This window comes from Oncorhynchus masou, chromosome 15, assembly GCF_036934945.1.
Source record: "Oncorhynchus masou masou isolate Uvic2021 chromosome 15, UVic_Omas_1.1, whole genome shotgun sequence".
NCBI lineage: Eukaryota > Metazoa > Chordata > Actinopteri > Salmoniformes > Salmonidae > Oncorhynchus > Oncorhynchus masou.
The window spans coordinates 14,587,756-14,648,703 of NC_088226.1; the positions used below are offsets into that span (position 1 = coordinate 14,587,756).

A 60,948-nucleotide genomic window follows, 5' to 3' on the forward strand; every position below is an offset into this window, starting at 1 on the left:
AAGGGCTGAGACAGTGAGGCTGACTGTCCCACCACAGACCAGGGCAGAGACCCCACTGGCGTCCATCAGCCCCAGTCAGAGCCTGAATATTCATGTGGAGGATTCGGGTGGCGTGGAGGTACTCAGTTATTCATTATCCCTCTGTAAAAAGAAATACACCGTGATCCCACTGCGATAGAATATTAATAGCTGCCATTAATAAAATATCCCCTCCTCCTTACTTAAAGCCTTGTCACAAAGTTTTGGGGCCGTCTCACTTTTCCAGGACCGGGTTCTCAGGGTGGGACCCATGAAAGGGAAGAGGAAGAATTGTGTTAAGGTACAACTGTAGACTAAAGTCCGCAAACCATATGCCACCATCACCAGATCCATTGGGACTGAGAAGGTACACTCATTGCTCGATTGACCAATGTGTGAAAAGGAGGAGAGGAGAAACGAAAATAGTCCTATACTCAGAGAGGATTAATGTTTAATTCTGAGCTGCCTGAAAGTCTTCCGACATTTCATCATTGTTTTAAAAGCTGAATACATGGCACCCTGTCAAGAGTAAAAACTTGCACTGGATCTATGTTCAGCACACAGTGCGTTCATAACCCAACAACCCCAAACCTAGCTTTTGCAGGAACTAACAATAAAGTCCTTAGCTTAACCATCATATTAACATGAATCATTATCAATGCTCTCACTAACACAAGCAACACATTGACTCTAGTTTATCCATAACCAAAGCCATAACCCTAACAGTGACCCATAACCTTAACTGTATTCAATATTTTAGTTTCATCCTCATATCATACTGACCTTGACTCCAAACCCAACCCTAAGTTAAACTGTATCTTGAGGCTCTAACCTCCACAGTAATATACATGCAGAAGTAGAACAGCGATGGTAGACTGCGCACGGAGGCCTCAGAGACAACAACAAAAAACATGTCCTTCGCATGGCTTCCACCCCACGGATAGAAAGGTCAGAGAAAACAGAGTGAATAACCAAACAATGAAAAAGCACTAGCACACCACCATGTCACGGACCAGGAGTCTATTAGATCCCTGACAATACCCAGTGGGTCAGGAGTGGGGAGAGCATTGTGCCTGTGGTGAGTAAGTGAGACGGAGAGGACGCTAAAGAGAAAGGGAGATGATGAGAGAAATCTTGAGAGAGAGAGAGAGAGAGAGGTCAACTACCTGTTCCTCCGGTCAAACACTTCCTGTCAGAGCCCAGACGCGGCAGGGTGGCGGTAGTAGCCGGGGCTGCATTCGGGGGCGAGGTGACAGGTGAAGAGTAGATAGTCTTCCTGGCGTTACAGCCTCTGTCACAACACATCCCAGAGACTACAGGACACCGCTGGGTCAGCTGGGACCTTTAGGACTCTCTGCATCTGCTGCTGTTCAGGGAGAAAAACCACAGCAGTCACTAGTCTGAGGCACAGTCCCAGGGACTACTAGTCTGAGGCACAGTCCCAGGGACTACTAGTCTGAGGCACAAGTCCCAGGGACTACTGAGGCACAGTCTCAGAGAGTCTGAGCAGTCTGAGGCACAGTCTCAGAGACTACAGTCCCAGGGACTACTAGTCTGAGGCACAGTCTCAGAGACTACTAGTCTGAGGCACAATCCCAGGGACTACTAGTCTGAGCACAGTCCCAGGGACTACTAGTCTGAAGCACAGTCTCAGGAACTACTAGTCTGAGGCACAGTCCCAGGGACTACTAGTCTGAAGCGCAATCTCAGGGACTACTAGTCTGAAGCACAGTCCCAGGGACTACTAGTCTGAAGCACAGTCCCAGGGACTACTAGTCTGAGGCACAGTCTCAGAGACTACTAGTCTGAGGCACAGTCTCAGGGACTACTAGTCTGAGCACAGTCCCAGGGACAAGTCTGAGGCACCCAGGGACTACTAGTCTGAAGCACAGCACAGTCCCAGGGACTACTAGTCTGAGGGCACAGTCTCAGTCCCAGGGACTACTAGTCTGAGGCACAGTCCCAGGGACTACTAGTCTGAAGCACAGTCCCAGGGACTACTAGTCTGAAGCACAGTCTCAGGGACTACTAGTCTGAGGCACAGTCCCAGGGACTACTAGTCTGAAGCACAGTCCCAGGGACTACTAGTCTGAGGCACAGTCTCAGAGACTACTAGTCTGAGGCACAGTCTCAGGGACTACTAGTCTGAGGCACAGGACTACTAGTCTGAGCACAGTCCCAGGGACTAAGTCCACAGGGACTACTAGTCTGAAGCACAGTCCCAGGGACTACTAGTCTGAGGCACAGTCCCAGGGCCACTAGTCTGAGGCACAGTCTCAGGGACTACTAGTCTGAGGCACAGTCTCAGAGACTACTAGTCTGAGGCACAATCCCAGGGACTACTAGTCTGAAGCACAGTCTCAGGGACTACTAGTCTGAGGCACAGTCTCAGGGACTACTAGTCTGAGGCACAGTCTCAGGGACCACTAGGAACACTAGACATGTGGGTGAGTGTTTCTTTTTGTGATCCTCATGGAGCACAGTACTTGAACTTGTGCCATATATTCTGCTTGATTACTCACTTTTTAATATTTTTTTAAATAGACAACGATGGGTAATTGCACTCCTGTGTATTTGGTAGTGAGTTGAGGTGAGGTTGTGTTGTGTTGTGTTGCTTTACCTTGGTGTCTGTGGCGATGCAGGAGTGAGCAGCATTATCACCCCAGAAACAGACCTCACCTGCAGGCAACAGCAGTAGTTAGAGCGAGGGGTGCGGCCAGCTCGATCTGGATCAGAGGGAGAGAACAGAGGGAAAAACAGACATGGATGAGGATTTGGAGTTTAGAGAGTTGAGAGAAACATCTGTGTGTCTGAGGAACATGAAGAAACCGTGGAGGAAGGAGCTCGAGCATGACCGTTGGAGTTCAGGAGACCAGAGACCAATACAGACCAGCGATCTGTGACGGGAACTGGCTTTCTCAGAGCTGAGGCCGGAGCAGAGCCATGGTAATACACTACACTAAGCCACGCCAACCGACTCATGGAAACAGGATCAGTCTCTCTGGCCCCAAGGGGGGTCCACTGAAGGAGGAAGCATTGCCATGCCTGCATCCAGTATCCCCACCTCGCTCAGGGGGTAAGCGCATACAGAGAGATTAAGGATTGAATTGTGCTTTGGTTGGTTTGTTGTTGTTTACATTTTTTTGCCGTCAGCCAACTGAGGTTCCAGGCAGGCAGGCAGCATATAGCTAGCTCTCAGAGGTAGTTCCAGGTCCTCTCATCCTTAACCCTCCCCCTGGGGGCGGGTTGGGGGGGAGGGGGCAGAAACACCTGGCACCTCCATCAAACAGGCAGGCAAACTGAAACAGCAGCACCAGGGACTGGGAAGCGGGGGGAAAAGCACAAGGATATCTACAAAGAATGGTCTGGAATTCCTGGGCTTATTTCCACTCAGAACATGGCCATGTAGAATATGGCAATGAGGAAAGATGGAAGGGTTGACGTAAGACCTGGTGGTTTGGAAGACAGGAATCTGAATTGGGACCCTTGTACTAAATCAGCACTGTAGAAAAATAATGGTTATCACAATGTGCAGATTCTCTCTCTGACTTTCTGTCTCTCAGTTCCCTCCCATTCCTAGGGGCCTTAATGTCCACGGGGCATGCTTGCTTGCAACTTGACTTCTATTCTCTAAACTGACTGACAAAGGCTCCGAAAGCCTTGAGATTTAAACTTTTAAAAGGAGAAACCCAATTGCATATCACTCTCTCTCTGCCTCTATCCCTCATTTTGTTTCTACAAAACGCTTGAGTTGTCACCACAGTCTCTCGGGCCCCTTTAATAAACGCTGCAAACGAAAAATGTCTCGTTTCTGTGTCGCCGACTGTGAATGGTTTAAACCATAGGGATTCTGGTGTAAATCCTGTAGACACAAACTTAACCCAACGGTAAAGTATTTTGCCTTGTCATTCTGCAGCCAAGTGAGGGAACCTATAGAAGATAAACTAAGTAGCATGAATAAGCAATGGCAATCGAAAGAACCATAGCACATCGTATCTTTTTCAGAGGCCTACCTCATATATGTGGGAGTGGGAGACCCATGTATTTCAGTAAACCTCTATTTATGACATAAATCCTAAAATAGAGTGAAATTTGGGTTACTTCCACTGAGGGGTCTTCTCAAATATGGATGGGATCAAGGGAATTGGCAGGCTGTCACGTTTTAGGCTTGTTTCGAGTGAACAGGTCGTGCAGGAACTCCAGAGGAAACTCAAGCAACTTCTGACATCAGGGGAGATCTTTGATTCATGTCAACCTTGTCGCCGCAATGGGAACAATTCCAGGAACACATTTTACAGTAATTCCACATTCAGGCTCCTGACCCCTCACAAATTGAGGAATGGTCAAATACCTTTTTTTGGTTGAACCTCAAAATAAAAACTGAGCAAAATGCCTCTTAGTGGGTCTCAGATATACTAAAACGGCGAAAGAAAATGACTCTATACACTTTTCTCCTTCTCTTGTTTTTTTATTTTTTATTATTCGTATTTATTTTTTTACCCCACTTTTCAATCTTGTCTCATCACTGCAACTCCCCAACAGGCTCGGGAGAGGTGAAGGTCGAGTCATGTGCCCTCCGAAACATGACCCTCTAAACCGTGCTCCTTAACACCATTCAACTGACGACCGAAGTCAGCTTGCAGGCGCCCGGCCCGCCACAAGAAGTTGCTAGAGTGCAATGAGCCAAGTAAAGCCCCCCCCCCAAGCCAATACTCCCCTAACTCGGACGACGCTGGGCCAATTGTGCACCACCCTATGGGACTCCCGGTCACGGCCGGTTGTGACACACCCTGGGATGGAACCTGGGTCTGTAGTGACACCTCAAGCAGTGCGATGCAGTGCCTTAGACCGCTGCACCACTCGGGAGGCCTCCTCTTGTTTTTTATAAACGTATCTTTTAGCAGACAGCTGCCTGAGACAAGATGCTGCTTCCACTGGAGACCCTGCTGCTTTCGCTCACTCGCCGGCTTGTTGCCATGGAAAAGTCCATAAATGGGGGCAGATAACAGTTCAATGAGGGAGCAGAGACTTTGGAGGGTCTGGAGGGAGGCAGCAAGTTTCCAGGGTCCCTCCTGTCAAACCGTCAATCTCTTTTGTTGCATGAAAACAGAAAAAGAGAGAGGAGCTAGAGAGAAATAAAAATAAAATGAGAGTAGGGAATAAGGTAAAGTGGGGGAGAGGTGGAAAAGAACGACTACATCAAGTGAGAAACAGATGTACTATCTCGATGAAGAAAAGCTAAATCAAGCTACTTTTTAAGCTCTCTGACTCTTCTGGTGATCCTTCTACATTTTGGAAAACATGAAATACACTGAAGTGTACAAATTCCTTTTCTTCCCTGCCTAAGCAAGTTCTGTCTGACTCTGGCATCATAACTGGGAAGAATGTGATAAGTGATGTTTTTAATCATCATTTTATCTCAGCGGGCTTTTTTTTGAGAGAAAGGGTAGTTTAATTGACCCTGGTGAGTCAATCGACTGCTTCCCTCAGCCAGCCTCTAGCTGACTTGACGGTTAACCGGTCAACTTCTAGTGAAACTTTGTTTTCATTTCAAAATGTACCATCTGTGATGTGCTAGATGCCTTGCTTAAGGTTGATGTAAAATAAAAAATCCACTGGGGCTGATATGCTTGATACATTTTTTGCTGCAGCTCTCTGCCCCCGTGATTGCTCAGTATTAACCCAAATGTTTCACCTGACGATTACATCTGGTACTATCCCCAGGGTTTGGAAGGTGGCCCATGTACTCCCCCTTCACCAAGGTGTTGACCCTTGTGACCTAAATAATTATCAGTCTATTTCTAAAACGTCTTGCCTCGCTAAAATATTAGAATCCTTGATTAATTCTCAGCTAAGAACTTTCTTATCTTTGACATGTATTCTGAATGTACATCAGTCGGGTTTTAGACCAGGTCGTAGCACTATCTCTGCTGCATCCCTAGTTATAAATGATGTGATTAACTTTATGGATAAAAGGCAACATTGAGCTGCCCTCTTCGTGGACCTTTTGATACTGTTGATAATTCACTGCTAATTCAGAAGCTTTCCTCAAGTGGTCTAGACCAGGCTGAATGTAACTGGTTTAAAAATGACTTGAAATAATATAATATCTACTGATGGTGTTAAATCAGGTTTCCTGGATACTACGAAAGGTGTTCCGCAGGGGTCGATTCTGGGTCCTGTACTTTTTACTGTTTACATGAGCGATATCTGCACTTGTATTCTGATGACACTGTTGTGTATCCTATTGCCCCCACGGGTGACGAGGCTCTATCTGAACTACAGTCTGCCATCCTTGCATTGCAGAAAAACTTTATTGACCTGAAATTAGTATTGAAAGCAGGAATATGTTGTTCTCTAGAGCACATAAAAATAAGTAATGATTTAAGCATATGCCCTTTGGATGTGTCCATATTTCTCTGGGCATCTGGATAGATAAAAACTGTCTTTAAAAAGCATATTGATGAGTTAGTAAGAAGCTTCTTCTATAGACATATAATGGGCTTCTTCTATAGAAATAGGTCCTGCCTCTCGCTAAATAGTAGAAAGCAGCTTCTTCAGTTGACGTTCCTATCGGTCCTAGACTATGGCAACCTTATCTATATGAACGCAGCTGCCACTTCATTAAAGCCATTAGATACAATTTATCATAGTGCACTATGCTTTATTACGGATGAAAATCTTAGTAGTCATCACTGCATTCTCTACCAGAAAGTTGGGTGTCCCTCTTTGATGTCACGTAAGTTGATACATTGCTATGTTTTAATTTATAAATCCCTTTTACAAAAAGTCTCACTGTACCTAACATCATTAATAAACTTTAGACATACGAGTTAGCACACCCGGTGTCAGGGACAGTTAACTCTGGAAATCCCTTTGGTCTCTACTGAATCAGGTAAATCAACTTTTTGTTTTCTTGGACCTTATTTGTGGAACAATCTTCAAAACGTTCTTCAATGTGATGTTCTGGTGCCTCTGGGGTGATTCAGAAAGCTGATCGAGGACCGTATTACTGATGAATGTGATGTTCTGGTGCCTCTGGGGCGATTCAGAAAGCTGATTGAGGACCGTATTACTGATGAATGTGATGTTCTGGTGCCTCTGGGGTGATTCAGAAAGCTGATTGAGGACCGTATTACTGATGAATGTGATGTTCTGGTGCCTCTGGGGCCGTTCAGAAAGCTGATTGAGGACCGTATTACTGATGAATGTGATGTTCTGGTACCTCTGGGGCGATTCAGAAAGCTGATTGAGGACCGTATTACTGATGAATGTGATGTTCTGGTGCCTCTGGGGCGATTCAGAAAGCTGATTGAGGACCGTATTACTGATGAATGTGATGTTCTGGTACCTCTGGGGCCGTTCAGAAAGCTGATTGAGGACCGTATTACTGATGAATGTGATGTTCTGGTGCCTCTGGGGCGATTCAGAAAGCTGATTGAGGACCGTATTACTGATGAATGTGATGTTCTGGTACCTCTGGGGCCGTTCAGAAAGCTGATTGAGGACAGAACTGAGCTGATTGATTCAGAAAGCTGATTGAGGACCGTATTACTGATGAATGTGATGTTCTGGCCTCCGATTCAGAAAGCTGATTGAGGGTATTACTGATGAATGTGATGTTCTGGTACCTCTGGGGCGATTCAGAAAGCTGATTGACTGATGAATGTGACGATTCAGAAAGCTGATTGAGGACCGCATTACTGATGAATGTGATGTTCTGGTGCCTCTGGGGCCGTTCAGAAAGCTGATTGAGGACCGTATTACTGATGAACATGTTTGGGTTTTTATGACTGTGTTTTTCTTTCTCCTTGCATTTATTATTTATATTTTCGATGTCTATTTTCTGTAGTTTATGTCGTTCAGGGCTCTGTAAAAAGAGACCTTGGTCTCAGTATGACTCCCTGATAAAGTAAATGTTTATTTTTATTTAAGTTTACGTTGTAGTAAGGATGGATGGGTGTTCGATGATTTGTTTTTGTAGAGTTGAATGGCCTAAGTTGAATCTTGCACTTGTACATTACATTAAGTTTAGATATCAAACTACATAAATTGCGCAGAAAAAAGTTGGATTAATTCAATGTATTATATCATCAAGACTCGGCTTTTCAGGGCAGAAATGAATGAATGACTGACATACATCAGCATTTGCCATAATAACTTGTTGTTCTGTGCTGTGCCCCGATACAGTGTATAGCACCAACAACCCCGTGGGGAGGGCTCTGTAATTAACTGTGCTGGACAGTCACTCTGGGCAGATCAGAACTGAGGCTCTTTCATACCAAACAGCCGTCCACCCAACCATCCAACAAATCAAAATTCAATTTTAAAAAGAAACAGGACAGAAAATATGATGCATCCCACCCTCTTTTAAGGTCATCAAATTTAGCATCTCAAATGTAACATCTCCCATCCCATCCCCTTCTTCCAAGAAATTGGGAAATACAAATACACAAATTTCCACTATGAAGGTTGCTGGAAAACCAAGCATAGGAAAAGGAGGAGAGATGAAAAATGCAAACAAACAGATGTGGATACATAAGTAAATACTTACGAGCTTGAAGGTTGTCGACAGATCAGCAGGGGAAATGGTGCTGACACCTCCACCTCGTGTGATGTGAGAAGTTGATCCACTCTCTTCCATTCTCGTTTCATTGGGGGGCCTTGATGTGGCACTGTCAGGAGAGAGGCCCCCTCTGAAGGGGCCTGACTAAAACGCCTGTCTGAAACTCAATCTCTTTTCATTTCTCTGCTTGGTTTTGACTGATGCTGCTGTTGATGAGGGACTCTATTGCCTGTCTGTGACAAACACAACCAGGGCAGTGTTGAGTCAGTATGAAGCAAACACAATTGAATAGCAGCCATTTTGTCAAATTGGATCCTATTTCCAAAGAAAACAAATAGATGCAAATAAAGGGCCAAATCCTAACTCGAGATACACAAGCTTAACTTTTCACTTGAGTCTTCCATTGACATCAATTCATGATAAGTCAGAGTTAAGCATGTGCATCTCAAGTTAGGATCCAGCCCAAAGGCTTTAAAGTTAGGACAGAGAGTGGGTGGAAATTAGATTAGTCTTTGTCAACCCTATATCAGGCATTTACAGTGGCACAATGGCAGCCTAGCCTTGAACCCATCGGGATAGATCACAAGTACAGCATCTGATTTCATCCTTCTCTCATTGTTAAGTAGTAAAAAAATGAATTGGTGACATGCTGTTTCTACCACATAGCAGTCAGAACAGCGGCATTGCCCATCAGAGGAAGAGGTCAAAGGGGACAGGCTGTTGAAAAACATGGCTGACGGATGATGACATCAGAAGAATGAGGGTGTTTATGAGCAGCATGGAGAGATTAATCCTTTCAAGACGCTGACTGCAGAGAAAAGGGCAGGGTTACTGTGGAGACATTTTGGATCCGGCCATCTTGCCATCCTGCCCTCCCAGCCCCTCTCCCTCTACCAGGACAGCAGTTGCCGTGATTGACATCATCCCAAGCCCTCTCTGATTACAGCACGTCTCCATTCCTGCCCATCCCCTATCTGTCTTCTATCAAACCCTGAACAGTAACACAGCTGTCTGACACACGCCCTCGCCACTCGGTCTCTGAGGAGCCAGCCAGAGAAGGATTGTTTAAGGGAGGGGCAGGAGATGTCACCATCAGAGAGGCTGGAGAGATAGAGGGTGATAATTAAATCGGAGAGACTGGAGAGATAGAGGGTGTTATTTCATCAGAGAGGCTAGAGAGATAGAGGGTGATAATTCATCAGAGCGGCTGGAGAGATAGAGGGTGATAATTCATCAGAGAGGCTAGAGAGATAGAGGGTGATAATTCATCAGAGAGACTGGAGAGATAGAGGGTGATAATTCATCAGAGAGGCTAGAGAGATAGAGGGTGATAATTCATCAGAGAGGCTGGAGAGATAGAGTGTGTTAAATCATTAGAGGCTGGAGAGATAGAGGGTGATAATTCATCAGAGAGGCTGGAGAGATAGAGAGTGTTAATTCATTAGAGGCTGGAGAGATAGAGGGTGATAATTCATCAGAGAGGCTGGAGAGATAGAGTGTGTTAAATCATTAGAGGCTGGAGAGATAGAGGGTGATAATTCATCAGAGAGGCTGGAGAGATAGAGGGTGATAATTCATCAGAGAGGCTAGAGAGATAGAGTGTGATAATTCATCAGAGAGGCTAGAGAGATAGAGGGTGGTAATTCATCAGAGAGGCTGGAGAGATAGAGGGTGATAATTCATCAGAGAGGCTAGAGAGATAGAGTGTGATAAATCATCAGAGAGGCTAGAGAGATAGAGGGTGGTAATTCATCAGAGAGGCTAGAGAGATAGAGGGTGATAATTCATCAGAGAGGCTGGAGAGATAGAGAGTGATAATTCATCAGAGAGGCTGGAGAGATAGAGGGTGTTAAATCATTAGAGGCTGGAGAGATAGAGGGTGATAATTCATCAGAGAGGCTGGAGAGATAGAGGGTGTTAAATCATTAGAGGCTGGAGAGATAGAGGGTGATAATTCATCAGAGAGGCTGGAGAGATAGAGGGTGTTAATTCATTAGAGGCTGGAGAGATAGAGGGTGATAATTCATTAGAGGCTGGAGAGAAAGAGGATGTTAATTCACCGGGAGGCTGTACCTTGATTTGTCACCATCACCTACAGTATACCCTGACCTGACCTCCAAACCTGAGGTACACTGGTATATGTTTTGAAGCAAAATAGACCATGAATACAACAAACATCTTCCGTATGCCCTCTCACTATCTATCTCTCTCTCTCTCTCTCTCTCTCTCTCTCTCTCTCTCTCTCTCTCTCTCTCTCTCTCTCTCTCTCTCCTGTCTGGTATAGGTTTGAGAGCTCCCAAGTGGTGACAGGGAGGGTTAGAGGCAAGATGGAGAGAGTGTGTGATGAAAGAGCGAGGAAGAAAAGAGATGATATGAAAATAAAATATCAAATTCAACTTTCAGGGGACTCCCAAGCAGTGGCCAGCAGGCCCAATGTTCTATCTGGGAACATAACAGAGTGCAGCACTGGCCTCCACGGAGTAGCAGACTCAGAGGGCAAGTTCAACAGCATGGCTAAATCCCATAAGACACTCCCGCAAAACTCTCCGTTCTCTTCTCCCTGGCCAGTCCAGCCAACAAGCGAGGCTGATCTATTGACAGAAATAAAGTGTGCATTAGAAACCAGCCACTATCTCTTCCTGGCTTTCACCGTGGTTCTTAATCTTTTTGTGAAGAAAAGGTCAGTCGGTAGCTCCCTCTTCTAAAGACTAAAGGCTGGTAGAGAATGGTATAGTGACTGTAGAGAAAGGGTGAGAGAGGAGCCATTTCAGAGATGCACTGCATTCTGTGTTGAATATAACCTTAACTGGCATCGACCAATGGGAAATCAATGTGCTGACTGATGCTGTGAGTGCCATCCAAAATACACCTACGGTTGAAGTGGGAAGTTTACATACAACTCGTTTTTCAACCACTCCACAAATGTATTGATAACAAACTATAGTTTTGGAAAAGTCGGTTAGGACATCGACTTTGTGCACGACACAAGTCATTTTTCCAACAATTGTTTAAAGACAGATTATTTCACTTATAATTCACTGCATCACAAGTCCAGTGGGTCAGAAGTTTACATTTGAGTCAATTGGAGGTGTACCTGTGGATGTATTTCAAGGCCTACCTTCAAACTCAGTGCCTCTTTGCGTGACATCATGGGAAAATCAAAGGAAATCAGCCAAGACCTCCGAAAAAATTGTGGACCTCCACAAGTCTGGTTCATCCTTGGGAGCAATTTCCAAATGCTTGAAGGTACCACGTTCATTTGTACAAACAATAGTACTCAAGTATAAACACCATCGGACCACGCAGCCATTATACCGCTTAGGAAGGAGACGTATTCTGTATCCTAGAAATGAACGTACTTTGGTGCGAAAAGTACAAATCAATCCCAGAACTACATCAAAGGACCTTGTGAAGATGCTGGAGGAAACAGGTACAAAAGTATCTATATCCACAGTAAAACGAGTCCTATATCAACATAACCTGAAAGGCCGCTCAGCAAGGAGGAAGCCACTGCTCCAAAACCATCATTAAAAAACCAGACTTGTTTGCAACTGCACATGGGGACAAAGACTGTACTTTTTGGAGAAATGTCCTCTGGTCTGATGAAACAAAAATATAACTGTTTGGCTGTAATGACCATCGTTATGTTTGGAGGAAAAAGGGGGAGGCTTGCAAGCCGAAGAACACCATCCCAACCATGAAGCACGGGTGTGGCAGCATCATGTTGTGGGGGTGCATTGATGCAGGAGGGACTGGTGCACTTCACAAAATAGATGGCGTCATGAGGGAGGACAATTATGTGGATATATTGAAGAAACATCTCAAGACATCAGTCCGGAAGTTAAAGCTTGGTCGCCAATGGGTCTTCCAAATGGACAATGACCCCAAGCATACTTCCAAAGTTGTGGCAAAATGGCTTAAGGGCAACAAAGTCAAGGTATTGGAGTGGCTATCACAACACCTGACCTGAATCCCATAGAAAACTTGTGGGCAGAACTGAAAAAGCGTGTGGGAGCAAAGGAGGCCTACAAACCGGACTCAGTTACACCAGCTCTGTCATGAGGAATGGGCCAAAATTCACCCAACTTATTGTGGGAAGCTTGTGGAAGGCTACCTAAAACATTTGACCCAAGTATCCAAACATTTGACCCAACAATCCAAAGGCAATGCTACCAAATACTAATTGAGAGTATGTACATTTCTGACCCACTGGGAATGTGATGAATGAAATAAAAGCTGAAATAAATCATTCTCTCTACTATTATTCTGACATTTCACATTCTTAAAATAATGTGGTGATCCTAACTGACATAAATCAGAGAATTTTTACTCGGATTAAATGTCAGGAATTGTGAAAAACTGAATGTAAATGTACTTGGCTAAGGTGTATGCAAACTTCTGACTTCAACTGTATATTGTCTCTCACACAGGCCAACTAACCTGCATAGCCGACACACAAACAAGCACAAGACTTCAATGAAATAAGAGGAGAAAAAATACAACTGGGTGCGTTTAGTTTTATTGCTATAGTGCCAGTGTTTGTTCCTCCAACTAACCCATGGGACATGTTACTGGGAGTTGAAATGATGCTATCAAGTCTGATGGTGAAATTTAGGCACATGGGGAGTTCAAGAAGTTACTTCTTTTGACTTCAAAATCAAGTTCAAGAACATTGGGAAACAGCGGCACTCCGAAAGGTTTTGAAAAAAGACAAAAAGTCAAATTTTGCCATAACTGCATTTCGGCATCCATGCCTTCATCACAGCATCAAGAGATGTGCCTAAGCCATTGTTTTTTTATATGCAGGTGCCTAGGTGAAAATGACAATTGCCCCCTCCTGTGTGAGGGTGGTACATAGTGGTAATAAAAACATTAGTGAACCAACGATTGTTTAAATACATACACAAATCCACAGAACAAAACTCAATAAATAGCATTTAGGTGTCTAGAAATGTTGGCTCATCTAATTACTTCCTATTGCACAGTAAAGCATACAAAATAGATACTTTGCAAGCCCCCTCGATCTTTCATTCATTTAAACAGCCTTGTTATAACCATGTAATGTAAATGTAATGTCAATGGACAAGAAAGTGGAAGAAAAGAACATAACAATAGGTTAACAGCTCAGAAGGATATGAATACTGCACCACATTCATACACAGTTCAACAACGTCCTACGGTGTCACTGTGACGTCAAGGATTGGCGGAGTTTGGCTTAGCAGATAACGCCCCAAATGACCTTAGAGGGGCCAGTAGAGTGGTGTGACTCATGTTCCTCCAACCCCCTTTCTGATATTAACACAAGCCATCCCTGCGCCTCTCTAACACACCTCCATCCCCAGGGCAGACCACACTGTCGACAGGGTCCTCCACACAGGAATCCAAGAGAGGGAAGAATAGTCGCTTAAAATATTACCATTACAGATACAGACATGGGGGATAGATTGAAGAGGGAGGATGTTGGAGAGAAGAGGAGGAGCACAACCAGAAAGAGACCCCTTGAAGAATCATTTCTCAGATCTCCAACATGCTCTAAATGCCGGACAAATCCCCCTGTGAATCAAGTTAGGCCTTAATTTAGACCCAAATGAAACCCAGAAACACTGTAACCTGGGTTATCAGAGAGAGGAGTGGGATCAGGAGAAGTGAGTGGCTGCACCTGTGGAACACTTCCCTCTGTAATAACCTGGTGGAAAATAAAAACCTGTACCTTTTTCCATGCACCACATTCTTTTCTTTTCCCCCTCCCACTCCAGAGCGCAGGTGGATTAGTGGAAGAACATGGCCCAGGGGGCACTCGGCTATTACACGACGGAGGCAGGCAGGCAGGCCAGAGAGTGAGAGGAGAGCAGGGGGTAAATCAAGATGCATCCCTGGGCTGATAGAGGCTGAATGGAACAGATAGAGTACATGGAGGAAGATCTTCATCCATTATGGCTCAGAGTCACAGAGAGAGAGAGAGAGAGAGAGAGAGAGAGAGAACAAGGAGCGCCAGGTCAGCCTGCTGGTTGTTGTGCTGCTGCCTCATACACTGTACGGCTGACTGAGGCCATCTGATCTGACAACTATCACCTATAGTGTTTCCTGGAGAGAGGAAACAGGGACACACACTTCAGTCAAACTGACATACACAGACTACACACAACAATGCTTTTAAAAGAACATTGTATATTTGCATTTGCATTATACACACACACACACACACACACACACACACACACACACACACACACACACACACACACACACACACACACACACACACACACACACACACACACACACACACACACACACACACACACACACACACACACACAACAATTCAACAAGGCATCAGGAAAGGCCTGACATCATAGTTAGAGAATGTTCTGACGTGGCAGTGGCACTTCTCTCTTGCTGATGGAAGGGAGCTCTGCTCTTTTTAACCAGAGCAAAAAATGAAAGCACCGCAACTGTGTTGTGAAGCCCCAGTGCCACAGTAAAGTCACAGGACCAGTAAAGTCACAGGACCAGTAAAGTCACAGGACCAGTAAAGTCAGAGGACCAGTAATGTCAGAGGACCAGTAAAGTCAGAGGACCAGTAAAGTCACAGGACCAGTAAAGTCAGAGGACCAGTAATGTCACAGGACCAGTAATGTCACAGGATCAGTAAAGTCAGAGGACCAGTAAAGTCAGAGGACCAGTAATGTCAGAGGACCAGTAATGTCACAGGACCAGTAATGTCAGAGGACCAGTAAATGTCAGAGGACCAGTAATGTCACAGGACCAGTAATGTCAGAGGACCAGTAATGTCACAGGACCAGTAATGTCAGAGGACCAGTAATGTCACAGGACCAGTAATGTCAGAGGACCAGTAATGTCACAGGACCAGTAAAGCCACATGACCAGTAATGTCAGAGGACCAGTAATGTCACAGGACCAGTAATGTCAGAGGACCAGTAAAGCCACAGAACCAGTAATGTCAGAGGACTAGTAATGTCAGGGGACCAGTAATGTCAGAGGACCAGTAAAGTCAAAGGACCAGTAATGTCAGAGGACCAGTAATGTCAGAGGACCAGTAAAGTCAGAGGACCAGTAATGTCAGAGGACCAGTAATGTCAGAGGACCAGTAAAGCCACAGGAACAGCAATGTCAGAGGACCAGTAAAGCCACAGGACCAGTAATGTCAGAGGACCAGTAAAGTCAGAGGACCAGTAAAGCCACAGGAACAGTAATGTCAGAGGACCAGTAAAGTCAGAGGACCAGTAAAGTCAGAGGACCAGTAATGTCAGAGGACCAGTAAAGTCAGAGGACCAGTAAAGTCACAGGACCAGTAATGTCAGAGGACCAGTAATGTCAGAGGACCAGTAAAGTCAGAGGACCAGTAATGTCAGAGGACCAGTAAAGTCAGAGGACCAGTAAAGTCAGAGGACCAGTAATGTCAGAGGACCAGTAATGTCAGAGGACCAGTAATGTCAGAGGACCAGTAAAGCCACAGGAACAGTAATGTCAGAGGACCAGTAATGTCAGAGGACCAGTAAAGTCAGAGGAACAGTAATGTCAGAGGACCAGTAAAGTCAGAGGACCAGTAAAGTCAGAGGACCAGTAATGTCAGAGGACCAGTAATGTCAGAGGACCAGTAATGTCAGAGGACCAGTAAAAGACCAGTAATGTCAGAGGACCAGTAAAGTCAGAGGACCAGTAAAGTCAGAGGACCAGTAAAGTCAGAGGACCAGTAAAGTCAGAGGACCAGTAATGTCAGAGGACCAGTAAAGTCAGAGGACCAGTAAAGCCACAGGAACAGTAAAGTCAGAGGACCAGTAAAGTCAGAGGACCAGTAATGTCAGAGGACCAGTAATGTCAGAGGACCAGTAATGTCAGAGGACCAGTAATGTCAGAGGACCACTCCAATCCACAACTGTAACATTATTAAATCAAATGTGCCATTCCCTGAACAATGGTGACGGCAATGTCGCACTGTCATCTGAGCAGGACCAATTATCACACAGGCATTCTTAACAGCACTCTAGATTAAACTGCAGAGGAACAAGACGCCAACAGATTAAAAAGACAACGATAGGCAGTGGAAGATAAATGGCCTCCGAACGCCAGGCAATCATGCATAAATTACTAGGATGTGCTAATGTCAGACGTACAATAAACCAGCCTCTTTTCATTTCTAAATGATCGCTCACTCTGGGTGCTGTCAGAGGACCAGTAATGTCGGAAGGAGGGTGGAGGGAGGACCAGTAATGTCAGGGACCAGTAAAGTCAGAGGAGATGAGGGAGTCAGGGACCAGCTGCTGTCAGACTCGATCACATCAGTAATGTCAGAGGGTATTGTCCTGACACTGTCCCACCCCGGAACAGTAATTCCCCAGCAGTCACACAAATCTCCTGACACCAGAGGACCCTGCCTACACAGCACCACCCACTGTAGCCCACTGGGGACGTCTCTGTCTCTCTCTCTATCTCTTGCCCTGGTCTGTTTGCGTTGGGTGAGTTGTGACAACAAATGATTATTCAGGAATTAGCCGGTCTGTGACGGTAAAAGCCGGCGTTAAGACCTGTAAACTCCTGAACACATCACAGGTCAAAAGGAACACGTGACCTATAGGTTGACCCCTGGTGCTCAGTAAACATACAGCAGCTTTCAGTTGGTGCTAAAGACCACCCATTTTCAATGTCTTTACTGAAAGGGAATATGCCACAGAGCAATTACACAACAGATCTAATACCTAAGATACATGTTACATGATTGTCTTCATTGTCAGAGGACCAGATAAGGACCAGTATTGAACAGTAATTTGACCAGTAATGTCAGAGGACCATTGTGATAAGGACTATTGTTTTAACCATTTGATTCTCTTCATTGTGATAAGGACTATTGTTTTAACCATTTGATTCTCTTCATTGTGATAAGGACCAGTAAATCAGTTTTAATAATTTGATTCTCTTCAGAGGATTGTGATAAGGACCACTATTGTTTTAACCATTTGATTCTCTTCATTGTGATAGCAGGACTATCACAGGTTTTAACCATTTGATTCTCTTCATTGTAACAAGACAGATTAAAAAGACAATTCAGTGGAAGATAAATGGCCTCCGTTTTAACCAATTTGATTCTCTTCATTGTGATAATTTCTAAATGATCGCTCTCTGGGTGCTGTCATGTCGGAAGGAGGGTGGATTGTTTTAATAGAGAGGAGATTTGATTATCTTCATTGTGATAAGAACTATTGGTTTAACCATTTGATTCTCTCCATTGTGATAAGACTATTGTTTTAACCATTTGATTCTCTTCATTGTGATAAGGACTATTGTTTTAACCATTTGATTCTCTTCATTGTGATAAGGACTATTGTTTTAACCATTTGATTCTCTTCATTGTGATAAGGACTATTGTTTTAATAATTTGATTCTCTTCATTGTGATAAGGACTATTGGTTTAAGACCATTTGATTCAATCCATTGTGACTAAGGACTATTGTTTTAACCATTTGATTCTCTTCATTGTGATAAGACTATTGTTTTAACATTTGATTCTCTTCATTGTGATAAGGACTATTGTTTTAATAATTTGATTCTCTTCATTGTGATAAGGACTATTGTTTTAACCATTTGATTTCTTCCATTGTGATAAGGACTATTGTTTTAACCATTTGATTCTCTTCATTGTGATAAGGACTATTGTTTTAACCATTTGATTCTCTTCATTGTGATAAGGACTATTGTTTTAACCATTTGATTCTCTTCATTGTGATAAGGACTATTGTTTTAACCATTTGATTCTCTTCATTGTGATAAGGACTATTGTTTTAATAATTTGATTCTCTTCATTGTGATAAGGACTATTGTTTTAACCATTTGATTCTCTTCATTGTGATAAGGACTATTGTTTTAACCATTTGATTCTCTTCATTGTGATAAGGACTATTGTTTTAACCATTTGATTCTCTCCATTGTGATAAGGACTATTGTTTTAACCATTTGATTCTCTCCATTGTGATAAGGACTATTGTTTTAACCATTTGATTCTCTTCATTGTGATAAGGACTATCGTTTTAACAACTCCTCCGACACAGATTATGATTATGAGCACTAAATCCAAACCCTAACCATACACTACCTTAGTACCCTTAACACCTACATTCTCTGTGCCCTCTACAGTGACCCCAGAGTGAGTGTGTGTGGTGGTGGCGTGCCTGTGATGTACAACCTTGTTTCCTCACCGTGCTGGTCAGTAATTATTCAGACGGGTTATTCTGGAGGGGCCATGCTGTTTGTCCACACGGCTCAGTTCTCAGGGTCAGAGGTGCCATAGCGTGAAACATGCAGAGTTTAGCCTACTTCTCTCCTGCTCCTACAGGGTTATGAATGGATATTGTATAGAATTGGCATCCCTGTCTCTACTCTGCTGTAAGAGTTGACAAGACCTGTAAAAGTTTGAATCGACCTTTCTTTGACCTCGGTGACAGGTACCCCCATTCGAATAATAATAACAATATACTCTCAACACACCCCATCTTCCACCATCTCCTCCTCCTGGAACAGACACACATCCTCTGAAAACATCCATTTGTTATTGCATAAGATAAATTAGTGGATCTCTAAGCCCCCCCCCATCTTTACCCTTCTGCACCCTCACCCCATCTTCCTCCCATGACCTCTGCCCTCTGACCTGCCACATCAGTGCTACTCTCTGCCATCTGTGACAGCCCGATTGGGCAGTAGACCTGGCAGGGGCTCATCAGCCCACCCATGACCTGTACCATTGGGCCTCCCAAGGCTGGCTGGCATGACATGCCAAGCTGTTGAAGAATGCCAAGGCTTGGGCCAAGTATGAAAATTAGTCTCTCCCCACAGCTCCTGCTCTCTGCTTCATCAGCATCCAATATGGCTACTGCAATGTCTCGTTCCCCTGATACCTCTCACAGGAACGCTTACGAGGCTAGTGTTATAGTAGTGCTATGCTATAGCCACATCAGGGGTTTAGGACACAACATAAAACTGACATGCATCAGTTCCCCCTCTCACCCAATGGTACATTCATTACGGCATCACAAACAATTAGAATCAGAAACACACACTCCCACACTCATATAGGTACACACATAGACACACACGTACGGAACACACACACACCTCACTGCTGAATTAATCTGAACTTAAGGAACTCTTAGTACACTCCTCTGAGACTCATTAGAGAGCAGAGAATCAGGAGAAATATAGGTGAATGGGCACAATAAAAAACACACTGGTTAATATTTACCATGGCACTTTGTCACCATCATACACGGTGGGGCGAGGATTAAAATGATACTCTTTTTTAAGTGCTGAGAGAGGAGAAATGGAGAGAAAGAAAGAAAGAAAGAAAGAGAGAGAGAGAGAGAGAGTGAGAGAGAGAGAGAAAGAGAAGGATGGGGGAGAGGGAAGGGGAGGTGACGATAGAGTGGTCTAATAGTCACATGCATCCTTTAATAGCTGCTGTGATCTCCTCCCCTTTATCCAGAACGTATATAGTATATGGAGCAAGCTCTCTCTCTCCCACACACACACACACACACACACACACACACACACACACACACACACACACACACACACACACACACACACACACACACACACACACACACACACACACACACACACACACACACACACACACACACACGCGTGCTCTCTCTCTATCACCAGTCTCCCCCCACCCATATTTTGAGTGCAAGGAAACAGAGTATGGAGAGATATTTGGTTGTGCAGATGGGGTTTGTCTAGTGCATGCTGCGTAGAGCCCATGTCTTGGGGGTTGGAAAGGGCAGGCCTCGTCACTAAATAGCAGGAGGCACAGAGAGAGAGGGAAAGAGAGGAGGACAGTCACTATGCCAGAACAGCCGCAGCCTTAGGGCCAGGGCAGAAAGAGCAGGGAGCTCACACACAAAAACACTCCTTCTCTTCCTCTCCACTCAAAATACGCACTTACAGAGAGAGAGAGAGAGAGAGAGAGAGAGAGAGAGAGAGAGAGAGAGAGAGAGAGAGAGATCATCTGGTCCTGCCACAGTCAACAAGCCTGAGCGACAAGGAGAGCCCGAGGTCTGTCTTACTGTATCTTAGCAGCATACCAAGGCCAAGTCCAAGCATAGATAATTCATCAGGTCTGCATTCCAGCTGTATCATACACAACCTCATTCTGATGCACTACATATCAATGGTTAACCTTGGTTCAGTCTCCAACTACACCCAGCATGGCCAAAATACCTTGCCTAAAGTCCAAGCTTGGCATAGCGTTATCAGCGGCATGGCTAACGTAAGCTAGCCTAAAGCTCGCCACAGCATGGCTAATCCAGCAGACCTGCACACCAAGCGTCTCATGGAGAAGCAGCTAAAGCCTAACCTGAGAGTCTTAAGCCTGTCCCCAGGGAAGACAATACTCTCCTCGCACACCACCACACAGGCCTAGAATGTGCTATGCTGATGAAAGTAAAGGAAGTCAAAGGGATCTAGGGACCCATGCAGGGGACACACTCTGCAGTACTGTAGGCTACTTGGAAAAAAGAGCATTTTCTACTCTTTCTTTTCACCCCCATCATTTTTCTATTTCATTTTGTCTAAGATCTCTTGGCTGGCCACACAATGCGGACACAGAGCGGAGCTCGATGTGGTAGTGGGGGATGGTGTGTGAAGGGTGGAGAAGGACCGGAGGGGTAGAGAGAGGTTGCTCTGCTACCCTTGCTGAGAGAATGTCCAGAGGGGCTGAATCGATAGATGTGTATGGAGCACATACGGCCTTGTTTCACACAAACAAATAACAAGGAAGTGAGAGGAGAGAAGGGGTTCAACAATTCACAAATTATTTTATTTAAGTAGGCAAGTCAGTTAAGAATATATTCTTATTTACAATGACGGACTATCCCAGCCAAACCCGGACGACACTGGGCCAATTATGCGCCGCCCTATGGGACTCCCAATCACGGCCTGATGTGATGCAGCCTGGATTGCAGTGACACCTCTTGCACTGAGATGCAGTGCCTGAGATGCAGTGCCACTCGAGAGCCCTTGTTCCACACTCTGTAAAGACTGGGGCTTGTTTTTGTTATCTGGGAGGTCCTTCCACCCCCCAGTCAGCCGTGCTGCAGGCACTAAAGGGCAGAGGGGATTCAGCTTCCAAAGGGTGAGCTTGTTAGTACAATGCCGAAGGAGGCAGCGTCGAAAGGGACTGGTCAGTTTAGCCTTGCTTTTCACACACGCTCAAAACAAAGGCCTACACACACACACACACACACACACACACACACACACACACACACACACACACACACACACACACACACACACACACACACACACACACACACACACACACACACACACACACACACACACACACACCTCATAAAGGCACACACCTCACAAAGACACACACCTCACATACATACACCATCACTCTCTCCGTTAACCCCAGGTCTCCACTTGGTTTCAGTAACGTCGATACAACTCTAGAAGTTAACGTCGTAGGCAACGCCATTTACTCTCCTGCCATTGTCCTTCTCCCCCCGCCCTCTCTCCTACCCTCCACCCCTCCATCCCATACAAAGAGCCTTACACTGCTACCTGCTTGTGAGAGGCAGTGGGCTGGAGGATGGCGGGAGGACTGGGGAAGGGGAAAAGAAAAGAAAAACAAAAGCGATTGATATAAACGATCTGCCGGCCGCGAGAGCCCCCTGGGCAGGGGCAGACGGAGGTCCGCTCGATACCAATTGATCGTGGGAGGCCCAGGCATTCGTCTTAATTCTGACTAATTAGGGCGCGGCTGACTGAGTGGGAGGCGGGGGTGGAGGGGAGGTCGAGGGGAGAGGTGTTAACGCTGGTGGGTGGTGTGTGTTAGTGGGCGATGGGTGGAAGGGGTTAGAGGGACCTCCCAGATAACAACAACAAGCCACCGTCTTTACAGAGTGTGGAACAAGCGGCGGATTAAGGAAATCAGTTTAGGAAACAACAACCGTCACCACATTAGTGTCGCTGCCAAGATAATTCCCCTGCATGCTTTTGCTGCTGCTACTCGCAGTGCTCCCCGTCAGGCAGGAGGATAGGAGGGAGTAAATCTCTCTCTCTCTCTGTCGCTCTTCTCCCTCGTTCGCTCTCGCTTCCTTTTCTATTTTTTCTTTCTGTTCCATTGGTGTGAGAGCTGCTGATTATCTCCCACCAATTGATGAGACCCAGGCCTTGAGGAGACAAACCGGGAGGCGGAGCGGAGGAGAGTAGAGACGCTGCTTCTTTCCCATTCTCCCCTATTTCCACAGATATATATCATGGGATATAATTGGCTGGGAAGAAAAGTTGAGTTCGAACACTGGAACGATTGGAAAAAGCATGATTAATACGAGCGCAGTGGGGTAATGCCATGTGAAAAATGAACGGATGGAAGACTCCAATGTAGGGATGAGAGGAACAAAGCTGTAGACACTTGAGGCAAATTGCCTCCATGTGCAATAGCAGCCGAGAAAAGAGAGAGAAAGAAAGAGAGAGAGAGAGAGAGAGAGAGAGAGAGAGAGAGAGAGAGAGAGAGAGAGAGACAGAAGGGCGGGGAGAAGGGAGAGGGAATGGGGGAGAGAGGAGAGAGAGGGAGGAGGGAGAGAGAGGTAGAGGGGGAGAGAGAAGAGACAGAGAGAAAGAAAAATGGAGAGAGAAAGAGAGAGAGGGAGAAAGAAAGAGAGAGGGGGAGAGAGATAAAGGTGGGTGTGGGGTTTAGTGGTAAAGCCCTTTTAAGGGACCGCTCTATTATGGAGCAGACAGCGGGGTAGCAGGCTGCAGAGAGGCCAGCTCAGATCTCTATCTCTCTCTACGAGTGATACAGCGCGTGTCAGGGGTAGTGCTATGGAGACGGAGGGGCATCGGAGGGACTAGCCGAGCTGTCAGCAGATCAGTATCTCAACACACACACACAGGCATGCACTCTAAAGCAAATTCACAGGCCACATACACACTCACACACCTTTCCCCAAGCGAGTGCACAGGCCATGGAAACACTATGGTATATTAGCCATTTAAACAAAAGAAGGGAAAATATCAGTGTTAAAGTGACAGACAGGAAGTGTATCTATATCTGACAAGACAGAGCTATTGTGAAGGGAACAAAAAAGCCAGACAGACTGCAGTGGCCTGTGACTCTGTCACTCACTCATAAGGCCAGGAGGTGAGAGATACACTGGTATATGAGCCACACACCGGCACACTGTGACGCATAAACCAACCCTCATCCTGGCCCCCTACCAGCAGACCCCCAGCCCCCCCAACCCTGGCTGCCTCCTCCCTTCCACCACCAGCCTCTCAAAGCTGTGCTCCATTAGAGCCTCATGTATTAAGAACCAAACCAACCGGGTTCTGTCTGGAGAACTTACTCAACCCAGCCAGCCTAGCCGACTATAAATAAATGCATCATCGTCTCCCGCCGCCCTCCCGCCATGTCACTTGGCTCCACTCAAATCTAATGAACCAATCGAAGTGAAGTGTGAAGTTCTAATAACTGCTGGGCCCGGGCTGCCTGCCATCGATAGATACCAGTCCATATGACAGTACGTCCCGAGGGGAACAATTAACCAGAAGGAGGTGGGAGGAGAGAAAACAAGATGTTTTCCCTGATAAAATTTGTCACCAGTTGGTATCGGAACTAGTAAGCAGTAATTAAGTCAACCGCGGCATCACAGTCGTTAACGTTAGACGACAAAACTAGGCTCCCACAAATGTAAAGGCAACAGCGGCTAGGAGAAAGGTCTGGTAGGCAGACACACATTCACTCACCCACAGAGAGTACATAAAGCAAGGCGATCTTCAAGTAAATATCAGGCCTTGCACAAAGCAAGTATTGGCTTTAAAAACGGAGCACTGTAGGGGCTAAAAGAGTTTTGCCCATGGTGAGGTCAGGGTTGATGAATGCAATCGTCTTTGTTAAATGCTCCACTATTAAAACTCAGAGAGAGAGAGAGAGAGATTAACTTCCCCTCACCAGAGAGCAAACCCTCCTCTCATTGGCTAAGTGCAGAGGTTGACCAGGAAGTAGTGAGGCTGTAGAGACAGATCAGCTCAGATAAAATGTCACTGACAACACAGGTGGTGTGAGACTGACTGCGCAGCGCTGTGTGTGTGAGTGACGGCCACCAGTAGTGCAGGGTTGACTCTGCCCGGGAGCAGACGTGACAGACAGGCCAGACTCAGACAGACAATACACTGCAGTGGAACTGTAGACAGAAGCTACATCACTCCCACCTGCTTCTCTTCCAACTCCCTCTTTAACCTTGGGCTCTCCTGTTCTGTCTAGCTGGGAGAGGTTAGAGGGTGAAGGTCTAAGGTCTAAGGGTCGTCTGGTCCCTGTATAGCCCTGGATGAAGATAGCAGCTTGTTACGAATGAAAATGGAACCCTCATAGCGCAGATCTTCTGTATTGCGAAGGCAAGGTTAAATGACCTCTGATTTGTCTAGCTTCTTCGGGAGGCGTTTCCTACTCCGTCATCTTCTCATCCATGAGGAAACATATTCAGACTCAGATTATGGAAATCTTAAGACCTAAAGGCAGATGCAGCCCCCCCGTGGCAGAGCAAAGCTGTGATGTGCAACACATCAGGGTAAATATTTGCACGTGTGTGTAAACAACTGCGGAGCCGCTGAGATGTCACCGTGACCCTGTCTGTCTGTGTCTGTTAGCTGCTGTCTTTTTGCGAAGAAAGCACGACATAAGCAAAACGCATTTAGCAATCCACTGTGCAAAGACAATCACCGTTGTAATGAGTCGGCTTGTGTGTGTTCATGGACAAACGTGTTCGTGGTAAATCAGAGAGACATTACAGAATGTCAACAGTTTTTTTGCGTCCGTAGACTGAACTGATGAGTGTGGCGATGTGTAGTTTTCTCCAGTCATACTCAGATGAGGGACTTGGCTGTCTATAGGTGTTCTGTGTCCAGTGGACGACTGAAGTTTTGGTCAACCTGACATTTTGTCTCTTTTGTCATTTTTGTGCAATGTGGAACTTTGGATGCATTCATCAAAGCTTCTTATACCTAAATATTGGCACTATCAGGGGCTGCACTGTAAATAAAACTGTACATTTTGCACCATATTTTGATCTCTGGCTACTCCGGGTGCTTAAACCCTCCTAACCATTATAGTATAACAATGAGTGTGGAAAATGGTCACCCTTTAGTCTTTTTCTGGACCTTACGATTTGGGTGACATTTTCAGAAATCACTTCACCAAAACCCTCTAACCATTATATAAGCACAACCTTTCCCTTCCGGCTCTCCTAGCCTGCCCTTTCCACTTACCCTCTGCCCATTTCCAAGCCAGGTCTTCAATTTAATTCCACATCTGTGGCCCGCTTGAAATATTACCCCCAGAAATGAGATCCGTGACTCTGAATACAGAGTGTGGAGCACCAAGGGAGAGACAGGGGGTACATGGCCTGATCCTTGGCCAACAGGTACACCTCTGCACTGGGATGGCTGTCTCTGCCTGGACACCTCTGCACTGGGAAGGCTGTCTCTGCCTGGACCCCCCCCCCCAACCCTCCTCCTCTTCCAGTGGCAGGGCTAAATATTTGCCCTCTCCTCTTGGTTATCTAGGTCTAGAAATGTCCACCCTGCTTCCTCCCCCTAGACCCCCAATAGGGGTGCAGTAAGCAGGAGTTCAGTTGGCACGGCCAGCGAGGCAGGCTGCCAAAGCCACGGCAACAAAAAGTTTCCTCTCACTCTGGAGGTCATGAAAGTTCACCAACCAGATCGGGGCGCCACACGCACAAAACGGGAGGGAAGTGCTGTCAACTGGTCTTTATTTGTCCCAATGACTTGGAGAAAGGAAACCTCAGAACTCTAAGAGAGGTCTCCCCGGACGACGTCCAGTTCGTGTTGCATATTCATGATCTATCACTCTCTCTGCTCTCTCTCATGTGGTGGGTTTTTAATTGCTATAATTCAGAGTAAAGAGCTCGCTGGAGGGAACCACAGACAGACAGACAGACGTGTCCCTCCAGGGGTGATGGGGGTGGACTGCCAACAACATCAGACTCAACCTCACGACAACTACTAACAACTGCCCTCATCATCACATACTGTCCTACAGCTAAACGTTCCTGTGAACTTATCTGCTCTAGGCTACCATTTGATCTACCAAAGAGCTACTTAGCCACAGAGCAACAGGACTGGAGTGACACAGCAACCAGCACTGCCTATCTGTGGCCAATCCAATCAAACCTGCAATATGGCACGCCTGTCCTGCAGATAAATGACACTATTCCGCCAAAATCTCGTCTATACCATATCAAAGCACATTTGAAGATCATCACAATAACATGACTAACGTATATCATCTCAAACTAAATCCACAGGCCTATACCACGAAGAACGGAGTAACTTAGCCCATTGGTATGTTATTTACTAATGTTGTAAACTGGCTGTTGTTTTTACCATTTTTTTAATCGCTTTAGTTACATTTTCACAAGTATAAGGTTAATTTTCAGAACTCTTAGGACAAAACTCAAAACAGATCATCAAACAGGCAGTTGTTTCAAACTCAAATCACATTTTCAACTGACTAAGTGCAACACACAAAATCATACTGTCACTTTTTCACCAATCTTAATTGGTGTTTCATCTAAAAAGTTTACATACACTCAATTAGTATTTGGTAGCATTTACATAAAATTATTTAACTTGGGTCAAACGTTTCAGGTAGCCTTCCACAAGCTTCCCACAATAAGTTGGGTGAATTTTGGCCCACTCCTCCTGACAGAACTGGTGTAACTGAGTCAGGTTTGTAGGTCTTCTTGCTCACACACGCTTTTTCAGTTCTGCCCACAAATTGTCTATGGGATTGAGGTTCGGGCTTTGTGATGGCCACTCCAATACCTTGACTTTGTTATCCTTAAGCCATTTTGCCACTACTTGTGAAAGTATGCTTGGGGTCATTGTCCATTTGGAAGACCCATTTGCGACCAAGCTTTAACTTCCTGACTGATGTCTTGAGATGTTGTTTTTTTTTCACCTTTATTTAACCAGGTAGACTAGTTGAGAACAAGTTCTCATTTGCAACTGCGACCTGGCCAAGATAAAGCATAGCAGTGTGAACAGACAACACAGAGTTACATATGGAGTAAACAATTAACAAGTCAATAACACAGTAGAAAAAAGAGAGTCTATATACATTGTGTGCAAAAGGCATGAGGAGGAAGGCGAATAATTACAATTTTGCAGATTAACACTGGAGTGATAAATGATCAGATGGTCATGTACAGGTAGAGATATTGGTGTGCAAAAGAGCAGAAAAGTAAATAAATATAAACAGTTTTGGTATGAGGTTGGTAAAATTGGGTGGGCTATTTACCGATAGACTATGTACAGCTGCAGCGATCGGTTAGCTGCTCAGATAGCAGATGTTTGAAGTTGGTGAGGGAGATAAAAGTCTCCAACTTCAGAGATTTTTGCAATTCGTTCCAGTCACAGGCAGCAGAGAACTGGAACGAAAGGCGGCCAAATAAGGTGTTGGCTTTAGGGATGAGGGATGTTGCTTCAATATATCCACAATTTTCCTCCCTCATGATGCCATCTATTTTGTGAAGTGCACCAGTCCCTCCTGCAGCAAAGCACCCCACAACATGATACTGCCACACCCGTGCTTCACAGTTGGGATGGTGTTCTTCGGCTTGCAAGCCTCCCCCTTTTTCCTCCTAACATAACGATGGTCATTATGGTCAAACGGTTCTATTTTTGTTTTATCAGCCCAGAGGACATTTCTCCAAAAAGTACGATCTTTGCAGTTGCAAACTGTAGTCTGGCTTTTTTATGGCGGTTTTGGAGCAGTGGCTTCTTCCTTGCTGAGTGGGCTTTTGGGTTATGTTGCTATGGGACTCGTTTTACTGTGGATATAGATTATTTTCTACTTGTTTCCTCCAGTATCTTCACAAGGTCCTTTGCTGTTGTTCTGGGATTGATTTGCACATTTTGCACCAAATAATGTTCATCTCTAGGAGACAGAACGCATCTCCTTCCTGAGCGGTATGACGGCTGCGTGGTCCAATGGTGTTTATACTTGCGTACTATTGTTTGTACAGATGAACGTGGTACCTTCAGGCGTTTGGAAATTGCTCCCAAGGATGAACCAGACTTGTGGATGTCAACAATTTTTTTGTACTGAAATGATGTCAAGTAGCCTATCAGAAGGGTATAAAGTCATGACATAATTTTCTGGAATTTTCCAAGCTGTTTAAAGGCACAGTCAACTTAGTGTATGTAAACTTCTGACCCACTGAAATTGTGATAGAGTGAAATAATATGTCTGTAAACAATTGTTGGAAAAATGACTTGTGTCATGCACAAATTAGATGTCCTAACCAACTTGCCAAAACTATAGTTTGTTAACAAGAAATGTGTGGTGTGTAAAGTATGTGCCTTTCACAATGCAATGCTCCCATTACTTTTGATATGATTCTCTTCTCTTTTGTTATAATACGTTTGCTATTATGTGGCTCTTCATACTCTACCTGCATACAGGTTCAAAATAGCCCATTTGGACACGCAGCGCCTAAATTGGAAAGCTGTGTCTGTAGTGTAACATGCTATACATATCAGAGCTCTGGCTCTGCGCTTCATAGTGCTTTTTTCCATGATGTTTTTAAAGGAACTCAACTTAATCCTGAAAGTTGTAATGGTAAAATGTACACGGTGCAATTTCGGAATTGGGTAGTGCATCATCAGTTATCTGCACCCCATGACAAAATGATTAGAATTGCAGGAAATAGGGGGGGACTGCACTTAGTTGATGATCACTTAAACATTTGCTAAACCTATAGATTTGACATGTACACATACTGGTTTGTCTACTACAGATTTTGAGAACTACAATAGATAATAGAAATGTATGTTTTGAAAGTAGGTGGCATGGTAGCCTAGTGGTTAGACCATTGCACTAGTAACTGCAAAGGTTGCAAGTTCATATCCCCGAGCTGACAAGGTACAAATCTGTTCTTCTGAACAAGCAGTTAACCCACTGTTCCTAGGCCGTCATTGAAAATAAGAATTTAGTCTTAACTGATTTGCCTAGTTAAAGGTAAAAAAAAAACATAAATAGTGTGATATGTACTACGATGATGACTAATGATTTTACATCACAGTAAATTTGGAAAAAATCTGACATTGATGTATTCAAATCAATGTGTATTGGTCGCATGCACAGATTAGCATATTACACCAGGTGCAGCAAAATGCTTGTGTTTCTAGCTCACACTTAACCCTAATTGCTCCAGAGGTGATGTACATTTGTGACCCTGGCCGTGACCCCACTCCCTGCGGGTTTCTCAGGGGGAGTTGGGATATGCAAAAAACACATTTCCATTACAGACTGTGTAACAGGACAAATATCAGCACCCCCAAATTATTATTATATCTATTATTATTTACATAGCAGATACTTTAATCCAAAGTGGCAACAGTCAACATATTTTGGTATGTGACCCAAGTGGGAATTAAACCCACAACTCTAGTGTTGCTAATGTCATACTCTTATGAACTGAGCAGCATACAGGACCACTACAAAACATGTGTAAAATACAATACAGTACAATACACGTGGAAGATGTATGATAGTTATCCCCATAAGCGTACCATCCTCCTTCAGGGCATCGGTGAGGCATGAAATAACATCAACCCAGTCCTATGTCAGGCTTGGATTCACCTTACCGAAAGGCTTTTCCCCAAGTGCATGAATAATAAGGATATTTACTGCGATTTCGATGACAACCTATGGCCAAATGCTCAAGACAGGCGTGATGCAAACTAGTGCCTGTTAAACATGATGTTTCTGTCATTTATTTAATTTGTTACATTGTGAAAGATGTCTTTAATGATCACACCTTTGATCACACATGGGATATAAATTATGGAAATTTGATGTTCAGTCAATTTTACTCGTAGTGCAAGTGTATTGCCTAATGTGAAAACAGTGTAATGTACTGTAATTTACAGTACCGCAGCTTCTACATTCAAACAACAATTTTCAAACGTATCAACATTGTTTTTATATTGGATTAACTGGTTGTTAAGATAACTAAATTGTGTTTTGATGATTAAACCAAAGTACTCATTATATTTCACAGTAAACTTATATGTTGGATCAATGGTTGTGTGGTGAAAGACATCTGCAAACAAAATGAATGCACAACGAAAGGTTTTGAATGTAAGACTGGCTGTGTAATGTTAACAGGTTGGGGTATTGTTCTAAGAGTTTTTAAAATGCAACACATACTTAAGAAAATAGTATCAAAACGATAAATACTGTAGTAGGGGCTGGATTGTGCTAACACATTGACACTGGAGCAGAGAAGATGTTGACAGGGAGGACATTGCAAATTGTGACCATAGGGCTTTTTTAGGCCGATGGCATTGGGGGGAGAGATGAAGATAGGAGAGTGTGTGCTCGCATGAGTGCGTATGTGTGTGTGTGCTTGCCTCTGTGTGCATGCATGTCGGTGTTTGTGCGTGTGTGTGGGTTGTCCGTGGAGAGAGTTTGCCTGTGGAGCCGAGCATGTGGGTGCCCACCCACTCAGCAGCTCGCGGCCCTCGTCACTTCGCATCAATCCACAGCCCCTCGATAAAAATAGGATAGCCGTCCTTAAGCGACGTGGTACTGTGGAGAGCTGACTTTGGGCCTCTCTGGCTCAGATGAGACGCCAGCCACATTGTCATGTCTCCTTTTCTCTCAAACATATACACTGTTCCAGAGCATCTCAATCTCTCTTGACCTTGTCTTCAGTTACAGCACACAAACAACCACAAGTGAATTACCTATGGAACATAACAGTTGCAACAACAAACTTGTGTAACCAGTCTACCCCAGTGACCTTTCCAAACCAAACCAGACCACAACACTTGCTACTCCCAATTTCCAATAAAAATGTGTGTTTGGGTGTGGAGTGGACTAGGCCCTTGCATGTTTAATTTAAACTTCGCTCACATCAATGTCAGGATCTGGCTACATGTATATAGGCCATGAGGAGATGTTGTACATGGCAGCTTCCCCATGGCAGCACAGAAGCTTCACACTTCATTATTACAAGACCAGCGATGTGTGAAATCATTATAGAGAAGCAGGGAGGTAGGGAGGGAAGATAAGGGGCAACTGATACCCCAAACACAGTGAGGCCTCTCTGGATGCAGGGTGAGACCATCCCCTTGGAAACCCTCCTTAATGTATTCAACAGCTGGAGGGCGTTACTTGTCTCACTATCAACAGAGAATAGTACTAGTTAGTGTGACTGGGAGCAGCAACTAGTGATCAGGGAACATTGTCCAGAGCCAGGGATACATTTAGATGCACAACAATCTTTCAGCATATCCAGGTGATGGTCATGCATGTGAGATAAGATATAAAAAAATTGTAGGCAAATATAAACTTTTTAGGCTGTAGAACTGGAGAAAAAATATACTTGACTAAAAAAATCAGACTATGTCTTATACTCCCACCCAGTGGTGAAAAGTAGAGAACCACATCTGTGTCCACGTCACCTGAGTCAGGGCGGTGGAGTCTCTCGAATCTCATAGAATAGCATGATAAAATCCCATGAACATTTTATTATAGGGGTGTGTTAACTATGTCGTTTGATTCACGGATATAATTTAAATGTATCAATTGGTCACATCATCTCGCATGAAGTTTTTAAAAATAATTCTAACGTCTATGAACGAATGAATAACATTTCAAATGGATTATGTAGTTGATTAATTATCCCTCCTAAAATGCAATAATGTAAATTATTAAATATTTCCTGGCAATCACTAAAACAGTGTACGAGGCAGCAACCAAGTTTAATCTAGCAGGCAATACACGCGGATCGTCGTAGGGTGTGGAAGACCCCGAACGGCCAAGATGGCGGCGTCCATGGCAGATGCCGGGGAGTTTGAGAAGTGGCTGAATGATCGACTCGACTCCTTGGAAGTGGACCAGGAAGTGTATGGAGCTTATATTTTAGGAATACTTCAAGAGGAGGAGAGTGACGAAGAGAAGGAGGACGCACTGCTGGGAATTCTATCTGCGTTTCTGGTAAATATAGCGGGCAGACATGCCATGCTTGCGCCGCGGTAAGTTAGTCAATAGCTGGCTAACGTGCTCAATGGTTACAAGTGGGTGTTAACTACGCTATCTAACAACTGAGTGACTACAATCGATCTGTTCCCATATAACTAACTGGTAACAACGTTAGCGACGTGTCAATCTACCATTAGCCATATTTGGAGATGGGGGTTAGGCGAATCAAACCTGAAATTGTCCAGACCCATTCTATTATTAGCCGGTTAGCCCGTGTTGAGACTTCGGTGGAACTCTCCAGACAGATGGTTATGACATACAGCAGGGTGGCCATGCCCCGAGAGCTACTGGGTACCAACCCATTTGCAGGATTTAGTTTTCACTAATCAGCTGCTCGTCAGGTTCAGTTGAATCAAGTTTGTTAGATCAGGGTTGGAGAAAGCCTACATGCTCAGTAGGCTACTCCAAAATTTGGCAACACCTGACATAACACATTATACTGACACGACGTCCTTCCCACTTGCTCTCAAATGAGAAAGGGGTAACTGCAGCTCAATGTGGCGTGTGGGAGTCTCGAAAGAAAAGTAGTGGCACTATTTCAGCATTGTGGAAGAATGCGCGTGAGCGCCACATCTATTTCTATGGGCACAAGCACTGTTCATGACAAACTGTTCAGCCTTCTTGTTGAGAGAACATTTGGAAGGTTGAACGTTTAGTTCCATAAATTCTACACATTTTGTCATGACGTGCAGATAATATTTGAGCTAATTGTCTTGCAATTCTATACATTTTGCCATGTCTAATGTGTGTTCATTTAATATTTGAGTGACTCAAACATTACAACATTTATTGGCTAAATACAAAAACGTTAGCTGACATGGGCTAGTACAGGTATTCCCAAACTGGGGTGTACGGCACAATGCCGTCAGTGATAAGCCAAATAATGTGATTAACGTAAAATATATCACAGTTGTTGGTAGTTTACATACACCTTAGCCAAATACATTTAAACTCCGTTTTTCACAATTCCTGACATTTAATCCTAGTAAACATTTCCTGTTTTAGGTCAGTTAGGATCACCACTTTATTAAACTAATGTGAAATGTCAGAAGAGTATAGTTATTTAAGCTTTTATTTCTTACATCACATTCCCAGTGGGTCAGAAGTTTCCATACACTCAATTAGTATTTGGTAGCATTGCCTTTAATTTTTTAAAACTTAGGTCAAATGTTTTGTGCAGCCTTCCACAAGCTTCCCACAAAAAGTTGGGTGAATTTTGGCCCATTCCTCCTGATGGAGCTGATGTAACTGAGTCAGGTTTGCAGGCCTCCTTGCTCACACACTCTTTTTCAGTTCTGCCCACAAATGTTCTCTGGGATTGAGGGCAGGGCTTTGTGATGGCCACTCCAATACCTTGGCTTTGCAAACCGTAGTCTGGCTTTTTTATGGCGGTTTTGGAGCAGTGGCTTCCTCCTTGCTGAGCGGCCTTTCGGGTTATGTCGACATTTGACTCGTTTTACTGTGGATATAGATACTTTTGTACCTGTTTCCTCCAGCGTCTTCACAAGATCCTTTGCTGTTGTTCTGGGATTGATTTGCACTTTTCGCACCAAATAATGTTCATCTCTAGGAGACAGAACGCGTCTTCTTCCTGAGCGGTATGACAGCTGCGTGGTCCCATGGTGTTTATACTTGCGTACTATTGTTTGTACAGATGAACGTGGTACCTTTCAGGAGTTGGGAAATTGTTCCCAAGGATGAACCAGATTTGTGGAGGTCTACAATTTTTTTCTGAGGTCTTGGCTGATTTTTTTTTGATTTTCCCATGATATCAAGCAAAGAGGCACTGAGTTTGAAGATAGACCTTGAAATACACCCATAGCTATGCCTCCAATTGACACAAATTATGTCAATTAGCCTATCAGACGCTTCTAAAGCCATGACATAATTGTCTGGAATTTTCCAAGCTGTTTAAAGGCACAGTCAACTTAGTGTATGTAAACTTCTGACCCACTGGAATTGTGATAGTGAGTTTTAAGTGAACTAATCTGTCTGTAAACAATTGTTGGAAAAATGACTTGTCATACACAAAGTAGATGTCCTAACTGACTTGCCAAAACTATAGTTAACAAGAAATTTGTGAAGTGGTTGAAAAACGAGTTTTAATGACTCCAACCTAAGGGTATGTAAACCTCCGACTTCCACTTTGTGTGTGTGTATATATTTACACACGCACACTACTGTTCAAAAGTTGGTGGTCACTTAGAAATGTCCTTGCTTTTGTAAGAAAAGCAAAAAAAAATGTCCATTAAAATAACATCAAATTGATCAGAAATACAGTGTAGACATTAATGTTGTAAATGACTATTGTAGCTGGAAACTACTGCTTTTTTATGGAATGTACAGCTATGTAGATAGAGACCTGTTATCAGCAACCATCACTCCTGTGTTCCAATGGCACGCTGTGTTAGGTAATCCAAGTTGATTATTTTAAAGGGCTAATTGATCATTAGAAAACACTTTTGCAATAATGACAACTGTTCTGATTTAAAGAAGCAATAAAACTGGCCTTCTTTACACTAGTCGAGTATCTGGAGCATTAGCGTTTGTGGGTTCGATTACAGACTCAAAACGGCCAGACACAAATAACTTTCTTCAGAAACTCAGGGAGAAGCAATGTCTCTGTCGTAAATACAGTATCTTATGCATTCTAAATACACTGCTCAAAAAAATAAAGGGAACAATAAAATAACACATCCTAGATCTGAATGAATGAAATATTCTTATTAAGTACTTTTTTCTTTACATAGTTGAATGTGCTGACAACAAAATCACACAACTTATCAATGGAAATCAAATTTATCCAACCCATGGAGGTCTGGATTTGGAGTGACACTCAAAATTAAAGTGGAAAACCACACTACAGGCTGATCCAACTGTGATGTAATGTCCTTAAAACAAGTCAAAATGAGGCTCAGTAGTGTGTGTGGCCTCCACGTGCCTGTATGACCTCCCTACAACGCCTGGGCATGTTCCTGATGAGGTGGCGGATGGTCTCCTGAGGGATCTCCTCCCAGACCTGGCTAAAGCATCCGCCAACTCCTGGGCAGTCTGTGGTGCAACGTGGCGTTGGTGGATGGAGCGAGACATGATGTCCCAGATGTGCTAAATTGGATTCAGGTCTGGGGAACGGGCGGACCAGTCCATAGCATCAATGCCTTCCTCTTGCAGGAACTGCTGACACACTCCAGTCACATGAGGTCTAGCATTGTCTTGCATTAGGAGGAACCCAGGGCCAACTGCACCAGCATATGGTCTCACAAGGGGTCTGAGGATCTCATCTCGGTACCTAATGGCAGTCAGGCTACCTCTGGCGAGCACATGGAGGGCTGTGCGGCCCCCCCCAAAGAAATGCCACCTCACACCATGACTGACCCACCGCCAAACCGGTCATGCTGGAGGATGTTGCAGGCAGCAGAACGTTCTCCATGGCGTCTCCAGACTCTGTCACATGCTCAGTGTGAACCTGCTTTCATCTGTTTATTTATTTATTTTATTTTACCTTTATTTAACTAGGCAAGTCAGTTAAGAACAAATTCTTATTTTCAATGACTGCCTAGGAACAGTGGGTTAACTGCCTGTTCAGGGGCAGAACGACAGATTTGTACCTTGTCTGAACTTGCAACCTTCTGGTTACTAGTCCAACGCTCTAACCACTAGGCTACGCTGCCGCCCCATCTGTGAAGAGCACAGGGCACCAGTGGCGAATTTGCCAATCTTGGTGTTCTCTGGCAAATGCCAAACGTCCTGCACGGTGTTGGGCTGTAAGCACAACCCCCACCTGTGGATGTCGGGCCCTCATACCACCCTCATGGAGTCTGTTTCTGACCGTTTGAGCAGATACATGCACATTTGTGGCCTGCTGGAGGTCATTTTGCAGGGCTCTGGCAGTGCTCCTCCTGCTCCTCCTTGCACAAAGGCGGAGGTAGTGGTCCTGCTGCTGGGTTGTTGCCCTCCTACGGCCTCCTCCTCGTCTCCTAATGTACTGGCCTGTCTCCTGGTAGCGCCTCCTTGCTCTGGACACTACGCTGACAGACACAGCAAACCTTCTTGCCACAGCTCGCATTGATGTGCCATCCTGGATGAGCTGCACTACCTGAGCCACTTGTGTGGGTTGTAGACTCCGTCTCATGCTACCACTAGAGTGAAAGCACCGCCAGCATTCAAAAGTGACCAAAACATCAGCCAGGAAGCATAGCAACTGAGAAGTGGTCTGTGGTTGCCACCTGCAGAACCATTACATTTACATTTAAGTCATTTAGCAGACGCTCTTATCCAGAGCGACTTACAAATTGGTGAATTCACCGTCTGACATCCAGTGGAACAGCCACTTTACAATAGTGCATCTAAATCATTTAGGGGGGGGTGAGAAGGATTACTTTATCCTATCCTAGGAACCACTCCTTTATTGGGGTGTCTTGCTAATTGCCTATAATTTCCACCTGTTGTCTATTCCATTTGCACAACAGCATGTGAAATGTATTGTTAATCAGTGTTGCTTCCTAAGTGGACAGTTTGATTTCACAGAAGGCCGTGTTGCCCAACAGAGTCCTTTGAAGAATGTATCTCGTGGTAAATTAGATACGTTGTAGTAACGCCGTAGTGTGGTAGACGGGATACTCTGTTTGTTCTTTCCTAGCCCACGTTTGCGGCTGCTGTTGCTAACTCAACAGCTAGTAGGTATCACTTCTGTAGTCAATAAGAGTTCAAAGTTAATACCGTTCGCAACCAAAGCTCACGCTGAGGTTGGCTTCGTTCTGTAGTTATTATCTGAACCATTCTGACATCCGACCGTCGTCCTCACATCCTCGGAACAGGAGGTTACATTTTCATCAAAGCTTTATATAGTGGAGCGAGAAGGGTGTGTATGAAAAGTTTTATAATCCATGTCTCTTCACAGGGGCGGGCCACTGATTGAGCAGAGCCCTAACCTTATGAAAACCCCAAAATCTCTCATTTGGAAGCTAAAATTACATTTAATCTCTTCACCAATAATTTTATATTCAAACATTTTAAATTGAACAATTCCATGTGAATCCGATAACTACAATGTGCAGACTTTTCACTGTAGAGTTTGTCATCCTATCATTGATGAGAATGTCTCAGATGACAACCGAACTGACATCATATTCATTAAGTACCACCACATATGTTCAATTGGTCGGATTACCAGAATATAGTTCATTTCCCCCCACCTTCTGATGTTCCCAGAATCTCTATGTTAACCAAGGGATTTACAAATGTCACATCAGTAGGGTAGAGAGAGGAAAAAGGGGGGAAGAGGTATTTATGACTGTCATAAACCTACCCCCAGGCCAACGTCATGACAAAATGATGGCAAAAAAACAACATTTGAGAGTGCGCTGACCCTGGTGCTAGAGGGGGTACGCAGCTGGATGTTGCATGTTTGAAGGGGTACGGGACTATAAAACGTTTGAGAACCACTGGGCAAGTTGATCTGGACATTTCTGACAAGTAATAAATAGCTCTCTAATGTATGCAATGACTGACATGACAAGAGGAAATCTGATGATGCACTACCCAATTTCAAAATGGAACATTGTACAATCTACTATTACAACTTTCAAGAGTACGTTGAACGCCAGACTGCCGACCCCTCGCGCCCCCCATAGTTTGTGAGCCACTGGGTTTGACCACTTGTCCCAATCTGGCCCGGCAGGAGGTTTGAGTTAAAAAAAAAATATATATATATATACTTTGGGTTAAACACTCCTGGCCACTCTTGAACATCTATAAATTATAATGGACCTAAACATTTTCAAATAAATGCTATTTTTTTGTATAGGCTGCTTTTCTACTTGAAATAAAATCAGTGGAGGGAATGCTCATGTTGGCTTCCACCGGCGACACAACCGCGATACAGCTGCCCAGTCGGAAGCACTTTAGGTTGGCGGGCTGGCCGATACAACACCTGTACACTGGTCACCGGCTTATCGACTCGTCATGCAGCCCAATCAGCAACGCAAAATGGTCTTGAGTGCCAACATCTGCCCAATTAGCTGATTCATTTTCCATACACCCACTCCTTTCAACACACCCATTCGTCCATACTAAAGTTGCCATATTGGGCTGCATCTAACCATATTTGTCTCAAAGTAATGATGTTCAAATTCACTAATTGCATCTCCATTCTCTACGGTCTTCCATGCACAGGAGGATGAGAAACTTGAAGATGTCTGCAAAGAGATCATTAGTCAGTGGGCTGAGAGCTGTGCCCGGTCGGCAACCAAAAACAAGGAGGATGGTATGAACATAAATCAAAAGCTAGAAACTTAAAAGACAAATTATTCAAGCTGTACTTTCAGACAAGAGGTAATAGCTGGAGCAGCCGTTGTATGAATTATCTGTTGAATTTCCTCCCTCCCTCTCTCTCTGTCTTTAGCTGAGGTACTGGCCATTGCCAATCTGATAGAGAAGCAGGCACAGATTGTGGTGAAACAGAAGGAAGTATCTCAGGAGTCCAGGAAGAGGAAAGAAGCTAAAGAAGCAGTCCTGGCTCAATATGCCAATATCACAGATGATGAAGAATATCCTTGGCTCAATATATTGCACCTATTGTGTGCCCCTACAGTTATGCTTTGCCCCTTGTTAAACCTATACACCTCTAAATGTCTTAAGTGTTTATTTCTGAAATTTATAATGAAAGCAGTGTTTCCCAAAATGTTCATTTTTATGTGACTGCAATGAGGAGCACTATTTTTCACATTTCCTTGACATCAACACTGAAGCTGAAGAGGAGGAGCAGGCTTTTCCCCCCAGTGGTGATAAATGTATCCTGCCAATGCCTCCCATTACTCCTCCTATAACTCCTATTGAGGGAAAATGTACTTACTGTGATATGTGGTTGTCCCACCTAGCTATCTTAAGATGAATGCACTAACTGTGTCACTCTGGATAAGTGTTTGCTAAATGACTAAAATGGAGTGCAAATGTATTGTTTACTGCATTAAGTAATATTTAAACAGTACTATATTTTTAAAGACCACTTATGGCACCGTCAACTTCTTAACCCAGGTAATAGTACATTTTGGTCTGTGCGCCTTGGAATGAGAGTGCTGATCCAGGATCCGTGTTGCCTATTAAATCTTGATTAAATGTTTTGGGGAAACCTGACTCCTACTCTGAGATGCTTTAGGAATAGGGATGTTGGTTTTGCTGTGAAACTCCTTTACTGGTCGCCTCAGCCCTGTTTAAGAACACCAACGTGGAGGAGGTTTTGAGCAGGAAGAAACAGCAGAGGGACCAGGCTAAGGAAGACTCGCATAAGAAGAAAGAGACGGACAAGATGCAGCGTGAGAAGGATAAACTAGCCAGGCAGGACAGGAAGGACAAGGAGAAGAAACGCACACAGAAAGGGGAACGCAAAAGATGAGAAAAACAAATGACACCTTGGGACATTGTCACATGAAATGTTTTGTTACTGGATAAAAAAAACTGAAATCAACATCTATTTTTACCTATCCCTTATTTTCCACCCTTATGATTGTAACATGACATTGTAACAAGAACTTGTCTGGACATTAATTGTTTTAACCAATTACCATTTTAGTTTTCTATTGGTTTCAGTCATCAAGCTTTATCTAAAACTGGGAAACATCTACAATGTGTTCTTTCTCCTCAACTGTGATTAAAGTAAATCAGTGACTCTATGAAAAGCCAACATTAATAGTCTATCTCTACTTGCTATGATCAACCTGCACAAGCTCTTGCCTGCATCTTTCATCCTACCATGTTGATACTAAAGAGGCAGATGTTTCTGTATCATTGCCTCCTTTTCAATATGCCTCTACTAATAGGGAGACTGTCTCTGAAAATGAATAGTCATTCAATAGATGTAGCATGCAAACCTTCGCTCTAAAATGTTTGCCCAGTTTAAGTAATACTTTTCCAAGATAAATGTTTTTAAATGGCATTCAAATGTTCTGCAATTACTTTATTGTAGTAAAAGGAAGGGGAAGTGCTCTATGGGATCTTAACTCACTCAAAGATTGACCCAATGTGTTGCAAATGCTTTTCCTCTTTGGAGATGGATTCACTCAAGGCATTGTCATATTAAATACATTCAGTTTGTCACCCCAGTCTTCATGTACTGTCTATGCACTCTCTTGTATGAGAATCAGAACAACGTGGTGGTTGATACTGTATACCTCGATTATATCATGTACAATGTTTGCAGAATGGCAATGGGGTTCATTTTCAACATTTTTTGAATAAATAAATGCCATTTTAAAGAGCTTTATTGTTTTTTGAATTAATAAAACAAACAATTATCGTGAAACATACAATTTCAAACAGGAACATTAAAAATACAGGGGTTTGAACATGTTTGCCACCTGTCTTACGAGTGTGTATTATGTCATTGATAGTATGTGTCCATCAAACTTAATTCTTATGTTTTGAAATGAGCTTTAATGCAGCTTGATTAACATTCAGAGAACTAAATTCAAAATAAGAATAACATAAGATTTAATTAACATCAATGCATGACCAGTCCAAATTTCTAACCTACTGAGAGTAAGTAAAAACAATACACTGACTATGTTGCTTTTCAGGTAAACCGAGGAAACACAATGCTTCAAGTTGACGATTGATTGGTATGTTAACATGGAATATGACAGAAAAGTGGTTCCCATTGCCATATCCACTCAACTTAAGAGGAGGCAATGATCACTTATCCACAATTATTGGTTGTTAAGAAGCATATTAGAGAACTGAATGTCAAATCACATTCAAATAAATAAGTAAAACAATCAGGAAAACATTCAAATGACTGCCATGTTTTAATAATTATAAATAGTGTCTTTAAATAATATTCGGCCTTTCCAAGATTCCCATTATTTTCGATGACCCTAATCACAAAATGTGGTGATTTTGAAGATAAATTAAGCCTTAACACATTTCATATTATGAATTCCCCTAGCCCAAGAGCAACTATCAATCAAATTGTACATTTGTGGCCACTAAGGTCAATTAAACTCATTTTCCTTGCAATGACTGCAAGGACCCTAGCTCTAAGGTAGTTGACAATACTGATGAATGTAATACTGTATATTCTACAGTTATCACCACCAACATATCTGATCAGGCTCTGCTCTCTCTCATGTTCCAAATAGAAGCTCGTTAACAGGGAATTACTGGGGCTGAAGGGATTATGGGGATTCTCAATTCAACAGCATAATAGAATTGTACTGCCATTTAAAATAAATGCACCCCTGGTTATCCCATTACAATGCTCTGAACCACCTGCTTTAGGATAGATTTTAAATAAGACTGATACTCTCCAAAAAATAATTAATTTCCTCTATTTGCTCAAACTGAGCCTACATACAAGAATTCCTTTTGTTCTGTCTAATGATGTGATCAAAATTTCATCTGGCCTAATGCTCCTCACTGGTCTTGCTCTCAGCAACATCTATAGCATGAACGTGAGTGAATGTCACATGTGAACCATAGGGTAGCTCAGTGGCATCAGAACTGGATAAGTGTTCTCCCTGGGCTGGTCTCCTCAGAGGTGCTCTGCTCATCCAGCTTGTCCGTGTTGGACTTGGGTAGGGTCATCTGTAGGGCACACCACAGGGCAGTGCGGGACTTCCTTGTGGTCAAACACAGACCCCTCAGTGCTGTAGCAAGTAGCAGTATATCTAGCAGGAATACAGGCAAAAAAATAAGACAGCAGTTGTGTAAAGTAATTAAGAAAAAATACTTGAATGTACTACTTAAGTAGTTTTTTGGGGTATCTGTACTTGATTATTTATATTTTTTACAACTTTTACTTCACTACATTCCTAAAAAAAAACTATGTACTTTTTACTCCATATATTTTCCCTGACACCCAAAAGTACTCATAACATTTTTAATGATTAGCAGGACAGGAAAATTGTCTAATTCACACTTATCAAGAGAACATCCCTGGTCATCCCTACTGCCTCTGATCTGGCAGAAAACACATGCTTCCTTGGTAAATTAAGACTGAGTGTTGGAGCATGCCCCTGGCTATCTATTAATAACAAGTCTAAGCTTGAGATCAAATATATTTATTTCATTTCATTTGCGATTTTTATGAATAGTTAATGTTGCGTTATGCTAATGAGCTTGAGACTATAAATAGGATCCCGGATCCGGGATTGCTCGTCGCATGAAGTAAAAAAAAAAAAAAAAAAAAATGGTGCCATCTGGTTTGCTTAATATAAAGAATTTGAAAGGATTTATCCTTTTCCTTTTGATACCTATGTATATTTAAAAGAAAATACTTTTAGACTTTTAGGATTTTACTGGGTGACTTTCACTTTTACTTTAGTCATTTTCTATTAAGGTATCTTTACTTTACTTTTACTCAAGTATGACAATTGGGTATTTTTTTCCACCACTGGTTTTTAGGCCTCATCATCAGAGCTGACAAATGCTGCTCATCCCAAACACGAAAAGGCAAATGTAGAAGATAGGCTTTGTTATTTGCTCTTTCAAGGAAATAAAATATAAAAGGCTCTACAGAATAAAAAATGGCAGCCATATTTCCAGAATAAATCTAAAACTAAATTAGAAGACAATGCACAGACAAATGCTAGGGGATTTAGTTGTTTAGAACTAGCTGCGGCTCATTAATGACTTAGTGTTGAGTTACCTCTGTCCTCTCTGAAATGTGTGCTGGCCTGTCTCTGACGGTTTGAAGTGTTGACAAATTCCTCCTTGCGTCTGGCCTGGGTAATGTAAATAGCCTCGAGGTGTCTGTCCAGTGCTGAACAGATATTGGCATGGAGGGGGAAGCTACGCAGACGCTCCATTTTACCCAGAAGGCTCACCACCTATGATATAAGAGGAAAATAAATTCCATAAAAAATTATTCAAATGCATTTTGAAACACTTGCAGAACTTGATGGGTGTTCATCTAGCCTACAGCAACTGGTATTCATGTATTGGTCTTAATCTACTCTTCTATCAACACTCATACCAACTTGCATGGAATTAGCCATCACCCAATCCTAAAATTCCAAAGTGGACATTTAACCTCCTGGAGTCGATTCACGCACCAGTGCGTCAATCTAAGTAACATATTTTTTTTTAAATCCACATTAAAATCCGTCAGTTAAACCTAGAGATCTCTGCATTGGGTGCGTCTCTTTCCACCACATCTGTCGATGTCGCACTTCGGCATCTGCATTTGGCCTACAAACTAATGCGGCCCCAAGTGTCATGGGACTCGTCTGTAGGTAACTGGTACTGGTTATACAAAATGTATGGACATATGATGGTAGTTTTGCGCCTACCCAAAAAATGAGTTAAATATGTGTAAAAAATATATACAGTTGAAGGCGGAAGTTTACATACACCTTAGCCAAATACATTTAAACTCAGTTTTTCACAATTCCTGACATTTAATCATAGTAAAAATCCCCTGTTCCCTTTAGGTCAGTTAGGATCACTATTTTATTTTAAGAATGTGAAATGTCAGAATAATAGTAGAGAAAATGATTTATTTCAGATTTAATTTTCATCACATTCCCAGTCGGTCAGTTAAACTCAATTAGTATTTGGTAGCATTGCCGTTAGATTGTTTAAATTGGGTCAAATGTTTCAGGTAGCCTTCCACAAGCTTCCCACAATAAGTTGGGTGAATTTTGGCCCATTCCTCCTGACAGCAGGTGCAACTGAATCCGGTTTGTAGGCCTCCTTGCTCGCACACGCCTTTTCAGTTCTGCCCACAAATTGTCGATAGGTTTGAGGTCAGAGCTTTGTGATGGCCACTCCAATACCTTGACTTTGTTGTCCTTAAGCCATTTTGCCACAACTTTGGAAGTATGCTTGGGGTCATTGTCCATTTGGAAGACCCATTTGAGACCAAGCATTAAATTCGTGACTGATGTCTTGAGATGCTACTTCAATATATCCACAATTTTCTGTCCTCATGATGCCATCTATTTTCTGAAGTGCACCAGTCCCTCCTGCAGCAAAGCACCCCCACAACATGATGCTGCCATCCCCGTGCTTCACGGTTGGGATGGTGTTCTTCAGGCTTGCAAGCCTCCCCCTTTTTCCTCCAAACATAACGATGGTCATTATGGCCAAACAGTTATATTTTTGTTTCATCAGCCCAGAGGACATTTCTCCAAAAAGTACGATCTTTGTCCCCATGTGCAGTTGAATACCGTAGTCTGGCTTCTTTATGGCGGATTTGGAGCAGTGGCTTCTTCCTTGCTGAGCGGCCTTTTAGGTTATGTTGATATAGGACTCGTTTTACTGTGGCTATAGATACTTTTGGACCTGTTTCCTCCAGCATCTTCACAAGGTCCTTTGCTGTTGTTCTGGGATTGATTTGCACTTTTTGTACCAAAGTACGTTCTTCTCTAGGAGACAAAACGCATCTCCTTCCTGAGCGGTATGACGGCTGCGTGGTCCCATGGTGTTTATAATTGCGTACTATTATTTGTACAGATGAACGTGGTAACTTCAGGCGTTTGGAAATTGCTCCCAAGGAGGAACCAGTCCTGTGGAGGTCTACAATTTTTTTTCTGATGTCTTGGCTGATCACTTTTGATTTTCCCATGATATCAAGCAGATGCACTGAGTTTGAAGGCAGGCCTTGAAATACATCCACAGGTACACCTCTAATTGACTCAAATTATGTTAATTAGCCTATCAGAAGCTTCTAAAGCCATGACATAGTTTTCTGGAATTTTCCAAGCTGTTTAAAGGCACAGTCAACTTAGTGTATGTAAACATCTGACCCACTGGAATTGTGATAGTAAGTTACAAGTGAAACAAACTGTCTGTTGGAAAAATGACTTGTGTCATGCACAAAGTAGATGTCCTAACTGACTTGCCAAAACTATACTTTGTTAACAAGAAATTTGTGGAGTGGTTGAAAAATGAGTTTTAATGACTCCAACCTAAATGTATGTAAACTTCAGACTTCAACTGTATATATATATCCAAAGCTTTCTTTATATCTCCTAGATATTGGACAAACACTTCGAAACCCTGTTTCTTAAAAAAACTTTTTTTTACTGTATTTTTTGCCATTTACAGTGCATTTGGGAAGTATTCAGACCCCTTGACCCCCATTTTTTTTGTTAAAGCCTTATTCTAAAATGGATTAAATTGCTTTTCCCCCCCTCATCAATCTACGCAATACTCCATAATGCCAAAGCATGAAAAGGTTTTTAAAATGTTTGCAAATTTATAAATAAAATAAAAAAGTTAAAATATAACATTTACATAAATATTCAGCCTTGAGTCTTCTTGGGTATGACACGCTTGGTACAACTGTATTTGGGGAGTTCTTCTCTGCAGATTATCTCAAGCTCTGTCAGGTTGGATGGCCAGCGTTGCTGCACAGCTATTTTCAGGTCTCTCTAGAGATGTTCGATCAGATTCAAGTCCAGGTTCTGGCCGTGCCACTCAAGGACATTCAGAGACTTGTCCTGAAGCCACTCCTGCGTTGTCTTGGCTGTGTGCTTAGGGTTGTTGTCCTGTTGGAAGGTGAACCTTTGCCCTAGTCGGAGGTCCTGAGCACTCTGGAGCAAGTTTTTATCAAGGATCTCTCTGTACCTTGCTATGTTCATCTTTCCCTCGATCCTGACTAGTCTACCAGTCCCCACAGCTGAAAAACATCCCCACAGCATGATGCTGCCTGTACACCCTGATCTGTTTTATCTGTCTTTGTGCTTGTCTCCATCCCCCTCCAAGTGTCACCCCGCTTCCCTATTATCCCCTGTGTATTTATACTTGTGTTCTCTGTCTGTTTGTTGCCAGTTGGTCTTGTATGTTTTTCAAGTCAACCAGCGTGTTTTCCCGTACTCCTGCTTTTATTCTCCTTTTGCTAGTCCTCCCGGTTTTGACCCTTGCCTGTCCTGACTCTAAGCCCACCTGCCTGACCACTCTGCCTGCCCCTGACCCTGCCTGCCGACCTGTACCTCTGCCTCCCTCTGGATCACCAACCTTTGCCTGCCTTGACCTGTCTACTGCTTGCCTCTGTTGGAACATTAAACATTGTTACTTCGACAGTCTGCATCTGGGTCTTACCATGATTCGTGATACTGCCACCACCATACACCACCGTAGGGATGGTGCCAGGTTTCCTCCAGAAGTGACGCTTGGCATTCAGGTCAAAGAGTTCAATATTGGTTTCATTAGGCAAGAGAATCTTGTTTCTAATGGTCTAAGAGTCCTTTAGGTGCCTTAAGGCAAACTTCAAGCGGGCTGTCATGTGGATCTTTACTGAGGAGTGGCTTCCGTCTGGCCACTCTACCATTAAGGCCTGATTGCTGGAGTGCTGCAGAAATGGTTGTCCTTCTGGAATGGTCTTCCATCTCCACAGAGGAACTCTGGAGCTTTGTCAGCGTGACCATCGGATTCTTGGTTACCTCCCTGACCAAGCCCTTCTCCCCCGATTGCTCAGTTTGGCCGGGCGGCCAGCTCTAGGAAGAGTCTTGGTAGTTCCAAACTTCTTCCATATAAGAATGATGGAGGCTGCTGTGTTTTGGGGGACCTTTAATGCTGCTGAAATGTTTTGGTACCCTTCCCCAGATCTGTGCCTCGACACAAGGGTCTGAATACTTATGCAAATAAGGTATTCATGTTTTTTATTTTTAATAAAGTTGCAAACATTTCTGAAAATCTGCTTCCGCTTTGTCATTATGGGGTATTGTGTATAGATTGATGAGGGAACATTTTTTCCCAATCAATTTTAATAAGGCTGTAATGTAACAAAATGTGGAAAAAGTCAATGGATACTTTACGAATTTACTGTATGAATGTGTTATTCAATGCGTTTCTATAGTAGTAAAGGCCAAATTCAATATTTTATCAAATCTTTAAAAATATAGATTTTGATACCTAAAGGGGTCCTAAAATTCTAAATCAAATAGCTAAATGATCCATAGCATGACCATCTTAAAACAATTCCATATGTCAGCTTAGAATCCCCCCCCAGGCTTAGACTTTTAAGAATGAATATTTCTCACCTTGGCTTGTTCTCGGATCTGGTCCACGATGAGACGGTCCACTCTGGAAGGGTTAGGTGGGATTTTTGGGAGGGCACTGCTGGTCACCACAGAAATCCGCTTTCCAGGATAACTCTTGGTAAGGATGTCCTCTGTCTAAAACACATAATATTAAAAAAACACTTAATGCCAACCAATCGAACTATACATTGTAATCCTAGTTTGGGAGTCATTCTTATCAAGTATTGTATTGCAGCATAATCAGATAAATAATAAGAATTTCAAGATGATCACAAGAAACAAAAATATTCCCACTAAATGAACCACTCATTTTTATTGCTCACCTTCTTTCTCTCCTTCTCCAGGACTCTCCACTGCTCATAGCACTCCTCCAGGTGGAAGTGGAGCTGGCTCATGGGTCCTCCACGGTTTCTCATTATCCTTGGGGAGCGGAGGCCTCCCATCATCCCTGGGTAGGGGTTCTCTCCACTGGAGCCCATCATGTCATTGAGGTAAGGGTTGAAAGCTGCAAACTCCCCGTCTGGCAGCAGGTCACACAGGTCCATGGGGGGGATGGAACCGCCGTAGGGGAAGGAGGATCTGGAGTTGAAGCTGGCAGAGTTCAAAGACATGTGGCAGGAGTTCTGTCTGGGGTCATTCACAGCCTGATACATGCAAGGCAGAAAGGTTGGGTTCTTCCCTGCATTGACTGTGCCGTTTCCTCCGCCGAATCTCTGAGAGCCATACATGCTGCCGAGTAGGTCGAGGTAAGGGTTCTGCAGGAGCCCCTGCTTCTTGTCCCCGTCTCCTGTCATGTGAGTGCTGGTCTGGGGCCTTGTCTTCCCATCCAAGCACTGAGTGGGGGAGCAGCCATCAGCCACCAGCCCAGCCATGTGCATCCTGCTCTTGTCCAGCTGCATCTCAAAGTCACTGTCACTGGCTCCCCTCCTCAGCCCGCCCATGCCCATCCTGACCTGGTTCTGTCCTGCCCTGCTGCTGTGGAGGCTGGGCCCGTCCCCCTGACTGTAGTCCTGGATGCACGGTGGTGGTCCTCTCTGCATCTGGTGGGAGTGCTGAGGTACAAACTCAGACACAGAGTGGGACAGCATCTTGGACGGCCGAGAGGAAAAACAGTTTCCCATTGGCTGCTGATGCTGCGGCTTGAGTTTGTTCTGCAACGGGTTCTGCTGGCTATAATGGTACTGGTTCAGACTAAGGCCCGTAGAGAGGGGATTGCTTCCTTTCTGGACAGCCATCTTGTTTTGGTGAGAAATTGTAGGATTGAAAGACGCTGAGAGTGATTTTGTTTTTTGGAAATACTCAACGTGTTGTGGACCAAATCCAGATAAGTCTTTGGAATCAAAGTCACTCTGTAGCAGCTCTTTGTTCTTCATTCCTCCATCAGTCTCCCTCTGCATGGCTCCATACTCCCCTCCTAGTTCCTTCTTAAACTGCATGGCTTGAGTGCTTTGCCCAGGCATCCTTGTGTTGGAGAAGTTCCTCTGTTCGGCAATGATGTTGTCATACTGCATCTGCACACTCTGCCGTTTCTGGGGCTCCCTACCACATGTGTTGTCCTGCTCACCCACCATCAGAGTCTGGATGTTGCTGGCCAGCTTGTTGACCTCTTGCATGGTGTACTGCTTGGTCCTTCTGGGCTTGGCGCTGATCTGGCCTGGGAACTCTTCATAGTAGTGGTCAAAGCACTGGCTATTAATCTTGCTCTGGGGGCAGAAGGAGGGTGCAAAAGCATCCATGTGGTCAGAAAGAGCGTTCCCAGACCCACAGAACCCTCCGACCTTCTCAGCTGTGTTGTACTCGTGTTTACTCGGCCTCGTGTTTGAACGGTAGGCGTTCCCCACGTTGGGCAGTGGTAGCCCCGGCGGCTTCGGCAGCTCTTGGGTCTGTAGAGAGTATCTAGTGTCCATGTCTCCATTGCAGGAAGAGAGGAGCCACTGCTGGTCACTGGTATCAAAGCCGTTGAAACGCTGGTAGAACTCTTCGGAACCTCTGTTCATTGGCTGCCCTTGTTCTTTACTGAAAGACTCAGGGTAAACATGGTTCGGCAGAAAGTTGGACTGCACTTTGGACTCAGACTGGAAGTACTGCTGGCAATCGTCGCTCATTGACTTGGGAGACCAGACAGATTTCAGTTGGGATAATGTCCTGAAAGGAGAGTTGAAAAGTGAAAGGTTAAATACGTTTTTTTTTTTTAAACATAATTGAAAGTATCAAAGTCATTACTGGCAAACGTTGCGGTTTCCATTTTCAATTCCCATTAATTTGCCTCCCAATACAAAGAAATGAGCTCATATCACTGAAGACAAAAAAATACCCTCCTAATGAATAACTTACTCTTCAGTATAGTAACTGTCCATTTGATCAGCCTCCTCCAAGATATTTGACACCAGCCCATAGAGATCAGCTTCACTTCCACAGTCATTTCCATCTGGGAGATTCCTTGGAGATTTAAAACATAAGCATTTCAAAACACGTGAAAAAGAAGACCATTTACATGGAGTGGAACATATATGAAAAAGTCTAGTGGTTATTAGAAGTTCAACTTAATTTCAAATGGACAGTGTATTCATGAACACCTTGTGTCTTCAAATCACGTATGAAACATTCTCTATGATTTCAGTACAATAAAATTATAATAAACAAAAATATAAATGCAACACGCAACAATTTCAAAGATTTTACTGAGCTACAGTTCATATAAGGAAATCAGTCAATTTAAATAAATTCCTTAGACCCTAAACCATTAATATTAACATGACTGGGATTACAGATATGCATCTGTTAGTCACAGATGGGAGTGGATCAGAAAACCAGTCTGTATATGGTGTGACAACCATTTGCCTCATGCAGCTCGACACATCTCCTTCGCATAGAGTTGACCAGGCTGTTGAGTGTGGCCTGTGGAATGTTGTCCAATTACACTTCAATGGCTGTGCAAAGTTTCTGGATATTGGCAGGAACTGGAAGACACTGTCATACACATTGATCCAGAGCATCCCAAACATGCTCAATGGGTGACATGTCTGGTGAATATGCAGGCCATGGAAGAACTGGGACATTTCCAGCTTCCAGGAATTGAGTACGGATCCTTGCAATATGGAGCCGTGCATTATCATGCTGAAACCTGAGGTGATGGCGGTGAATAAATGGCACGAAAATGGATCTCGTCATGGTATCTCTGCATTCAAATTGCCATTGATAAAATATAATTAATTTTTTTGTCTGTAGCTAATGCCTGCCCATACCATAACCCAGTGGTGTAAAGTCCTTAAGTAAAAAATACTTTAAAGTACTACTTAAGTCGTTTTGGGGGGTATCTGTACTTTAAAATTAATATTTTGACTACTTTTACTACTATTTCTAAAGACAATGTTGTACTTTTTACTCCATACATTTTTCCTGACACCCAAAAGTACTTGTTACATTTTGAATGCTTAGCAGGACAGAGCATGGTCCAATTCACACACTTAAGAGGACATCCCTGGTCATCCCTACTACCTCTGATCTGGCGGACTCACTAAACACAAATACGTTGTTTGTAAATGATGTCTGAGTGTTGGAGAGCGCTCCTGGCTATCTGTAAATAAATAAAAAACACGAAAATTGTGCCTACTGGTTTGCTTAATATAAGAAATTAGAAATTATTCATACTTTTACTTTTGATGCTTAAATACATTTACTTTTGATACTTAAGTATACTTAAAACCAAATACTTTTAGACTTTTACTCAAGTAGTATTTTACTGGGTGACTTTCACTTTTACTTGAGTCATTTTCTATTAAGGTAGCTTTACTTTTACTAAAGTATGACAATTGGGTACTTTTTCCACCACTGCCATAACCCCACTGCCACCATGGGGCACTGTGTTCACAACATTGACATCAGCAAACCGCTCGCCCACACAACGCCATACATGTGGTCTGCGGTTGTGAGGCCGGTTGGAGGTACTGCCAAATTCTCTAAAACGATAGAGATGGCGTATGGTAGAGAAATTAAGATTAAATTCTCTGGCAACAGCTCGGGTGGGCATTCCTGCAGTCATCATGGCTAATTGCACGCTCCCTCAAAACTTGAGACACCTGTGGCATTGTGTTTCTCCTGGCAAAGGAGAAATGCTCACTAACAGGGATGTAAACAAATTTGTGCCCAACATTTGGAAGAGATAAGCTTTTTGTGCATATGGAAATTTTCTGGGGTCTTTTATTTCAGCTCATGAAACATGGAACCTACACTTTACTTTATATTTTTGTTCAGTATAAATTAAGACTTGGTCTTCCTTTTCCCAATACATTCTTCAGACTGTCAATGTTAAATACTGGTATGACAAAACACAGTATGGACCAGGTCAGTGTACAATTCTGAGAGTTGCATTTGAATAGATTGATGAGGGGACATTTTTTCCCAATCAATTTTAATAAGGCTGTAATGTAACAAAATGTGGAAAAAGTCAAAGGAGAAATGCTCACTAACAGGGATGTAAACAAGTAGTTAGTTTAGGTACCTGCTTTGAACATTGTTCTGGGTGCAATTAATGAGTTGGTATGGATCATCCTGTGCAGACCAGGGTGTGTAGGACATGGGAGGTTCTTCTGACAATAAGAATTCGGGTAAGGGGATGTACGGCTGCAAGAGTCTTTCATTGTCCGCAGTTCCACAGGTCTGTGATACAATAAAAATGGAAATTCATGAACCCTAGTGAAAACGTCAGCCAGTCACTGGTGAGATATAGCATTCTGATTCTTTTTTGCCTACAATAGACAATTCATACCAATTTATACCTAAAACACTAGCTACTTAATATAAACCATTAATAAACATACCACTTGAATTATTTATCACCTATAGCCTACATTGTAATGAACTGCAATCTAGAAAAGTAAAACACTTCTTTTGAATGTCTCACCTGATGCTTATTTGAGGAAAAGAATGAGTCTGAACCTGATGATGCACTCTGGAATCGATCAAACGCCATTCTCACTCCTCTTGAACTTGCACTTATTCTATTCTTCACTGCATTATTTAACTAAACATTACAAAGATATTCATACACACATTCAACAGAACAATAGAGTTTCATTGACTAGCTATCTTGATTATTAGATATACAGCTAGCAGGGTAATAACATATTGTATTGCACAATGCTAACTTGGCCCAAGTCAAATTGTAATTAATTGTACGTTAGCTAGCAACAGTAAGTTTGCGGACGTTAACTAGCTAAGTTAGTTACAAAGATAGAAAGAAATATGCTCAGCAGGTGTCTAGCTAGCTAAACCCAAAACACTCAAAACAAACAACTTTTATGAGTTCAATCAACAACGTATTCTGAAAAACACAGTAATAGCAGACGGTTTGATTTTTGTCCTAAGTTAGCTTTCGTGTCCCTTGTCTCCCTCAGTCACACGATTTATGTCTAACTAAATTTAGTTAGCCAACTGGGCTAGCTAGCTAGCTACTTACCTCCATAAATTCACTTGTAAACAACGTTTCTATAGGGAATTTCCCCAGCTGAAATGTTCACGATTTAAAAGTATAGGGGTACAAAAAAAATGAATTAAATCAAACGGACTTTAAACAAATGACAGGAGAAATCACTAGTACATTGCGGCTAGCTACAGAAGTATTGATCTCGAGCTTGCCAGTTGCTCTTCTCGCTTTTGTAAAGTAGCGTCACGAGCAAGACCTTCACAACAACCCCCGCGAATAAAATGCTCTTCTTTTATCACTAACTGTCTCAAAGGTGATGATTGGTCCATAAGAAGCTTTTTCACCCAATGGGTTCAAATAGGAATTGTACACATAAAGGGCATAGCAACCAATCATTTTCATCAAATTAAAAGATGGGGGAATCCTATTTTACTATCAATGAGGGACTATATCATGAGGCTTTTTCATGCAAAGTGAAGGATTTTTGTTGAACATGTATTGCTTTTCTTGAATCATCTTCATCGAACTTTTTTAAATAAGTAAACATATGGTCGGCAATATCCTAATAAAGTATACAATCATGTCTTACAATTAATACTAATAACTAAGTCATAGCAAAAATAGTGCTTAGTCAAGTCCAGGACCTCAATTTATTCAACCAAATATGAAGAAACTTCCCTTGTACATGTAGTTGGAGACTGGACATCTCTGGACATCAATGCAAATGCATTGTCCTACAATACCCACAAGATGTCGCTATGTCTATAGTTTTTTTGCGTGGGCCTACTAGATAGCTTTAATAGATAGATTAATATTGATGTTACATTGAACTGGGTGAATGGAATATGAATGACAGTTATCCAATATGCTCTAATAGAAATAAGGCCATGTCCATTAAAAAAAATGCCCTTCCTCCTCTAAAACGCCACCAACCGCCACTGCCTTACATAGAGTGGTGAGGATGGCCCAGCACATCACTGGGGGTGAGCTCAAAGCCATCCAGGACGTACATGCCAGGGGGTGTCTGAGAAAGACCCAGCCAACCGAGACATGGACTCTTCTCCCATGCTTCCGTCCAGCAGGCGGGACCATTGCATCAAGGCTCAGACCAACAGACTCACCCGTCACTTACGAAAAAAGATTGCAGTCAGAGTGCAGTATAACTGCTCTACACTGTAGAATAACTGTAGTTAGAATGCAGAATAACTGCAGTATCCCACAGGTCTCTACCCACTCTGACACACACACACCTTCACTGTCACTTTTACTCACACTCACTCACTCACACACACACACACACACACGCACGCACACACACACACACACACACACACACACACACACACACACACACACACACACACACACACACACACACACACACACACACTCATTACCGATGCCACCCGCTCACTGCTGCTAAATTATTATTAATTTGATGTATTACTACGAATTCGCTGCAGTTCATTGTTCATTCATTTTTGACTGCATCCCCAATAATATCGTCCAATTCATCCTGCTACTGGTCACTATTAATCCTGGTTACATGTTGATATTACCAATAGTATGTTAACATAGTATTTAAATATTCCTGCTACCAGTTACTTTTCAGCCCCAGTTTACACTGCTATATTGTTTATTGTTATTAACATTATTATTATTTATCCAGCTACCAATCACTTTTTCCTCATCTGTGCCTGCCTACATGTACATCTCTACTACTTCAGCTCCTCGAGTATCCCTGCTCATTGTAAATGTGTTACTGACACTGTTTGTCTTCTTCCTTTCTTATCTCTTATTTCTCCTGACGAATACAACTTGAAACTTGACAGATAGATAGATAGATAGATAGATAGATAGATAGATAGATAGATAGATAGATAGATAGATAGATAGATAGATAGATAGACAGATAGATAGATAGACAGATAGACAGATAGACAGATAGATAGATAGATAGATAGATAGATAGATAGATAGATAGATAGATAGATAGATAGATAGATAGATAGATAGATAGATAGATAGATAGATAGATAGATAGATAGATAGATAGATAGATAGATAGATAGATAGATAGATAGATAGATAGATAGATAGATAGATAGATAGACATCTGCACATCTTGGCGTTGTGAGCGAGGCTACACTACAGTATGGTTCATTCAGGGGACGCATGCTGTACTGAAGTTACTCAAACTCTCCCAAGTTGATACTGCTCTGCAATTCCATTGGCCAGCAACACACTGGGAAGGGGGTGGGAATCTGTTTCCAGAGCCCCCTTATCCCCATCCCTCCTCCTCTCGACATTACTTTGAAACTAACCACAGAAAGTTGCAGGGGGAACTTGAAACTGTCTGATTGGGCCATCCATGCAAGTTGCACAAAGGAAAAGTCAAGCAGCCTCTTGCAGGCGAGCAAACAGCAACAGGTTTTTGCTCACCGGGACAACGGCATACATTTGTATTAATTATTCCGTTATTTATAGCCAAAATTCCGATGCTACGGAATATAAAAGGTATCTGTAAATTGTATTACTTTATCAGGCTAGATAGATGAGATTTTTTTATTGATCAGCTCACAATGAAAATGGATTTTCAAACGAGTTATGTTACTTTTTTCGCACTGATCATGTCGTCATTGATGGTATCAGCGCAAGGGGATAATGGCATTGCTTTCCCGGACCACGGATTTTGCCAGCCTATTTCAATCCCACTATGCACGGACATCGCCTACAATCAAACTATCATGCCCAATCTGGTGGGGCATTACAATCAAGAGGACGCAGGACTGGAGGTGCACCAGTTTTACCCCTTGGTGAAGGTACAGTGCTCGCCGGAACTTAAATTCTTCCTATGTTCAATGTATGCGCCTGTTTGTACAGTTTTGGAAAAGGCCATTCCACCCTGTCGCTCAATTTGCGAGAGGGCAAAGCACGGCTGCGAGGCGCTCATGAATAAATTTGGGTTCCAGTGGCCAGAACGCCTCCGTTGCGAGAATTTCCCCGTGCTTGGAGACGGGCACATTTGCGTGGGTCAGAATGAATCTACTGCCACTGCCCCGCCCGTACACATGCCAGTCCCTGGAACCCCTGGCGTCCATGTCTACTCCACATCAGACAGGCCTTTCCGCTGTCCATCTGTGCTCAAAGTCCCCACTTACCTGAATTATTCGTTTCTGGGGGAGCTGGATTGTGGAGCACCATGTGAACACTCCAGGAGCAGTGGAGGCTACATGTTCTTCAATGACAAAGAGATTTATTTTGCACGCATATGGATCCTCATCTGGTCGTCTCTGTGCTGTGCCTCCACCCTATTCACCGTCACCACCTACCTAGTGGACATGCAGCGCTTCAAGTACCCGGAGAGGCCCATCATCTTCCTTTCTGGGTGCTACACCATGGTCTCCATAGCCTATATCGCTGGCTACTTCCTGGGGGACAAGGTGGTGTGCAATGACAGCTTCACCCCAGACGGATATAAGACCATAGTCCAGGGGACCAAGAAGGAGGGCTGCACCATCCTCTTCATGATGCTGTATTTCTTCAGCATGGCCAGCTCCATCTGGTGGGTCATCCTGTCCCTCACCTGGTTCCTGGCAGCTGGGATGAAATGGGGGCACGAGGCTATTGAGGCCAACTCCCAGTACTTCCACCTGGCAGCCTGGGCTGTGCCCGCCGTGAAGACCATCAGCATCCTGGCCATGGGGCAGATCGAGGGGGACGTGCTCAGTGGGGTGTGCTTTGTGGGCCTCAACAGCCTGAACCCCATACGGGGCTTTGTCCTGGCCCCCCTCTTCATCTACCTCTTCATCGGTACCTCCTTCCTCCTGGCCGGCTTTGTGTCCCTGTTCCGCATCCGCACCATCATGAAGCACGACGGCACCAAGACGGAGAAGCTGGAGCGCCTGATGGTGCGCATCGGGGTGTTCAGCGTGCTCTACACCGTCCCCGCCACCATCGTCATCGCCTGCTTCTTCTACGAGCAGGCCTTCCGCCACCACTGGGAGAGAAGCTGGGTCAGCCGTAACTGTAAAGGCTTAGCCATCCCCTGCCCCATGCAGTACACCCCCCGCATGACCCCCGACTTCACCGTCTACATGATCAAGTACCTGATGACCCTCATAGTGGGCATCACCTCTGGGTTCTGGATCTGGTCTGGCAAGACACTCCACTCCTGGCGCAAGTTCTATACCAGACTCTCAAATCGTAGGCATGGAGAGACCACTGTCTAGGGAGGGAGGCCAAAACATGGGACTTGTTTTTGGACATTCATTTGGATGTTTTATAGTGTGTTTTTCTCCCTCCTATTTGTTTACTCACTGTCAGAGACTCAGTGGTACTTTTATACATTGATCATCAGATACTGTCAGTATTTCTATGGAACATTGACATCATTTTTAAGAAGTCAAATATTGCATGCCAAAATCAAGCTTTAATTAAGAGTCGGGGGTGGGGGACGGGGGTCTTGACCAAAGAACAAACTGTTGCTCACCTGAAGAATGGCCAAACCTCAAAATGAACAAACAACAAAGGTGTTCAGTGGATGCCGTTTGCTGAAGTGCTCTCTCTCTCTCTTCCCCCACTCTGTTCCTACTCCCTTTTTAAGTTATCAGCCATAAAAACTCTCCAGTGTGAGTGAGAATCCAGCTGGGAATACAGTGAGTGGGGGAAGGAAGGAGGCCTGAAAGGACAGGCGGCCATTTTAAGACTTTATTTTCACTCTGTGAATGTGTGAGATGTACATAGGAATTGTAAAGTATAATATTATATATTTGTATTTAAAGAAAGGACATGTTTTGTCGTCGCCAGCCGTAGTGCCTGGTTAATTCTAGCACCCCTTCTGAAAGGAGCCATAGATGCACACACTGTCTGTCTCTTAGTGCTGTTTTCACTGGCAGTATGACACATACACATTTAAAGTTTCTTCTGTCAACCCCAGATCTGTAATCATTTTCCTTCTGATGTATCAGATCAGGGAAGCTGGGTTGTCGTAAAGGCAGTCTTTGGCTGTGCATTTTCCCTACTTAGCCCTTCTCCTTCCTCTCGTCTCCCCCCACCAATTAAATCCCTTGGAGCTGAACTGGGTGGTAGGGGTGAGGACAAGGCTGCAGGGACACTGTGGTCATGACTCCAGGGTGGGAAAGCTAGCCCTAATTGTCAGTACTACACTCCATAACCAAAAAGTAACACCAAAAAGATCCACTTCTGGAGACTGTGTTGCTCAAACTGTTCAAATAATAAAAAATAAACAAGTATTTTGAAAAACGGAATCAAAGAAGAATGTGGTATTTTAATGTTGTCACGTGAAAAGTGGTGTGAATCTGGCAACCACTAAACAACAAATGTATCTCACGTGATTTGCTGGGGGGGGTTAGGGGATGGGAAGGTGACGACAAAATAAAAGCCACATGATTTGATTTTTTGTTTTGCTGTGTGTGTGTGTGTGTCCTGTGTTATCTTGACTAGCGGGATTATTTTCTTGAACTTGTCTATTTCGTTTGTCTTTGAATTGAAAAGTGATTTAGTTACCACTACATTACAGCTCAGAATGTGCTAACAACATAGCTATAGTATGGAAATGTTAACAATACAAATGTGGTCACTGTCTGAAAGTAAGGGTTTGTCGATGAGGGTTAGAAAAGGGGGTCCCTGCTATATTGTTCTATACCACAGCACAAACTATGCGGTGTCATTTCAAGACTTACCGTTATTTCTTATAACTGAGTGGTAACATGTTAATGCACAAAGATGTAAGTGAAGTTACAAAATAGTGGTCTCTGCCCAACTTCACCAGGTTCATCATACATTCCCAGTTCCCTAATTAAATTACCATAAAAAGGATTTCTACATCATGTTATAAAGTTATGATTGAAACCTGTATGTCTTGTGGCCTGGCTTTGGTTGGAGGGGGCTTAGCTGTACCACGGTGTATGTACCAGGTTCAAACTAACAATGCCCCCTTTGGAAACAATTCAAATGCTGGGCATTATAAACATCACTGTACCTCTGTTGAAGAGGGGGATCACATTTGGGCTCTAATGTATGTCTTGAGGCCACGCAGTTTTATGGGCTGGACCCAATACAATGGCCTCCTTCACTCCAAAGTCATTCAATTATGAAGATGAGGTGATGTAAGAAGCCCTACTTTAACGTGCCCTTGTGTCTGGCTGTATGTATGAGAGCCTTGTCTGTCGGTAGACTTGCCCGTCTGTCCGCATCTCTCTCTCAGCTATCTATCTCTTGCTCTCTCATGATGTGTGGCTAAAATAGGCCTACTCAGAGAAGTCTCCATCACGCTGCCCTCGCCAATGTGTTGACAGTTGAGTCATACCCTCAACATCTGTTAGCTTTCAGACTGTGTGGCGACTGCCACGAGGATGCATCACCCTGACGCGGCTCGCCAAGGTACAGGGGGTGATGTAACACTGGATACCTGGAATGACATACCCTTAGATGGAATATTAGCTACTATGCCAATAAGAACTTGAGTATGCTACGTTGTGTGTGTGTGTGTGTATTTCTTTGTGAACATGGCATTTGTCTCTACATGCGAGTGAAGCAAAGGAAAATAATGAGAGTACAGAGTACTTTATCTTTCAATAAACTTTTTAAAGTAAACACAACATTGATCTGGAATCCCCCGAGTGATGCTTGGCTGAAACTGAACCTCCTCTGTGGTGATGTACTGAAATAAATGACGTGCTGACTGGAGAAAGTGGATACTCCCGGATCCCCAACACCTCCAGCACTGAGGATATGAGGAATACTTCCCAAACATACTGTAAGCATACAGAAAGTATTCACACCCCTTGACTTTTTCCACATTGTATTGTGTTACAGCCGGAATTTTAAAAATGTAATCGAGATTTTGGGTTACACACAATGCCCCATATGTCAAAGTGAAATAATGTTTTTAGAAATGTTTACAAATTAATTAAAAATGTAAAGCTGAAATGTCTTCAGTGAATAAGTATTCAACCCTTTTGTTATGATAAATGTGCTTAACAAGTCACATATTAAGTTGCATGGACTCACTCTGTGCAATGATTGTGATTAACATGAATTTTAAATGACTACCTCATCTCTGTACCCCACACAAACAATGATCTGTAAGGTCCCTCAGTCGAGCAGTGAATTTCAAGCACGGATTCAACCACAAAGACCAGGGAGGTTTTCCAATGGTTCACAAACAAGGGCAGCTATTGGTAGATGGCAAAAAAAAGAAGAGTACATAGATTATCTCTTTGTGCATGGTGAAGTTATTAATTACACATTGGATGGGGTATCAATACACACAGTCACTACAAAGATACAGGTGCCCTTCCTAACTCAGGTGCCGGAGAGGAAGGAAACCGCTCAGGGATTTCACCATGAGGCCAATTGTGATTTTTAAAAAGTTACAGAGTTTAATGGCTGTGATAGGAGATACCTGAGGATGGATCAACAACATTGTAGAAGTTACTCTACAATACTAACATAAATGACAGAGTGAAAATAAGGAATCCTGTACAGAATAATCTTTTTTGCAATAAGGCACTAAAGCAATACTTAAAAACAAATGAATGAACTTTTTGTTCTGAAAACAAAGCTTTATGTTTTGGAAAATACAACACATTACTGAGTACCACTCTTAATATTTTCAAGAATGGTGGTGTCTGCATCATGTTATGGGTACGCTTGTCATCGAAAAGGACGAGGGAGTTTTTTTTACGATAAAAAGAAATGGAATAGAACTAAGCACAGGCATAGTCCCGGAGGGAAACTTGGTTCAGTCTGTTTCCCAACAGACACTGGGATACAAATTCACCTTTCAGCAGGACAATTACCTGAAACACAAGGCCAAATATACACT

At 43.4% G+C, this 60,948-nt stretch overlaps 3 protein-coding genes across 3 annotated transcripts; 2 read left to right on the forward strand and 1 right to left on the reverse strand.

Annotated features, from left to right (window-relative positions):
- The first annotated feature begins 32,398 nt into the window (after positions 1–32,398).
- On the forward strand, positions 32,399–40,945 carry LOC135555708 (coiled-coil domain-containing protein 43-like). Its single transcript, XM_064988390.1, has 5 exons — positions 32,399–32,645; positions 38,865–38,955; positions 39,094–39,238; positions 39,435–39,481; positions 39,896–40,945. The coding sequence occupies exons 1-5, from the start codon at positions 32,472–32,474 to the stop codon at positions 40,081–40,083; spliced, it is 645 nt and encodes a 214-aa protein (XP_064844462.1). The 5' UTR covers positions 32,399–32,471; the 3' UTR covers positions 40,084–40,945.
- A 1,234-nt stretch (positions 40,946–42,179) lies between these two features.
- LOC135556810 (meiosis-specific coiled-coil domain-containing protein MEIOC-like) lies at positions 42,180–54,193 on the reverse strand. The gene is made up of 8 exons (XM_064990258.1): positions 54,107–54,193; positions 52,575–52,694; positions 52,173–52,330; positions 50,006–50,110; positions 47,995–49,816; positions 47,672–47,806; positions 43,333–43,513; positions 42,180–42,352 (listed from the first exon to the last, which is right to left on the reverse strand). The coding sequence occupies exons 1-8, from the start codon at positions 54,191–54,193 to the stop codon at positions 42,180–42,182; spliced, it is 2,781 nt and encodes a 926-aa protein (XP_064846330.1).
- A 1,233-nt stretch (positions 54,194–55,426) lies between these two features.
- LOC135555709 (frizzled-2-like) lies at positions 55,427–60,050 on the forward strand. Its single transcript, XM_064988391.1, has one exon. The coding sequence runs from the start codon at positions 55,679–55,681 to the stop codon at positions 57,326–57,328; it is 1,650 nt and encodes a 549-aa protein (XP_064844463.1). The 5' UTR covers positions 55,427–55,678; the 3' UTR covers positions 57,329–60,050.
- The last annotated feature ends 898 nt before the right edge of the window (positions 60,051–60,948 follow it).

What these genes read in the sequence shown, in the direction of transcription:
- LOC135555708 (XM_064988390.1), top strand. Translation starts at nt 32,472, where the DNA reads ATGGCGGCGTCCATGGCAGATGCCGGGGAGTTTGAGAAGTGGCTGAAT. An exon ending in AACCAAAAACAAGGAGGATG is followed by an intron (nt 38,956 to 39,093) that starts GTATGAACATAA and finishes CTCTGTCTTTAG; the next exon opens with CTGAGGTACTGGCCATTGCC. An exon ending in TCCCCCCAGTGGTGATAAAT is followed by an intron (nt 39,482 to 39,895) that starts GTATCCTGCCAA and finishes TGGTCGCCTCAG; the next exon opens with CCCTGTTTAAGAACACCAAC.
- LOC135556810 (XM_064990258.1), bottom strand. Translation starts at nt 54,193, where the DNA reads ATGCAATGGTCCCGCCTGCTGGACGGAAGCATGGGAGAAGAGTCCATG. An exon ending in GACAGTTACTATACTGAAGA is followed by an intron (nt 49,817 to 50,005) that starts GTAAGTTATTCA and finishes CTCTCCTTTCAG; the next exon opens with GACATTATCCCAACTGAAAT. An exon ending in ACATTTCAGAGAGGACAGAG is followed by an intron (nt 42,353 to 43,332) that starts GTAACTCAACAC and finishes TATTCCTGCTAG; the next exon opens with ATATACTGCTACTTGCTACA.
- LOC135555709 (XM_064988391.1), top strand. Translation starts at nt 55,679, where the DNA reads ATGAAAATGGATTTTCAAACGAGTTATGTTACTTTTTTCGCACTGATC.